Genomic DNA, 72,089 nt, shown 5'->3' on the forward strand with positions numbered 1-72,089 from the left:
TGATCAGTTCCACTCAACTGTAGAAAAACAGTCATGTAACTGGACTGGTGGTGCTTCCATTTTGATGTTCATGGTCTTTTTTTTTCGTGGCTTTTGTTGTTATTTACTAGCTAAATTACTGAATGAATAAATGGTCAGATAGAACTTGCCTATCAATCTCTCCGTGGAACCCCAGATATTTTCCATACTCATAAAAAAACTAACATGCGAAAGTCTGCAAAGTTTCAAGTGCTGCTCGTGCAGATGGAGTAAATTAACAAATTCTTCTGAAGCTGAAACGCTGTGTATACAAGGTCACTGTGTGAGCGGTCTTAATTTACAGCTGTAAGACTTGGTCTCCATGTGAGGACCTTAAGCTATTTCAGCTTTTTGACCACCGGTATCTCCATCGCGTGAGGAGTGGTAGTTGGCTTTAGCAAGTATTCAAAGAGGTAGATCTTGAGCCTGTGCCTGGTGATCCATCCAAACATTAGAGCAGCTGACTAGAATCACCGGTTTGGGGAGCTTAATGTATGTATTACGTTTGTCTAAGAAGCGTTGGTTTCTGTTCCATGCGATTGTTGAGGGAAGGGTCGACAGGGAAAGGTTATGACACGGTGACGTATAATGAAAATCAGCTAGTGTGCTCTGAGAAATTCACTCCTTTGGCCTCGAGATCCAACCTTCGTGTGTTGACAAGCTGTTGCTTCACAGCCGGGTAGCTTAGCTATGGTTCGCCTGCCTTTTTTTACCTTATTTCGGGTGAGGTTCGCGATGGACGCTAGCCGAAGCAGACTGATGACGCCTCACTTTGATGATGTGTTTGAATGTGTTTATTTTATCGCTGTATGAATGTGTAAAACCATGTCCTTAAAAGCGTATTCTAAAGAACATGAGGCTCCGTACCAGAACACTGACTTTCCAGTCTGTTTTCACTTTTTGCCGCTATTTCCTTCCGCGGCGTCTGTATGCATTGTATTGTTGTCATGTATTGCTGTGAATGATGATACGCAGATGAGTTGGATCTTCGATAAGGTGAATTCGACTTCTTCTATTACCAATCCTATCACTTAACCTGCCCGCCAACAATCGCTTACCTACATGTGGAGGGTAATGATAATACAGACTCCTCTTATTTCACTTGGAGAATTCTTACGGTATTGTGTTGTCATGTATTGCTGTGAATGATGATACGCAGATGAGTTGGATCTTCGATAAGGTGAATTCGACTTCTTCTATTACCAATCCTATCACTTAACCTGCCCGCCAACAATCGCTTACCTACATGTGGAGGGTAATGATAATACAGACTCCTCTTATTTCACTTGGAGAATTCTCGCGTTACGGTATTGTACAACCTGCAAGCACAATCAATACAAAGCAGTTTCATTTTCCCGTTTATCATGTGATTCCAAACGAAGACCCTCTTTGTCACTCGGCCAAAACTCGAACCAAAAAATAGCGTAACCAAAAACGTTAACAGAATATCAGGCCTACGTCCGATGTTGACGTCAGCAGACGATAGTTGGAAATATTTCATCTTGTCCCGTTATATCAACCCAGGAGACCAGATACTTGAAACTTAAAAGATTCACACACAAACCCAGGATTCATACGGCACATATAAAACTGTACACAACTGAATGATTGTCACATGAAGAGAACTTTGGGAAGTGACTTGTGTTCGTACATTTATTAACATTAAGGTAATCCTAAGCATCTGATAGATAATCCATATCTACATAATCCATAATCCATCACTCAAACTGGATAAAAAATTAGTTGTTTTAACTTCCTGCATAAGTCTTTCGCTAACTCATAAGACGGAGTACACGAAAGTGTAGTGGAAGGGTGAAGTGTAGTTTCGTCTTTGTGTACATTTAGTAACATGTAGAATTGTGCAATGTAGCTTTCATCGAATTTACTTTACCATTGTTCCTAGCTAGCTAACTGGCGTGTTGCATGCAGTTCCGTGAGCATTGTTTTGATTTCACTAATTTGGTGTAAAGTAGCCAAAGTCTACAACCAAACGATAGCTAAATGACGGCTGAGTGATGCAAGTACCCACAGTTTAATCGATGCAGCTCCACCTAGAACAAAGGATATCCAAGGAATTCTCTCATCGGAAGCTCGAAGAAGGTGTCGCAACAGCAAAAAGGAATGACCATATGGACAGTAATACTTTATGTCAAAAATAGAACTGAACTGACACTGACTGTTGGGTAAAAAAGAAAACCCGAAAACCGAAAATCATTTTAAGGGAACCGGTCTCAAGTCCAAATGACGACACTAATAAAACGAACTGGAACAATTTAATATATCAAACTAATTGTAACAACTGCAACCCTTGCTATATGGAGATCACTGAGAAGCTATGTGCTTAAATATAAGGACAAGACGTTTCTGTGCAAAGAGGTCGGGAAATTTACAAATCCAACCCGTAGAACGCGAAGATGTTGGCATGTGGAGACACAAGATACGAAAGTGAATTTCCAACGAAGTAGTTGATCGAAAGTCTAGTCAAACTAGATCTAAGTTATGCACCACTACGTGGGAAAGACCTAAATACTTGAAGAGAGCGGACTATCCGATATAGAAATAGGAAGCCATAAACTACTTAAAATCACATCAGAGATGTTTACGAGGAGTAACACAGAGAGGGCAGGGGTGGAGGTCATTGTAACACCAACCAGAATGCGAAAGCAGAGGACAAACTCCAAGGTCGCGTGTTCACCATCCAATCAGGTCATAGGATACTAGACAAGCCAATGGGAGCGCCTGGCTGAACAACCAGTCCTGATCGATCGTCAGCCTCTATTCGCAGTTCATACACCAACATACTCATAATTATTCAAAGCGCAACCAGTGACCCATCACCAGTTCTCACTCCGCTCCGCAACTCAGTGCACAAAGTGCTTGCGGTCACTAATTGAACCTAGGGGAACTCTACATGTAATTTGTGACTCTTTGGGCTCCACCCATTCTTTTTAGCATGTAATAGTGTGGTATTTTTCCCGTAGCACCTAGCCCAGCTGCACAGTTTGATTGGACGGAACAGTAAGACTTTACTTCAAGACAATAAGACTTCATAATAAGACAATAAAATCTCAAGAGGGAATCAACGAATTTGGCCGAAATAGAGCAAGGCAAAGACTTAGTTGTAGGAAAAGCAGAGAACAAGCAGATGGGAAGAAACGCTACAGCCATTCTTCAAGTTCGGATGAGTCGCCATGCTCAAAGATAAAATGGCCGGAAGCGTGCGATAGGGCAGGCTACTGGAAAGTTGGCTGGTAGGTTGGACTGAATTGATACAAGCAAATCAGAAGGGCGTTTTAACAGATGAAAATAGAAAAGGTAGAGAGCGAAATCAGATAGAGAAATGGTATAAGTCAGCGTGCTGCGGGAACTCGAGGCAAATACGATGCGCGGCTGCAAGGACAACTTTCATTACTCACAAGCATCTTTGAGAACACTAATAATAAATTGCGGGAAGCACGGACCACATGATACATTGGTACGACCGCTGCTCGGTACTACAGTGTTTTCGGTGTTTTCAGGGGTAATGAATCGGAGGCCTCATGAAAATTAAAGCGAACAATTTTTCAAGTGCCCGTATCTTCCAGTACTTTGTCCAAATAGGCTCCTGAAGCAGACCGCCACTAAACATTAGACCAGATTTAAGATTTTTTCCGCTGTACGGCGGCATGCAACAACAATCTATCCACCATATACGAAGTGTGAGGTACCTGTCAACCGATATCAAGTTAGTCCCATAACTCGTTGAGCTAAAAAACTTTCTGCATTGATCCATTAGGAGTCCTTTGGCTTACATGTACCATAAAACCATAGAGGAGCAAAGCCTTTAGTTCTTATAACGGCACTCACTCTTAGACTGAGGCTCCATTTGAGGGTTTCGTATGCTTATAGAGACAAATATTACATTCATCACCATCACCGGCTTTCTCGCGACCTGATAGAGACAATGGTGCAGCTACTCTCTTGGCAGGAGCACATGCCGTAACAAGACTGTAATGGCACCAACTTTAAAAAATAGTTGTGTTTTTGTTTCTAGCTGCATTTTTAATTAAGTACGTTTGATTTTAACCGGAAATCTAGCTGGTTCTATTCCATCAACGACTGGCCTTTGGTTGAAACGATTGACTGATTCTATTGCAGGATTTTGTTTTTACCGCTGTGAAAATACCCAAAAGCTAAAATTGTGCTGCTTACTGCATTTATGTTGGAGTCCTTCATATATAAAGTTTAGGGGTTTGAGAGATTGTTAGGGTCATTTAAATTTTCCTCAGGGGTTGGTTGGGTGCTGACAGGCTGGGAAGCTCGCCTTAATGTGAAATCAAATGAGCCGACTAGGAAGAGTGAGCAGATCCATTTGCAGCGCAAATTTAAAGTTATTTGCTGAGGCAGTGGAATGGCTCCAAAACTGTGAAATGCCGCTCACAAAAACAGTTTTTAAATGACCTTCTAAAGCTCAGAATAATATTTACTATGCACTTCAGCAATTTCGCTCTTGATTAGAGTAAAAAATAGAAGAAAATGGAACCTAGAGACGGTTTTGCAATGCTTTGATTTTGCGTTCTCTTAGGAAGACTTCAACGCTTGGTAAGTAGTTTTTCTGTGAAGCTAATCTATAAGACAGAAAAAAAGCTGAATTGATAAACGACTGTTGTGTTATTCATTTAGTGGCAGCGCTTCAGAAGAGACGAGAATCAATCTTTATGGAAGCATACTCCTGCTTGGGCTACGAGGTGTTGTTCGTGCTACCAAAATCGTAAAAGAACAGACAAATTTCAACGATCGCAACGCTCACTTTCATCGACAAAAGAAGTGCACCCAATGTTTCCAAGCAAATCGGCAATACCAATTGCGTGAGTAAAAATTACTCTGTAAAAACTATATTTTGTGACGGCGTGTTTTGATTCCACTACACTACTGCCTAAGGTAGTTGCGCTTCGTTTCATTAGCTTGTTGAAATGAAATCATTTTTATCTGACTAGCACTTGGCCTGGCTAATCTTCTGTAAAAAACGCTATTAAAATTTTGTTTTTTAAAATAGGGAATATCCATTAGCATCCAGCTAGATATCTGCGCACCATGGAGAGGTTGAGAAATGCTGGCTAACCAAAAAGCTGTACATCCTACCATTGGGCCTATTTGAAGATTAAATGTTTGACCGAATATTAGGTCACATTAATTAATATGCAAGGCCTGTGTTAACTGTGTACCTATTGAATCAATGAGGCACGAACAGGAACAGTCTTTGGGAGTAATATATACCGCCCTGATGGAAATACTAGCTTTCTGGGAATTCTTATTGTATGATTTTATTATTTGTTGCAATCAAATCGTCATACGATGCTTGCGAAATGTGGTGGACGTACAACAAATTGACCCAGACCAACAGCAGTTACAGGGAGCACTAAATCTAGTTACGTGTTGTTTACTTATCTGGTGAAGGCCATTTTTGGGGAAGGTTTGCATCATTATTATGCATGAGGCGTTTTAAGTCTCTCCTTCACTTTATAATAGTTCATTTTCACCGGCGCGTTATATCAAAAAGATGGTGCTGTTGCCTCAATACTATGGCAGTAAACTTTAGGAGATAGCTTTCATAAGCACCACACTTTTTTAGTTTTCATCTAGCGCCTCGTAGGAGTGACAGTACTTTCTAGACTGTCGGCCTCAGTACATCCCATAATCTACAAGTGAAACTGTTGTTAAAAAAGTCAACAGTCTATTCTCGGCTATTTAAAAAGGGCGAAAATAGGTTGCGACAAACGTCTCTGATAGTGAAGTTCCATTTGAAAGATCACTTACAATCTATATGTAAGCCATTAAATTTGAAAACCTGTGTTTTATCTCCACCTAGCGAATCCAGACACGTGACCGAAAGAGACATTCATTCTGTTGGATCTGCGGATTCGGTCATTTCCAGGAACAAAAGTGCTCAAGTAATTCCAACTTATACTCTGCCCATCATCCATCTGGTTCCAATAAGGGCGGTTTTAATCACTCCATCAAATTTGGTACCAGATACCGATCCAGAAAGAATTTACGACGAACACACATTCGAGAGTTACAAATTTCATGTGATTCAAGCCTCTTGTGGTGTATTTCAAATTTCTACGAGCTCATCAGTCAATGAAGTGGGGGAATGGATGGCAAACGATTTATTTTCTGGGAAGCAAGTGCTCAATCAACAGGTCCGCTATGTTGGTACTCTACTGCAGCCAGAGCAGGCCGATAAAATATTTGAAGACTTGGTTCATTTGACATGCATTCGAACTAGTAACAAATCAGACAGTGTTCGTTTGGTGCTTCCCATCGTGTTTGAACGGATAACCATCACGCTTGAGCGGAATGAAAAAGCTGTACTGAATTTCTACCAGAGTAGTGCGGGGAACACCAGACCATCATTATTTGAAGGAAGCAGACTATGTCGGATAAACTCCAGGCTCCTAAGTGCCAGTGTTCATCCACCAGAACGAGATAGCCACATATATTATACTGTTCTTTCCGCGCCTCAACACGGACATTTATTTCTCAAGCAGTTAGACAAAAATATTGAAAGCCAATCCAGCAGACGTACGTACCTGGGAGTTAACTCCCAATTTACTCAGCAAGATATAAACAGTGGCCGCCTATTCTATATATTTCGCCGTGTCCCGGATGACAACTCAATACGTGAAAAACTTGAAAATTTTAAAGACGGATTTGAATTTCGTCTACATGTTCCCGGAGCACAGAGGAAAGAACCAAGTTATTTCGCTGTTGTCGTGAATACTATATCAACGACAAACTTCACTGGTATTTGGCGAATGGGAGAGGTTAAACTGGTAAACAAGGACGGTGAAGTGTCTGAAGGTGGCATCCTTGTGATCACCTCAAAACATCTGTCTCTGGAACCAAAAACCTGCCCCGAATACACAGATGCGTTGCAGTTCCGGGTTAAGACGTTCCCCAAACACGGCACATTAAAACAAATAGGGAGAGATAAACAATCATCGTATCAAATTGAGCGCTTTGTTTTCTACCTTTATGATGTGGTTGAAGAAAATCGACTGATATACGTGCATGATGGAAGTGAATTTTTCCGAGACGAATTTCAATTTCAGCTTGTCTGTGCTGAATCCCCCATGGACGAACAGTTTCAAGATGGTCGCACAAATTTAGCCAAGTTTATGGGAGAAGTTGTGAGTCAACCGATAGATGGGACGTTTCGTCTGGTGATAAACGCAATCAACGACAACCCACCCACCATCTTCGCCAAAAATGTGATTTTTCGGTTTAATTCAACAACAGTTATGCCAAAAGGGTGGCTGAAGGTTAATGATTACGATCTTCAACTATCATCCAAAGTTCCGACCCACTATTCCATCAAGTGGGCTATTCTACACAATTACCACCGACTCAATATTAGATATCCAAAGTGTGGATACTTTTTAAATGTCAAATCCGGCCAGAAACTTACCAATTTTACCATGTATGAAGTTCAGCAAAGTGAAGTAGCCTTTAGAAACCAGGGTGCCCCACTCTGCTCCATCGTGCTCACTGTGAATGATGGCCTATTTTCATCTAATGTGCCTGTACTACTCAACGCGTCACGGCCAATTTTTCAGGCCTTCGGCTCTTCAATCGAGGTAACAAGACGTAAGGACTCGCGGTATCCACTCTTCTTTGAAGTGAGTCTGAAAATTTGATTATCATCTAATGAATATTGTCCTGAGTTCATTCTCCATGTTGGCTTTCATGCAAAGTTTAAAATCTTAGCTATATTGCATGCAGATGTTCTGTAAAGCTTTAGATTTACAGTAAAAAAAATCCCTACCCATAAGACCAACGCTGAACTATGGAAAAATCTAATATTTACTTGGAATTCATTATGCTCCTGGTTTATTCGGTTTTAAAATAAAATCTTTGATACCATGCTAATTCTTCATGAACGATACCAGCCGCTCAGGCTAGCGCCGTAACAGAAGTTCATAAAATCTGTAATAATCGTGCAAGTAAATAAAGAACAGGATCATATAAAACATTATAAGGAAACTGATAACCTGGCTGATATCCGCAGAAAACCAAAATGATGGCGGCAGTATCTAAATTCTAGAGGCTCAAAAACCAATAGGATATTTACTGGAATAGATTAACCTAATTTACATTTGCAAGCGGAACAAAATAATATGTGTCCATAAAGGAAACTACCCACAAGGTTGCTGAAAACTTTTCGAAAGCCCACGACCGGTTCCACCCTTCTTGAGGCTCATCAAGTGAGTGCAGTCCCTGAGTTCCGTCAACCTTATGTTTTACTTGAACCCAAATTGGATTGTTTTCGAGAAATACACTCATTTGCAAATCAATTCCGTTTTCACGGGAGACTCAAATGAATCTCTCGTTTATGATATTCTACAACTGAGTGTGCTGCACACAACAATTGCAATGAAGTGTAGCATTACCTGAAAACTCTAGACTTCTGGATAAAGTTGTCTAGCAGAACGGAAGACGCCTCGTCCCTTTGTAAGAATATCAATGAAATTACAATAACGTTTCAAATGCAGCATCGGGACTGAGGAAAGATTTCATTCTGACATACCATTACGTTTATTTACAACTCATTAGAGACAGCCCATCTTTGGAGCAAAGATTGCTACGTGCTTTTGCTCGATGAACATCATGAGTGCACCCAGCTATAGCAGAGAAGTTGTCTGGTGGAGAATGTCACTTTTATGTGTTCCATAACTTGTCGGGCCTGCACCAAACTTAGCCTTGAACAGCTGTAATCTCTTCTCTACAAAAATTAAAGCTTACCGCAAATTTTGGCCTTTTTTGCAGTGAGAATCGCTAACTGCTACCTTTTTGCTACTACGCACTACTATATTCACCCTAGTCAGTATGAAAAAGGTGACTAGTAAGTACAGTTAAAATTCGCTTGACCATTAAGTGTCCAAGTGTTTGGATATCACCATCTATTTTTGCGCTGGAACTCACATGGAACAATTTGGTTCACTTTCTTCATATGTCTTGTTCCACCTAGTGGTTGCTGCGTATAATGATAACATTAGCAACCATGGCGTGTTTGCAAGCTCGGTGTTTGCACCCTCGGTGTTTCCGGGGAATTTGAGGACACGTGCCTTTGAAGCTCGGAGATTTTTAGCAGAAGGCCAAGCTTATATGGCAGACAAAATTCGACCATTGCTTTATCACTCGATCTATGGCCTCGGTATCACCAGTCTACTGCAACACAACCAAACACCTCAAATGCAAAGGCTGCCCGAATGTATACTGGTAACGTACAGGATGACTGTGAGATCACAGAGGGTGATACATCGGTAATGTGTCAACAGCCACCTGACCAGCAACCTGCATTGTCGAAGGTTATCTCAGAAAGAACGCATTGGTCGTTTTTGTCACTTTCTTGTCCGGGCGAAGATTAGCCGCACTTGTGGTCGACCATTCGTAGGGTAAAGGATGCGTGTTCGGTTATTAGCTTCTCGGCTTTTCAGCACAGACTGGCTTCACTTCAAGTACAAGTTCCATAGTAACTTACCATTTGTTTCACATCATCAGCAGGTACACTTTTACCGTTGGATGCAGCAAAATTACCCATGGACAACTTCACAAGTTGAACATATCCTTTGTTGATTTTAACGTCTGTTTTCAGCAACCGTATAAAAAGGTGTCTGGAAGTAGAATTGAAGACAAACAGTTAGAAGCAGTACGCAGAGATTGTTGCTAGTATGTGAATGCGCAGCTTGAAGACTGAAAACAATATTTTGGGTGTGCTACAACTTAAAGCCATCTTAAAGCAATCTGTAGCACAGTGCAGCTGTTTTGCGTGGAAGAGGGAAATTTTGGCAGTGAGTTCACCGCACTATGTCCTACATTGTTAAGGTTGGAAGGATTTAGGGACGGCATTATCCTCCCATCCAGAAACACGTGATAGCGGAATTTTGTTAGACTAAGATGACATACCTCATATATAACAACTGTTTACAGACATGCCTTCAGGATATCTAATCACAATATACGTAATGAATCTTCTGAATTATTAAAAAAGCATGTATTTGATCAACAAGGAAATGGCGATTGTTATGTGATTGTGTGAAAGACCAAAAGATGAGCAAATGTTTTTCAAGGTGCAAGAATCTTTAGGCTCTTCTTACCCCTTGAATGAACTAGCAGCATAATCATTAAAATTTTCAGTGGTTCATGAGAGGGCAATTTGACGGATAATGGAGCTAGAAATGGAGTATATATAGGGTAATCAGCTTTATTATAGAAATAACAAAAAAGTACCACCGACAGGATTAATTTCTGAACCGGCGCGTCATTGTTCAAACGTCCTGGTACGTTGTACGTTTTATTGTTTTGGATGTAAAATTTGATATATCCCCATAAAGGTTGGATAATGTCATGTACGGCTAAATTAAGTAAAACTTTTATTTTAATTTTACTGATGTAAAAATAGTACACTAAATGGCACTAAATGTTTAGACCCATTTCCCTAATGATTAATTATAAGTCTGCGCTGCTATTCAGTGTGGCCAGAAACGCATCCGTACAATGGCGGATGCGTAACGTTGAATCTTGTTAAGAAACTCGCTCAATGTTTCATGTATCTGGTGGTATCTCTGTGTGTTTGCTGCCGAAGCATTCTAATCGGGGTCCAAATTGCTCTCAACTGAATCTCAGCTTCCACTCAGACAAAATTTTGCTCAAAGACTCATTATCAGGTTTGAAACCCATTTCTCGGAGCAACTAATGAATGGACGGGCGTGTGCAACCCAATATGTAATCCTGGACTCCATTTTTAACTGGTGCATCTGTATATCTACTAGGTGTCCGTCTGGAAGAACAAAAGAGCGGTAGTTAAAAAATATTGTGCAAAACCGTAGTCATCGGAAACAGTAAGTCGGCCAGTCACGGTAACAAGAATGTTTGTTTACGGTCGAAGACATGGAAAACTGTCAGTTTCCAGTCACACTTCCAGCCGGAATAAAGGTCAGTGTTGCATGCTTTGTTGTGACTGTTTTTGTGCTAGGGTTCAAGCACTACATTGTTAGATCCTAAGAAAAATTTGCGAGTTTGGCCGCCATTTACAATACAGTTATGCAATTTCATGTCGAATTGCGGTAATCATTCTTTCAGTTGTTCCTTCCTTGCTTTATGCTTTCAAAGACACGCAGAGAAGGAAATTAATAAATACGTCGAAAAAGCTTGATGGCATAAGAAATAAATATATATCTTGTAAATCTGTCATTTATTTGCAAACCCGAAGTAGAATTTCCTGACAACTGATTTAAATCATCATAGCCGCCTTCCGATATCCCTAGAGAACGAATCCATTCCACGACAGTTTTACCGCATGTGTTAGAATCAAAGTCGGAAGTGCCCGTGTCGGTCGCATTCGGAATAATGAAATCGGCTGAGGATAACTTTTACGCTTGGGATTTAAATTTTGCAAAATAGTAAATCAACGCACGCCTTAAAAGAAGAAAAAAGCAAACACAGACTGGTGTCATTTGTAAATCTATGGCCCAATACTTCTCCAGGATGAGTGGGTTGTCCGGGCTCTTTTTGACTCGGGCTTCGAACCAGCCATGAATGTCTACATCCGTATTAGGTTCTGCTAGTCGAATGTATATAGTATATATATGTATAATTTAATAAAGGGTTGAATTAGACCAGATATTCTAACGTTATACAAGATTTTCTGATGGCGAGTCCCTCCAAGGAGGTCCATTACTTACGTTCCAGTAAGCAGCCTTGTTTACACCCCTCACTAAGTGAGGGCACTCGTAAAAATGCCAAGGAAACGCTATCGTTGCTCTGTTGTACTTTTTGGATGTCACTGTGAATGAGTAGCCGACTGTCTACTAACATAAAATTGGAGATGACCAGTTTCTTCTTGTCTGAATGCATTGGCTTCTGGCTGCAATGCTAGCCAATTTCTGAAGACGGCCGGATAATGACGGCTATTTACCCAATGGTTATGAGTGTCTCAGTTTTTAAATGGTCGTCCTGGTCATCCACCGTAAAATGGACCACTTTTGGACTTATACAATCACGTTACTATAACCGTCTATTAGGAATGTGCTGCCTTCTCATGCAAATTATGGGTTCTTTTAGCTGCTTCTGGCATAATGCATATAATGTCCAGCTTAACTTTATTAAACCAATCCAGCTGTTTCCATGGGCTTCGGAAGCTATTACTGACAAACAAAGACAAAGAATTTACTTCCTTCACTAGATCTTTTTTTGTTTCGTTTAGTGGTACAATATGGTAACAATTTTTAGGCGTTCAAGTGCCCTTGCTTCTTTTGTGTCCAGGCCTTTGTAGGCGATCGGATACATACACCCCTAGGTCTCGTTGCCTATGTGAAGTTTGATAAGTTGCCTTTGGTAATTTTTTAGAGACATTCACTCGAGGAAGCTCATTTTCACCTGCGAGTTTCGCAGCAACTGGAATGTAGACTTTAGATGGTATATCAGAAGTAGACGTGTGCCATACGGGTTGGTAAAAAACTTGCAATAGTGCTTACGACGTCTAGTCGGCATTCTTTTGAAACTTTATGGAATCTCATTCAGTGGCCTGGTCAGTAACTAGGTAACATATGATACCAAATTTGTTTGCTACAAAACACTCTACTTTGAACATTACGGCAGGTAGTCCACTTCAGTCCGCTTAAATCAAGCACTCATTGGTCTTCCCAGAGGCAAATTCGCCGCTATCAGGCCGTTGTTATTTCTACTGCACTGCAGGATGAGTCATATTTGGATTTAAATGCGCAACCACGGGGGTTCGTTTAAGGAAGTTTTTTTCAAAAGCCCAGTTTATGGTACGTCCAAGAACCATGGGACCTTCTAACGTGTTAGTTCACACTTCATATTTTAAGGTTAGACGGTTGTTCAAATGCTATTGCAAGCTACTGAACTTTGTATGTATCAAGCGCACGATTTTCTCAAGCCGGCTGGGGCCGAAAGAAGGCAGTACAATGACAATGAACAAGAAAGGATTACTTGCTCTAGGCATCTATTATTCAAACCTTGCTGTATAGTTTGCGCTACTTTACAGGCCGACGTATGACGGAAAAAATTGTGTGGTTATGTAAGTCAGTTCCTATGGTGATATCTCAGTCCGTGTCACAGATAAAAATCCAAAAACACTACTTAAATCGATAGATGTCATAGTGGCTGATTCATTTTTACGAATGCTTACTAAAAATGTGTTGTCTCCAGATTACCTGAATTGATCTAATGGAAAGTGGCCCATTTTGCGCCGTATTCTCTTGGGAGAAATGCTTCACTATTGAAAAAGGGTTAATTTGATCAATCAGATATGAATAGTCTGAGGAGGAGATGTTCAGTACTTTTAAGTACTCTTGCCCTTAAGAAGGCAAAATTTAAGGTCAGAAAAAGAAGACTACATGGTGTGCAAAAATATATTTCATAATGAAAAGTGAGTAGCTCTTCCAACCACCAGTGATATCTCGGCTTTATTAGATTTTGCTATTTGCCATTTTTGTCAGTCAATATGAAAATCCTTCTAAACATAAATTGCAAAAACTTTGAAACCGAATAAAGGCTTCAGACCGGTTTCGTTCAGTATGGAATTAAATTTCAAATCAAACCGTGAACTGTACTGGATATGGTTAGAGGTATGCAGGAAATATTTCCCAAAGAATATTTTGCCATTAGTATTATAGAAAACTGTTGTCAGGTATTATCCGAGTAGCGTGAGTGTCGCAGATTGTTGTCCTTAGGCTGGTACTTCATGAAGGTGTTTTTAGAAAAAGCGCGACGAAATTCTATCTAGGGGACTCGCATATAACGTTTGCCCTCCGCGTTCAAGAAAACTAAATTTCAAAAGACGATAAAAAGTATTTCAAGTCCAAAAAGTTTGCCGTTGCTTCAGTCTACTAGTTCACGTATTCTTATCAACAAGTAACGTCAACAAGATAAATGGTTTATCGTGTATTCATCTATACTGAATACGACATCTTATGATAATACACAACTTGCGCTTTCTCTGGTTTGCAGTTTTGCTGCCACTTAATACCGACGGTAACTAGAAACAGTAGAAAACAAAACAGGCTGACCTTAGTGTTGCTCCTATTTTTGGTTTATATGGTACGACTTCGTTAGACATGCCTATAAAAACCCTATAGTTGCCGCATTTTATAGAAATATCATTAATTCATTAGGCCTTTGTGTAAAGTCCAAATTGCTTAGACAATTTTTAGTCGTGTAATACACAAGTAGGATTTCAGCTAGATCTTCTTGTGAAAGACGTGCATCAGTGAAGAATACACCAGTATGTATGCATAAATATCTGCGTCACTCCTTATCCGAAAGGACTCGTAATAAGAGAAATGTTGTAGGGTCAATATCACAGAGGGTTTCATTAGGTGCAGTTTTAGAGAGACAAATCTAGCTTGTGGATCGAATGCCGTGGCTCACATATTTGTGAAAAACAGTGATGCTTGTGGACGAGAACCAATTGTGTTTAAATCAGATCACACTGTCTAGCGTGCGGAAAAATATCACGATTCTGCTCCTTCATCCGGGGGTTAAGCCTGCGAGGAAAATGAAAAATTGTTACAGTGTTAACAAGCTAACATAAAAATGAATAAACTAACAAATTTATATTGTCCTTATTATCAAGCAAACAGATGAGCACTGTCCGCATTCTTTTCCGTCGGCACGGTCATATAAATTTACGTGTTCAACCAGGAAACCATCTCCACAAAGTGTTCATAAGCTATCTCTCATTGGCGAAACTTCACTGAGGGTTGAGATGTGACTGTCACCGATAGGAAAAAATTGTCGGAATGACTCTGCAAATATCCCAAATTTCCGACCGGCATCATGGCCTCATTTGGTTGGCAGTATCCCAACGAGCGTTTTCTATAAAAGTGGGGTGCATTAAGAAATGTCTACAAAAGTCATAATACTGACGAGTGTAATGCTGTGTTTGGAGACTGTACGACCTCTAGGTTATGCGTGGATGGAAAAAAGTTGTATTGTGTACTAGGCTATATTTTTGCTTCCTCATATGAGTGTTATCTTTCGGACTGAAGATTTTCGCTCTTACATGCCAGTTAAGTTTTTTTCCGTCAAAATGTCACAAATAAATATGATACCAAATAGCAAATTTCAAAATGACAGGAAAGTGATATAACTGGCTTTGACTTTGTCCCCTGACTCCCTCTCTCCCGCAACGTTCATTCCCCAGAAGTTTGGACAACTGATCAGGACGTATATCAACTCGAAAACCGGGATGCTATACTTCTCAACAACACAAAGAGTAAATAGTAGCTGAAACTAGGACAAGCATGCTTTTTGTTTTTTTGTTCACTCTGGTATCAACGGGACATACACATTAACAGATAGAAACGTTTATATCTTATACTAAATTCTTTAAAGCATAAGGACTGCCTTCAAAAATTGCATTATTAGTCACTGACTATTAAAGGCCAAACAGTGATGGGTTTTTGGTTCAAGTAGCATACAAACATTGTAGAGATAAGCGGGTGCTTAAAAAATTAATCCGGGACATACAACTTGACGTAGTTTATATGACTTGACACAAGGTTTATGAAAATTCTTCAACGGCCAACTAAAAACTTCTCCCTTCAAGACTAGGTTGGTATGAAGATGAGTGTAATTTGAGTTAAAGTAGAACATAAGGGTGAGGGAACCTCGGAGACTGCCTACCTAATTACTTAGAAGAGGAGCGAAACCGGTTGTGGGCTGTCAGAGTTTTCGGCAACGTTACGTTTAGTGTATTGTGTCCATACAAGGTATCGCGATATCCCAATTGATGTACCAACTGAAGGATACGGCGGTCTGATACAGCACATACAGTCCCCTCAGAACATCACCAACGAGAGATTTAGCTGGGTTCCAGGTGAATCTTTCTATGGAGCCAAATTGGTAAGCAAGTGAATGCATTTAACTTCTATCAATCTTATTTCGCTCTTAAACACTGAATCAGGTGTGATGTTTGTAAGTTAAGTTGATGCTAGTTCGAGAACCGTTATAAGCATTTAAATCATTCTTCAACTAAACTCGATGCATAAGATTCGCTTTCAGTTTCATTTGGAACAACTCTGAAAATACAAGCGTTCTCAATTTTATATGACGTTTGCTTACAATTTGAGAAAAATCTTGGTGAGTGCACCACTTTTTGTCCTGCCAGGTAAATCTGACTGTAAAATGCGAGTCAAATTCAGTCTCAGAATGCACATCACCTCCGATGAAGGACAAACATGAAAGATTCTGGTTAGCCATCTAAATATTTCCATTCAAACGGGAATACTCATATTCGAATGTTGTGTACGTTTTAGCGTCAGTGTCATAGGTTTACGTGTTGGAACTTTCTAAACTGGAAAAATGTAGTCACAAACAATGCTAAAAATTAAAAATTTACCGAAATTTCCAATGAAGATTTTTGGCCAACGGTGCTTATTCACTGTATGTTGTCCATCGTGAGACAGCCTCTTACCACTCAGGCTGGCAGTGCTGTTTCAACTCACGTTGCCTAGTTCCACATAGCCTACGCCAGGTAGCCAACGCTTTCATTTAGTGTTGCTGTCGACGATGATGACAGGTAACAGAGAGAAAAGCTCTGATTCAGATACCAGACTGGATTTTCAGCGAATACGTAGATGAGTGGTCACCAGCAGCATCTGAATTGTCATCCACCATACGATACACATTAGTACTGGAAAAAGACGCCAAGTATTAGGTGTTCTATGGGTACTTCTATGGTTTATTCATTGTGTCCATGATTGTTCATTGCATAATTTTTCAAAGTTTAGTCTGATAATCATAATATTTTCCTAAAATAACTATCTTGCTGCCTTTACTTTCGGGTATTATTGTCATAGGTTTCAACCAACATTGAGATGGCACCAAATGCAATCCATGTATATCTACACACGGGTTCATGCTACGGAAGCCTCACGACGGAAAACTCAACGACACCTTTGGACTCGTTCACATACGCAGATATTCTTGATTACAATATTTACTTCCGTGTGACCTGGCGATACGTATTGGAGAATCAAACCTTTAAAGATCCGTGCATCTTTCACCCCCAAAGAGGCTCCGAAATGAATATTGAGAATCAACAAGATTTTATTATTTTGTTGGTAACAATGTCTTTTGGGAACGAGCGCTGGCAGGAAAAGGTTCGAATATCTGTTGTTCCACATACGTCAGCTGGGGCCCGTTTGTTGTCGTCAGGTGGCGGAACACAGAGAGTTGTGGAGTTCAATACAAACTTGAACATGGAGCTCGGTGAACAGACAACCCTTTCATTCAAGGAGTCAGGCAACCAAGATATTCATTTTGGCTGCAATGAAGGGATGTTTCGGCTGAGAAAAGTATGTTTAATTTACTGGCAGCATGCATGCTTTTGTATCTGAATTGCCTCCTTTCACATTTACCTCCTAGTTTTAGTGATACACACGTCCATGTTTTTAGTGCTTGAGTACTGCAGTCAAATAACTGGCAAATGAACTATGCGTTTGTCCATCTGGGAAGAAATGATGGAAAGAATTTCGTTGTTCTGTATCTCACCAACATCTGAAAAATTCAAAAGATCTGATCAACTTACTCAAACGGTGTCCAAGGTATATGGCGTGTGTGCCTTTCCGCGCCTAGAGTTACTTTCTTCACAACATTGTAGATGGACTTAAGTTTAGCAGACGTAAATCAAACACAAAGAAATGCTGCCCATGCCATCGACTGTGGTAAAAGGCACCATTAAATTTACCATTTTCGATTACAGTAATCAACCTTACTTAAGTGAATAATGATGAGTGCTCAGTCATATATTTTAATCCATTGTCGTATCCTGAGTGGGACAGTTTTAGTGAGTTTTCTAAAGGAGGGTTCATGTCTTGTGGCCTTAAACAGCTGAGCCCTCAAATTATGCTTTGCCAAGTCCTTAGTAAGATAGATTACTTCGGGTATTCGTGATATTATGGAGCGGAATAGCATACATTGCTGTCTTACGTTGCGCAAATATTTTAGGCTCAACAACACGTAGACCACGAATGCATGAAATGTGACACGTCCTTAAGGACAAAAATCTTCTGCGTCATGTGGACAAATGACACTTGATGTTTGGACGTGTGCATTGACAGCATTCTGTAGCGTCAATTAGCTTGCGTGCCAACTTTCGCGCTATCAGCAAAATAGCTTTCTGAAGGAATGTTCCGGCTGTTTACGTACCGCATTTCAAGGCAAAACGGGCTGTCAATATCTCTTGAACCCATATCCCAAAATACTCTACACTCTAATTGCTCATGAGTGAAAACCACGAATGACTTACTACGCACAAAACATTTGTTGGAGCTACTTACTGCAAAGAATCTCTAGTGGCGGTCGAGGGAACGGCCAGTTAGAACTGTCAAGTGACATAAAGAATATGCAAGGATGATGAAATGCACAGAGGGCGTACTGCTGCCAATTAAGTAGAACAGCAGCTGTTCAGCCTCGTTCTTGACGTTGGAATTTACCACCAGCAGTGCAAAGTTGACAAGGTAAGGTTGTCAGATCGAAGCGATGGAAATGAACAATTCTGTTCGATAACTGCAACATCAGCAGCAGTTTTGTGGTGTGTTATGATCGATGTTGTAATGTCAAAGCTACATTGTTTGGAAACATGTTTACAGTTTCCCAGTGGGGTATCGGCGCTTAGAAACTTCAGTTATTAATCAATGCGAAATTCTTTTGTTCCGTTCAATCTGTGCGGAACTCATTTAGCCCGTCCAATGGTTCGGCTAATAACCTAATAATGACTAGAGTAATTGTGGTCAAGATCGAGAACACCTATCAAATTTTGTACACACATCATTCCTGGGATGTTTTAAATAGTTAATTCGAGTTTTGCATGCACATTTTGCTGATCACCCTACATATTTTGGATAATTAAATACTGTGCTCTAATTTTTGGGTAATTATAAATGATATCTTAGTATACTCTGCTCGAACAGTAAGCGTATTTAGCCCAAACTTCAAGCACACTGAATGAGGAAAATCTCCAGGATTGGTACCCACTCATCTGGTCCCCAGTGCTAAGAAACACACCGTGAGCTAAGAGTGCCGAGTGAAATATAACCAGCAGTACATATTGTATTCTAGTCGAAAATTACTGAAATTTTAGCTGCAGCGCAACGTTATACGGTGGGAAACATTGGCCTCTCACACAACCGCTCCCCATGTTGTCCATTTAGTTTATCCTCAGATTTCCGCGTTACTGTCTTTGCAGTTTTAGTAGGTGGCCTTAAAATAATGTCAATACGCAAATACGGCAAGTCGTTAGAAAATCTCGTCGTGGGCCCTTAATGATAACCCTAGTAGGCTTAATCCAATGAGATGCTTAAGGTATGTTTTTGTTTCCCCTTATAACCACTGCGTACATTTGCAAGTGGGTGTTAGCGATTTTCATCCGCTGAGGTGCATCAGATCCAAGCCTGCTGTAAACCAAATCATCACGCATCGCCTACCCCTAGTTTGAGAGAATTTGTTCTGTTTGGCTATAAAATAGACATCTGCTAGTAAGTTATTTCACTTCCATGTGCTGGGCGAGTTTGAACGGTTTACACAAAGACTCTCAATTCGCTGGCTGTTGTTCCTCTCGTGTGGACGGAATAAACAGAAATTTTGATCAGTGATCACAGCGAAGAAAAAGTATAAATATTATTAGCTGTATGCATTCAAGAAATCTGGTTCTCATAGTTTTCTTTAAAATTTCTTCAAGGGAAAGCAAACATTCGGGGAAACTCTCGTATACATAGTTGATAAAAATCGACTGGCACATGCGGCAAGACAACGTGTTAATTCACAAACGACTTATTTGATAAACTCAGTTGAACTAAATGAGCGAATGGGGCAATAGTACAAGAATTGCAAAGTTTTCTAAGGAAGAGTAATTGTAGAAGAGCTCTAGCTGAAAATCTACGGCCCAACAACTGAGCAATGTGAGGTCGCATTTTTCTATTGGCACTTCAGGCCAATTTTGACCTTGAATTTGATAACTGATTTCTTGTCGAACACTTCAGGGTGCATGCATTGACTACTTTACTAAAGGATATTTCAAAACGAAAACAAAAAAGTTTTGGAGAAGTGTGTAAACAAGATAGGAGGTGACTGCAGTACATGGAAAGAAACAAATTGTGAACCCTACGAAAAATCCATTTTTCTGATGGGAATGCACGTTGGATCTGCTACAAGATGTCCAAGTGAATATGTCATATAAGCTGAATGTAAGCTCCAGAAGTGAACCACGGAAAATGAGCATGGTAGATTACCATAAACTGAAGCAGTCGAATAAAGTACATCAAGTGCGACTTTACGACTCTGATACAAACGACCAATTAGACCACTAAATTGTGCAGGTACTGTGGTTTAGTTGTAGGTCTTACACAGGAGAATATTCAAGTATTTACCATAAATTGGGTTTGCCGCTGTCCGTCTACATCGTCATGACGGAACCAAGTTATCTGCCTTCAAAACTGGCTTAAACTCGGAATTCAGCCGGAGCAGAGCACGAAGCAAGTCACTCCATGCTGTTGTGAAATCTTCGGCAAAACAACCACACCAGGCATTTATGGCATTTATCTTTACGAATTCTATCACTGAAACACATGCTTCACACATAATGCACCCTCAGTCACAAATTTGCGACGGCTGAAATAAATAACGGATGACGTCATGATTCCCATTCATTTGAATAAGTGTACGCGTTGAGAACAAAACGTTAAAACCAAGGATTATGACACATCCTATCGTGTTCCGAGATGACCTTTAATCCGGCATGTTTTACGCCTGTCAGTGAGAGAGGGACACGTGCATTAGAATAAAATACTGTTTTCCGGCTACTCCAAGAATCTTTTCGATAATTCTTTAGTCATTCTGACAAAAGAAGGATCGGTGAGGTTGCTTGCATTTTCAGCTTATTTTCGAAGCTAACTTCTAGCTAGATCCATTTCGGAACATAATTGAAGATTAGAAGAAATGCAGTGTCATACTAATATGACAAACCCTAAAGAATCGCAACGAAACGTACCCAACCCACATGAATTTCCAATGTTTATTTGTTATGCTGACCTGGTATAACTTACAATGAAAGAATAACAGAAAAATCTTCTATGGGACGTAACAAGAATTGAAGAAAAGGTATTCGTCGAGTAAAATGGCAAGCAAGCTATGTAAACACTACGTCTTTATTCAGAGCAATGTGAGGTTATAAACGAAGTAGCTAGGTATATAGGTTATTTAGAATACAGCGTTGTGCGCAGCAGCAGCAAGCATCTTTTGAAATCCTGGTGACAAGAATGTGGCTAAACGTAGAAAAGGACATCAATATGGCACCCAAGAAGTTTGTATTTGGGTTTTATCCTAATCATCCAGTGTAGTGTAACTTGACATAACTTGTTTTGAAGAAGTATGGCCAGGCCTGAGTCATTTGTTCATTTTTATCTGCATAAAAGCACTGAATATTTGCCGAATCGCTGCGAATTCTATGGTGACGTGTGACTTTTTTTATGATTTATGACAAACCTATTTATAACTCTTCTGAGTTCCGGCATTTGAAAAATACATTCCGCTCTTTGTGTAGGCCCCAGTACTTGGAGAGTTGGTTTTAATCACACCAAGTTTTCAAAAACCGGGGATTAGACGTTTCACACTCATGGATGTTCTCGCAAAAAGAATAGTTTATCGATTGCCGCTTGAAAATCTTCAACAGCCTAAGGACAAAAGCAATGTGAATCCATTTGCCGGGGAGTGTTTTGAAATTTGGTGGATAAACGACCCAACTGGTTGTCCGCAGCATCATTTCAGCTCTGTGCAATGGAGCCCAGATTTGGAGAGATCACAAGAGATCTGCACACAGATTCATCATCCAGGTTTAAAACTTAAGGTAAGTACTTTCTTAATAAGCCGGAAATCGGGGTACAGTGTTGGATCTTTTAGAACTTCCCGCTATCCTATCTCTTATACGAACAAGTGCCATAAGGTCCTTTTGTGAAAGCCGGCTTCACGTGCGCCTCAATGCAGCGTAGAACGGTTTTATGTTGTAAACACTTCCTTGACTACCACCACGTAAATCAGTCAGCTGGGTAATTATCGAAATATCTCAAATTTAATATTGTGCTCTTCTAATACTTTCCTGTGTCATTTTACTAAGAACGACGCAGATGATACAATTTCTGCAATTTCCTTGTCAGGTGGTAGTTTTGGTTATTGCAGGCTGGTACGCGTACGACAAATGCCGACGTTCAACAATACCTTCGATTAAGGCACTACAACGGAATGAACCAAGATAAGGAATGCAACGACTTCTCGAAAAATGTAGCGTGGATTGTTTTTAGTATATCAACAGCAACTTTCATATCTGTGTTAATTGGACAGATTCCGAATATTATCTCCGCATGTCCGAAGTTCTATTTCCCTCGGATGAATTTAGCCAACCATATCCAAACCCAAGTCGATCGATTAATGAAATTTGAGTGACTGAGATCAAAGAAAACTCAGTGTTGCGGTATGTTGGGAAGTAACAGGATATCAATAACTAAGGAAACGAATCCATCAGTTCCCGACAAAACACACCAAGTGACACTTCCATTGAACTTATGGGCGGATTTTCTTCCTCCTAAACACAATCTATTTAATATGTTGACAGGAAGTGACTTGGTGGAAACCCTCTAATACGAGACAGAAATGCCGTTGGTGGGCATCAAATTTAGGAGGCACCTATTCCCACGAAGCACTTTTGATAGAGGGTTTAAAATTATTGAGCGCATTCTTTGCTTACGGTGCTGAGGAGATGAAATTAATCATACAGTAGATTTGAAAAATCGAGCATAATAAATGTGATATCGGTTCCGTTGTGGCTAATATGGTATACTAAGAGTATTTACGAGTTTAAACTCCTAGTCACCTTTACTTCTGTTTGCTACTAGGCAATTCAGTGTTTGCGTACCGAACATGTTTCATCCCAACAGGCACAATATCAACATAAGGTCCACGAAAAAACCATTTTCGCTGTTCGAAGTCATCCGACACTTAACGGCAATTGATAGAATATCACCGAATTCATAAGTTTTATTTTCGTCCCTTCTCTTACAAATTTTTCAGGTGTGAGTAGTTGCCCTTTTCTCCCTATTGCACTTGCCAACCAGAACACAGGTGTTTATGCCACATCTTGGTCAGTATATTTGGGAACACTCATCATTACTCGGAGTTTATATTGTTATTCAAGAATTCTACTAAAATCAGACCGTTTTGGTGGCTTCACTACTGCTTTCAGTTCATATGCCACACAGATCCGCATCCATTTCCAAAATAAAGGAATACTGCGTGCAACTTCACAGTGTTTACAATGTTCGCTGGGCTCAACACGAATGGATTGTCTGGAACATTGTGTTAGATGTACAAATTCGATTTTTAACATAAGCTGACAGAGTTCACAGGTATATAGCGTGCATAAATTTCTCGGAAGAACGTGGGTATGCAATTGGCAAACTTCGATATAATCTCCTGGAAAAATATGAGAGTTTTGTAGAGCTTCGAAGTTCAATTTGGCAACAAAGAGGATACGAAAAGCTATGTAAAGGTTTATTTTTTTATATCGATGCGCTCCTGATCACTAGAATGATGTCCCTAATGCGCCCGTTAACTAATGTTTACTTTTACACGCTTGACACGTTTAACAACATAGGGAAAACGATCTAGCATTGTTAGTGTTTTGTCGGTCGGCTAACTCTCCAAAATGCAAGTTCCATGCATTTCAGACAGCCAGTTGGTTTGTGGTTATACACGATTTCCACAGAAGCGAAAATCTGTGATGTTAAAAACTGCTATAATAAAGCATCTTTGCGTAGAGCGAGAGCATAATAAATTTATGAAACAAATTTGTAGATCGTTACATCTATATTTGCTGGTTGCTACTGTCTGCCCTATCAATCTCTCTGTCATCCTGTCTTTCTGTCACCCTATTTATCATTGATTAATGATTATGAGTAGATGCAAATTTGCTAAAGTTGGACAACAAGGAATAATTAGCATTTGATTTGTACCCCAGTCTATTACCTGTTCGGGTTAAGAGTGCCAAAAACGCTTTCCTAAATATCGCTAATGATATAGGGCTTATCTCGGGATTTTCAATCGGTTAGCGCTTGTTTGATGCAGTGATGCATCGTGTACATATACGTGCACGCGTTTCGCATATTGGTGGAGTGCAACAGAGAGCGTGTCCAAATAGATCCCTGCTTCAACGGGCTTCAGATGAGCCAGTATCCAACAAGTTTTATCGGCACTCTAAATTGCGGTCAACTCTGAGGTCCAAACACGATACACAACGCGCCTTAGTTCTCATGGTAGAAGTTATGTATGCTAAACACTACACACCCTTTATGTTACATTTGTGACTGCGCAACGTTCTCGGTAATCGGTAGCGGACTACTAACTGGCGTTATCCACTACTTGACAAGCTCCATTGGTTATTATGTCAGAATTTCGTAAGTAAAGAAAATACGTACAATGCACCAGGCAGTTGATTGTCAGTAGTTATCAGGCTGTCACAAAATCTGTGTTTATGGTGTCGGACACCGAAGTTTTGACTAAATCGTGGGCAGCTGATAGGCCTGTACTGTTGGTCGCAAGTTTGCAGTATGTGACCGACGGAACACTTTAGTTACAGTCACATTTTGTCAAGTATACTTCTGGTATCACCAAGAAGATCCTACTGTATATTGTATACAATGTGCTACGATTTGTCCCTGGCGTGAACAGTATAGTTTTATTGCAAGCATTGGTATCTGCATCCATGTACGTGATAGATGATTTTGGTTACACCCCCTCCCCGATTGTTTTAGGACAGCCGATTGCTAATTTGTTGATCCATACAACGACTGACATGTTTAAGGCTGTCCCCTCACTAGTTATGTCATATTCAACCAGAACACAAGACCATCGGTAACTTGGGGCTACGCATACTTGGTGAGCCCGAAGCAGGGTAAAACCGGTCTTGGATTTCCGAACAGTTTTCGGCAACCTAATGAGTAGTGGTGCTTCAAGAAGATGTCATAATCTTGATTCAACTAAAAATCCCGTGTACGGGCAGAGATACCTGAGATGAGCAAAGTTTTGCTCCCAGTAGGTTCTCTTCAGTGCATATAAATATAAGACGAATAAATCAGCAAACCGTGACTGGAGCAATATGGTCGGATCAAGGAACAACACGGCTGGTTGAAGCACTACCAGACAGCCCAAACAGAGACTGAGGTATGCAGATTCCCAATTACACTATGACATGAAAAATAAAAACGTTCATGGGCGAGCTGACCTCACCAGTGATTCCGTCTGAAATGAGAGCCACTCGGTAAACTTAGTGCGAAAGTTCTTGGAACCTAAAGTAGCTATTGTTTTCTGACGACCTTACCACATACATGAATATAAACGCTTTTTAATACATACTATGGATAAAAAGGTTGCAGACTAACCGAAAATCCTTCCGGCGTGCCTCACAGGTTCGTGAGATAACAATGGAACAGGAGGGGCATCATTCGCTGAGTGACGCAAGTTTAGCACCCCTAGGTTCTGAGGACGTACCAATTCGTCATGACCAACCAATATTCCCGGCTAATTCGGATATGTTGACAAACGAACAGTCTCTGACGCCGTATGTGTGGTCAAGAGAACAATACAGTGCTGAGGAGTATCAAGAACGTACCAATCACGGAACACCACGTCTTGTTTATCTGATCGTGACTTATCCGCGAAATGGTGTTGTCATTTCCAAAAGGTAGGTAGTGTACATATTTTGGTTATGATAATAAAAATTCACATTAAAATTTTCTATATAAAGTGTTGTAAAACAGCAAATTACTCTGTCTACGGATGCCCTTTAATTCAAGTGGTACAAAAGCGTATTAGTGATATAATATGCCCCTCATTCGGAGGAGGACTAGTTTATGGGTACACAGGATTGCATGCTAGAGAAGTACGACATAATTCTGTTTTGCTTGTCAGACGGACAACTTTACACAAAACGAACGATATATGGACACAGCTTATGTATGAAGTTCATTCATCGCTGAGCACTGTTTGCCTCTTAAAACAAAAGCTATACCATGCAATGCAGCTGTTTGTAATTCTAATGAGGTTCACGCCCGACTAAGGACCGAAGGGTGCGGTGAGCGTCAACTACGATACCGTGGAGGACAGCATGGGTTAATGTTCATCGGGATCACTGAGTTACGCGTTTAGACAGAATTCTTCACTAGCTGGGAAGACAGCCATTGCGCATTTGGACCTTTTCAGTGCACCACCAAAAGGCACTTACCAAGATAAGATAGAAATACCAGAGATAAGTAATAATTTTTAAGTACATTGTTCATATGGAGCAGGAAAAACAACCACACGAAAATATATCATGAGGTAATAGAACCATGGCAATAACTGCACATATTTTACGAAGGAGGAATTAACTGCGATATTTTAGAGGATCTCGAAAAACAACTTAGCTACTGTCTCAAGCAAGTATGATAACAATAATACTAGGTGCCCTAGAAATGATGTGAACACAACACAGTTCAACTGACGATTACGCGTCAGTAGCAGGTGATGCACGACTTGGTAATTGAAAGCTGGAAGCATCTCGTATGTAAACAAAAAGGAACTCCGAATATCAAGTTTCCATTTTATGAACATATATGTCCGTAAAACAAAACAGCAGATATTCAAACCGAATGCATATTTTGTATGAAATAATACACTCATTGCGTTTGATGTAAATAGCTATCAAAATAGGATAGACAAGCGGTGTTATCCTGATATCCTGTTTTTTTTTTGGAAGAACAACATGTCAGCGCTTGCGAATATCAAGTTTCCATTTTATGAACATATATGTCCGTAAAACAAAACAGCAGATATTCAAACCGAATGCATATTTTGTATGAAATAATACACTCATTGCGTTTGATGTAAGTAGCTATCAAAATAGGATAGACAAGCCGGGTTATCCTGATATCCTGTTTTTTTTTTGGAAGAACAACATGTTCAGCGCTTGAGCACCTACAAGTTCTGGGTTCATTTCTACTGTTTGCTTTAACTACTTTGATGTTGATATATTACCGTTTAGAGGCTGATTTATGGCATGAAGTTTCTCCGCGACTTTTAAATCAGGTGATAATTCTGTCTAGCTCTTAGGACGCATATGATAATGATTGTCAGATGAATTCCTATATTGTGCGGCATACGACGAATACGTCTGTTACACACCTCTGTCCGCGCATGCAACTGTTTATTAGACCAATCATCACTAAACTCTTGAGCCAAGTATACGGTTTAGAGGGTAAGGTATTTTGATAGCTGTTTGAGACAGTAGGGTTATGAAACAGGATGGTTTCAGGTGACCGTTAACGGGAACTACTTGGTGCAGGCCTGAGGAGACACAAAAAGCGGCCAATGAGTATACTACTCCGGTGTGTGGGTGGGTGTACCTAATCAAGTCGCTACCATATACGATTACTTTAGCCGCTTCGACTTTACCATCCTGAATTATTTAGATCAAAACCATGTTATGCTTTCTTCATAGGCTAAACCAGACCGTACAAGTACTTTCGAGCGCTGATCTAATGGACAACGACATTTTCTATGTGCATCACGAATGGAGTGACAGTTTGGAAGATATCATTGAGGTGAGTTGTCTGATGGTAAATTTGAGAATAATGCCTATACAAAAACCTTTCCTGGATTTCTCACTGTCATTGTGATCGAACTATTATTCATCCAGCTTAACTGCAGTTTGAAGGTCCAAACGGACCAAAGAGAAATATTACTAGCCTCACACATTTGGTTTTGTTTATTTCTCAAGCTGCTTGCTGTGGACACAACGGAACGCAAAGTTACCAGTCATCCGATAACTGTAAAGGTGAACATAAAACCAAAAAGTGTTCTACATCTTGCTCAGAATGGGCCAACACCAATGCTACTGGGAAGTGCAGTATGGATTTCAAGCAAGTACTTGCAGGCTCAATATTTAGGCGTTGCTGCTGGGGGTAAGTGCGGTTGTTGTTGGGGTTAGTGGAAGCTGTACTTACCATTCTGTAGTAAAACGAAATCTACTGTACCAAATTTGTGAAGCCTGCAGTCATACCCCTATGAGAGGAATAATCAAGGGCTGAAGTTGGGTACAATCGTGATAACCATTGCTTATTCTCATTTAAGCACTAAGGATGCAATCAGCTCGACTTTGTTCGGCGGTTGCATTGAAAAGTTTTTCAGGTGTATAATACAAATAGGAACGCGCTGTCTATTGTTCACTTCTGTTTTACGGATCGATCGTTCATTGTAAGACTAGAGGACATTCCCAACAACAAGCAAGGAAACTATCGATCATACTTCGCCTTCCTCGGAAGGTACATAATCCATTAGGAGTATAGCAACCATGGCATCTTGTTTCTCTCTTGCCACTGGTATTTTTCATAAAATAACAATCTGAAGCGTAGAATAGTCAAATGAAACCGGCACCAGGTGTGCATAATATGCATGCAGTATGAGCATTACGCAGCAGAAAAGGCTAGCTATTAGCCATTTTTTGAAGTTTTGTTGCACTGAACATCTTCTTTAGATTTCATTCACAAAATTATAAAAAGCCCCGCCTCCAAAATTTTGCCAGGTATACAAAGTGGCAACAAATTTGCAATTTCAGTACGTACAGACTTTTTTTAAAAATTAATCCACGATCAAAAGCTAAAAGGTAATTTGAGCGTGTGAAACTGGGAGAAATCGATTTTAAACACTGGGCAAATGTGGTTAGTGAAAGGCAGCAGAATTGGAGTTCACGACCAATTTCCGAACTGTGGCTGTTCTGACGAACCCAAAGTAATTCGTTAGCTAGAACCTAACCTACGGATTTATGGCACAAAAATTAAATGTCCTTATGCACAGTACCATCTAAAGTCAACCAGCTAATTGACTAATGTGTCTAGCGGCTGACAAAAGAAGTCACCTCTTCAGAATAATAAAGCAGACTTTGTCAGTACATAAGAAAGTGACAATGAGAACCTTAGAGGGGCCTGTCGGTGAAGCATATTTTGTTTGTCATCAAAGCCGGTCACCGTATCTCATGGAACACAATATCGTAAGCCTTTTACGTAAGACGACTTGTGTATCGTGCCTGCCAATTCTGGCTCGTATTTTTGGCTCATGTAGTTAGTCGTTCTGTAGTACGCATCATGTCGATTGCATACCTGTTCACGCTCTAGCAACCTTACGAAAGTAGACACTTTTGCGCTAATATCTACCGGTTGATCCTTAACAAATGGCCGTTTTCCATCCCGTTCTTCGTGCCCTGTTAACTTATATAAATCGACACCAATGTGCCCCGTAAAGTATTTGTGACACCAAAGTTAGTAAATACCTACATTGTAGCTGTCCATTTAGTACATATATTTTCGAGCGGAGAGGCCTAACAAAAACCACCTACTCCCAACTATCAATGGGTGTTTAATTTACAATTATCTATAGTGAAAATCAAACTGTAAGCCACACATTTTTGCACTGGACTTCTTTCCTGTTTTGTGAAATTAATTGAAGTTTGGCGTCAAACTAACGGGCAGCGGGACATATCGGGTTTCATAGTGATAGCAACAAAATACCCACTGTGTGGAATTCATTGTTTTCGTTTTTTGAAAGGGCCGAAAATTTTCTGAATGAGAATTGCACGTCTTCTTGACTCCATGCTAGCAAGAATCAGAAGGGGGTCAGCAAATCACCGAATCCTGCGCATATCCGTCATGGAACATGCGGTTCACTCAGAGCCGAGATTCATGCTGTGTGCTATGTGTTGATCATCAGGGAGCAAGACTGGCGGAACCATGTACAAAGTAAGACGTGGAGTAAGACGCGGTTATTCCAATCAAGATGGCGTGACGGCAAGCAATGGATGCACTGATTTTAAGCCTTAATTGTCTTGTCCTCAGTTCGTCTTACGGCGGTATTCATGTTTCTACCCGAATGGACCACCACAAACGTTATCTCTAGATCGTGACTACCAACGTATTGTCTAGGTAGGGTGTGTGTGGCGCCATGTTAGCAGCGGATTGACCACTTCTGCGGTCAACTCGCTGTATCACAGTAGACATAGGAAAATAAGCTAAAACTACCTGATACACATAAAAACTTCTGGAAAACCATTCAGGAAGGCAATAACTCTCCTCGAAACCATGTAGTAGAATTACTGATGACTTCGTCCACCATCGAAGAGGAAGGTCCTCCTCAGAAGGTGTAACTGTTTCTGCCGTGTTGATGTCTCCTATAGTGAATTGTGGAATACGGTGGCGGATATTCGGCAAGGATTCACCTGTTAAAGTTGATTAGGCCACTAGAAGTCAGCGATACGGTATTACAAATAATTTGCACGCAGTTGGCTCAGGTGGCCTGTGCTGGCCTAGGGCGAAAGAGCTAAGACCGTGCACAAAGTGGCCTGTTGGTCAATAACAGATTTAATCATAGTAACAGTATAATAAGCAGCGTAAATATACTGAGCAATTAATCAATAATATTTTCCCTCAACTACTTTACCATTCACTATAACATGAAAATTTCCATGTTAATTGCTCGAGACAAGCCATTTTGAATAGTTTTATGAGCAGCCAGCGCAAACTTAGAAGGAAGGTGTGTTCTCATAAAAAATAGAGCAACGTGCATCGAAATTTTCGTCGGTAGTTAGCAATCTGCAAAGCACTGGTGCCGCCATGTACTCCAATTTAGATTGTCCGGCTCCTGACACAACAATTGGAAAAATATTCTCAGACTTTTAACAGCAGTTGGCTTGTCTATCAAACTTCATGACGAGTGAATTTTTCACGTTCATAGTCTAAAAACCTCGAAGTGTTTTTTTCATCATTTGAATACAAGGGCTTTAATATGTGTTTTATATTTTTCAGCCACCAGGCATAAAAAGTGTGGAACAAGAGGGATAAAAAATAAGACCGGACTACAACAATGTGGTAGAAACATTTGTTACCCTGTGGCGATGACACATTCAGTGCACCGCAAACGTCGATTACAAGGTATTTGATGGATAAACCAGAACAAATTTACTCGGGCAGGAAACGGTAGCACAGGAGTTAGCACGCATCGTACAGAGTTACCGTAGCTGACGTTCCGAAAAAATCTAGGAAAAATATTACGGGACCTACAGAAATAGCTTCTTAACTGTCCACATGCTCGACAGATATCTTCAAACAAGAGGCGTTTGCAACATTTCTAACTGCATACAAACGAAGGCTGGGTTTTGTGGTACAGACTTCGGTACTCAGAAGCATTAAGCAATGTGTGAAACTTTCCTACTCTGAAGGTCTCTCAATATTTGTTTTTCAAATATCCTTATCGCCAAATGAATGATTAGCTACCTCAGGAACTCTGCAACATTTATCCGGTCGGCTTCCCTCTGTCGCTGTGGTTGATTATGAACATTTCCGGAGCGGAAGCGTTACCAAGTGTCTCTTCTCGTAATTCATTAAAAGCTTGGTGACTGGTCTTGAAACATCCAAATTTTGTGGGTGCTGTGAAGAATCAAGAAGGACTATCTATTAGTTCGGTCCAAAACCTACTGAACTCATCATCAGATATTGTAACGGTCTTGCTGGTGATAATACGTTTGCTTGAGGGAAGCTGAAAGTTGACCTCCAGTGAATAACCAACTCAGGATGGATAAATTGAATACCAATAAATAGTGGATTTAACTGGTAGAACCATTTGAAAACCTAAACAATTCTTCCTGCCGCGCACAATGGTCTTGATGATTCGCAACCTTAGATGCGTATCCTGTAACTATTTTATATTTTGGTGGTTTCACCTTCCAATTCTGCTTGGACAAGGCATTTTTTACAGTATCCTTGCTGTTCATGTATCCGATCATATACCATTCTGTATTGCTGTCTGTCTTCATTGCTTTTTGCCATTTCTTGAAGTGTAATTTATATCTTAGTTGACGCAGAATGCTGCAGACGAAAATCTGATCGCCAGACGCTACGTCCCTACTTTCGAATGCGTAATCCCAAGCGGACTGCAGCATAGGGCATTCCGGTCACGTAGCACCCGCGTGTGTTTATTATCGAACAGTCAACTTTGATGACATTTTGGTCGGAAGGCTTCACATGATGGCAGGATAGTTTCTAAAATTGTGACTGATGCATGCCATCAAAATATACACAGTAGTTTGGGATAAAGATTAAACAACACACTAGGCTATAATGGATATTGTGAGTTGAAGAGTGTATTTATTTAATGAAGGCCTAGAAACCAGATTTATTGAATGATTGAGATGGAATACAAAAGCTCACTATACGAAATGCGCAAAGGATATTTCCCCCGAGAGAGGGCAAAACCTTCCAATAAGACGTTGAATGAATGGCTCCACTCGCCTTGGGCCTTAGAGAAAAAATACAACTCTAGCACGTCGAATGGTCAACACCAAGAGAAAACAATTCTCACTCAAGGAAAGTTCTTCAGGCCACAACAAATATATATCCACTACGCCCATTGGCTTGGGTACATGGCCCTGTGAAACTCACAAATGATACGTTACGTCACAATTTAAATTCCACGCTGAAATCCACATGTTTGGTAAGAGTCATCATAAGGTAGACACACTATGTACGTATAGTTTTGCTTCTAGAATTTTACTTTTAGATATTTAAGTTTGTCACCCTGCCCTTAGTTCATTTCCTTAAGTTTAATTTTTTCTTCACATTACGTTGAATGTCATCCACGGTATTTCATCCCTGATATCTCTCCGTTTCAAGCGACAATAATCAACCACAATTTAAACCGTCACTGGCAAATGTGCGGCTCTCGACTACAAATGTTTGCAAGAAAAACGAACGAACGATCCATTTACCTTGGGTTATCAATGATTAGCCATCCCATCTAAACACGCTATCTTTGTTGACACATCATCATTGTATCAGCTTATGTTTTCCTCCACAACTCAAGACCAGAAAACTGGAATAGTTGGTATTTTAGAGGATTTTATGGAGACCTTTGGGTATATTTGCAATAAACGCTTGCTGATATCGCCGATTTTGCTTGAACTTGATGTCTGGTAATCATTATTCAAAACATAGAAGGTGCAAATTTATTGACCAAAAAGGTGAAAACTAGTGAGTCAAAAACCACAATGCGTGCATTTCTTTCACATTTACACAAAAAGTGTTGCCACAAATCCGATTCTTTGAACACACACCAATAGATTCGCTCTTCTATAGAATTTGCGGAAATGAATAAAATGTGTCCGCCAAATAGCGGATAGCAGCTGGACGCAGCAAAGCACAGACAAAAGTGGAATTTTTAAGTGTGGTTGTGTCGCTGCGGATGGCAGTCAAGTGCGGAATCGAATAGCGTGACAGTTTGACTGCGTGTGCTTTGATTTATGTAGTTAGCAATTAGTGAGCGCACGAACTTGCCAGCGGCAAGGAAGCAAACATGGTTGAATCAGAATTTTTTCGGATCGCTAACAGTTATTCGCGTGCCGGTGATAGCAAATAATTGTAGAAGAATCTACAAGAATCTACATTGATTATTTCGACGCAATAGACACAGGGTTCCGCAGCCTTGTCATTTATTCCGGTTTCAATTGCACCTTATTTGTGCAGGACTGAGCTCCCTAAAAATGCGTTTCTTACACTTGGTGTGTTTTCGTTTCTTGTTCCTTAGAGGGGGTGCACTTTCAGCTGGTTAGAGTGTTTGGTGGCTACCTCGTCAGTATACAAAGGCAGGACGTTCCGCTAAGGTCGTTCACACAGACCGAGGTTGATCAGAACGAAATATTATTCGTAAACACAGGTGAGTTTCCATTAGTGTTTTAAAAATGAAATCCGTATGGCTCAAGACAGTTGTGCTGAAACCTGCTAGCTTCTGTAAAACAGTTGTAGAGTTGCGCCAGTTGGAAATTGACCTTTGTTAGGGACGCTACGGCTACCAGACTGCGCGCTTTGCTAAAAGAGTACTTCGTCAAAAATAGAGAGCAACCTGTGATATTAATTATGTAATATCTGAAGAGTACGAGTAGATGATATGATGTGAAAATATTTCGTATAGATTATTCGTTGGAGCTGGCGAGTATAAGGAGACAGCCTTTTCTTGGTGGTCCTATCCCATAGCATTCTGAACGAACATGATCCAGGACACCAGTGTACTTGGAAAAACATTTAAGAATATAAATATGTTTTAGTAAAAAGGCTTTGTTCCACCGAGGCACCATATACATAGCAGACGATAAGGATTTATTATCCTACGATGTAAATTTGAAAACTTTAACCCAAACAATAAAAGGTAGATCATGGATGGTCGCCTAAAGTGGGCCTAATGAAACACTTTACTACTATATAACATCTTGCCTTTTATTTTTAGTCTGCTTAGCCACACAGAGTATCACGGTTAAATGAAGGTTCAGGGTAATAAACTTTACGCACAAGCCGGAAACTTTGTGGCCCAATCAAGTTTCGGACGTTTTGCAATATAACGAACAAACCTGGGGACCCATATTGTTTTCTGTGCACCATCAAGTAGACTTCGGTTGCGTTTGTTCACACACCTGTAGTCCTCCATGGATTCTCAAATGAGAGTTCTGTGAATGTCTTAAGAGTCACACAAGAATATGGAGTCTGGCAAACTATAGTAAACTGTAGTGTGAAACCTGTGCCCCAACCTGAAATTCAGGAAGTGCGGTTTGGCGTTGATTGTATTTTGTGTTACACTTGGGCGAAAAAGCCAAGCAACTGGCAAGAGCTTAATATTTGACTTGAAACTGTTTTACACCAATCGGCATGACCTAACAAACCCAAAAAGTTCATGTTTTTTGTCAGTCGTGTAGTCTGTGAAAAAGTGCCTGGTCTACTTCTGACCTACTCCAACATCCGTTGGCCGTGCGAAAACTACAACCAGAGACAAATACGTTTGGATTTAGAGAAATGCAATCATTCTCTATTAATGCCACCAGCGTCTGATTTTTTGACAAGTATAGGGATATTCCACCATGGGTTTCCCAGTGGATGGCTGTCATGATCAAAATAAATTGATTACATTGCCACTCATTTATCATGCATGTCAGTGTATTGTTCCCAGAGAAAAAAAACACAGATGTGCTAAATAATTTGGGGGAATTTCACTCTCTTTTTGCTTTAATCGGCAGACGATAATCGCAGTGGCACATTTGGCTTTGACTTTCGGCTCTCTCTTCATTCCGAGATCACAGGGATTTACAGGCATCGATTCGTGGTGTACAGCGCCTCACTGCAGCTGGTGAATAATCGGCCGCTTCTGGCGTTCGCACTGGGGTAGGTTTTTGACGGCCTTGCGAAACACAAACTGTAATTGTCTTAAATTGCTGCCACCGTAAACTGATAAGCCACTGCATAGCGTGGCCAGTCCTATAGCCGAGATGGTGTAATTTTATGGAGGCATTGGTCGCCAGAAATTTGCCACAGTTTTACACAATTAAGGAATTTCGTTAGGAACTTGAATACCATTTTGATACAGCAAGATATGTGAAAGCAGCACTGTTGACTTATCACGAGTAAATTGTCTTGAAGGTTCTAGGTCACGCGCTGTGTAATGTATTAGTTCACAAGGTCCTGTGAATTGTGATTCACTAGGTGATGTGTTCCAAACTAGTTGAGCTGTCGCCCGCTTTTGAAAGCTCTTTCTCCGTGAGAGTGACAACATCTGACAAACTCCCGAGAAATATCCGAGAATTACTGGTCTTTGAAGAAACTGAGTAACTGTATTTACCAGTCTGAGTCTCACAATAAAGCCATGAGTTAGCTCATAGTTAATCCTGGAGTGCCGGAAGAAACGTATTGGGTTGACAGGGTTTTTATCGGACTAAAAAACTATAGCTATTCTGTAAAAAATTTATCCTGGACAAAGAAACCTGATATGTGTAAGCATGTGTATATGTTTCTGGGAAAGTCAAAGAAAAACATATCATGTAAGAAAGTGTAGTAAAATGTTTTCATCAAGAGAGACAGAGGACTTAGCATAATATGACCACTCATCGGTAGATAAAACAATATAGTCTTTTACAGTGATGTGCTTTTCAACCTATAGCCGTCAAGCTGAATGTTAATTACTGAGTCCCAATGATGCTGAATATCGTTTTCCGGAACTGAACTAAACTGCCGATAAAAGAACATTTTACTCCCAGTTGTGGATGTGAAATATAACGCACGGCTATTGCACTACCAACTATGCAACTAGCAAGGTTGTTACCGCTTCCATTGCTTATTTAGCGTTCATTCAGTCCTAATCTCCTCCCTGTCTACTGTGTTTTGTGTAATGTGGTTCCAAGATGTGGATATTATGATCCATGGTCCTTTCCATTTCCAAATATCTTTGCTTCGCATAACCTTCCAAAAACGGTCTGTGTTTTACAGCTTGCGTATCTACGCTTCTCGCTCGGACGCTGTTTTCGACAGTCCACTCTGAATGTAGTATAATTGTAACAGTGAGGACTAAATGGACTTGCGGGAATCGGGTGTTGCTAAACTCTACTTAGGATACATCGACAACCTTTGCATTTGCCTGCTTTGGAGGATCAAGTCCTAGGATGTATTTAGCCTGGAAACGGGATATTTTTAGAACATTGAGCTTCCAGCCACACATCTTGCCTTTTGAAGGTTCCACAACGAGGATACTTGTTACTGAGTCGCCATATCCTGCGGATGTTATGCGAAATGGCACAATCTTTATGTAGGATGTGGCTTTGACATTGTTGCACCGATGTATATTCACAACTTTTCTTATATCTATTGAACAAGCCCAAAATTTCAGCGAAATTTTTATTGTATTCTTCAGGTATGAGATTATTACTTCCTGGCATTTGTTACACACAGTGGACGGTCTGGTGAGAAAGACCGCACATTTAGAATGTGATGTTCAAAATGATATTGACAGAAACACCGCGACGATGAAAGAGACATGTGAACAGTTGCCCATTGTCATCACCTACACTGTCGTGTCATTCCCAATACACGGTAGACTGGTAAAATTACAAGAATCCCAAGCAAGTGCTCGTTTAGACACATACGATTCACCAAATGCTCAGACGTTCACACAGGTATGCATTTTGCTTTAATTTCTTTTCTTCATTGTTATTAATTCGGCACCATTTATTTTGTTGAATTTAAGGTAATCTTGCAACTGGTGATCAACAGCTTTCACGAATAGCAGGAAATCGGAAATTTATAGAAAAATTGTGGGAATGCTACGGGGTGGCAATGCATTATTATGAGACTCATTGGAGTTATGTGGGAAGAAGTCCAAAAGCCATTTTTGCTACCAAGTTCTCGATATTTTAGTTGAAACGTGTCACGATGAGATCACTTGACATAGCCATAGGCTGTCATGCAGGTCGATACTAGACAACGTGTACATAGCACATATTATTCAATTTTGCTTATTCGCCTTCAAAAAACAAGACGCCATTTTCCCTCTCTTTAGGTGTACGTGGATCCATTGCGTTTGCTGCCATCGCAAGTAAATAAGGGGTTGCAGTCACGACGTGCGTCGTAGTGCCAAACTAAACTATTGTTAATCGTTTAGTGCTTCAGTTCTTATAGGGAATTTATGCCATACAAGTATATATAGAACGGGCAAAACACCAGCCCATTTAGTGTTGAAGATGATACAGGATGGCGAGAAGCAGCTGTTCAGTAGTGACTGCGTGCGCTATCAGCGTTCAACAGATCAACTCTGTCTCCAAAATAAGCTTCATTCTTGCAGCTAGCATACTGTTCTATCCACAATAAAATTTTTCTCAGAAACTAGTTATTCGCAGAGCGTTCATCCTAGTTATATATGCATGACTATACGAAATTCGAATTCATACATTTATGCAATTGTTTTTAAAGGTAAAAGGGCCATGAACTTGATGGCTTTCATTCATTCGGTGAGATGCCTTCTTCACACAGCAACCAACTGTCCGATGCTAACCTCATCTCCCTATTTTGTGTTATGATGCATTCATTAACGTATCAAAGAACCCATTTGTGTAGTATACGGAGGCCAGATAGTAGATGTAAAATGTATGTACTCTTCATTCAAAAATATAGGCATTGTTAAGCACTCAATAACTTATTTTCTATGAACAAATAGCTATAGAGAACCTTGAGCCTTTTTGAGATTGAGCTGCAAGTTTGATATTACGCGAATCTACTGCTGGATTCGCAATGCTTTCATGATGTGTACCTGCTAACTATGACTAAAAATGGCGGAATTCCGTTTTTTAATTTCTAAAAATACTGTTTTTTTGGTACTAAGATTTGTGCAAAACCATTCCATTAATTATGCTGAACTTAGACTGTCAAGGAAAGTGGAACAGTAGCGAGGAAACTTTAGTAGTCTAACACTTATTTTTGAGTGCACATTTAAGAAAGGCGAAAATATTCTCTTTTAGGTTGTCACACGAACCTATTTACGGTGAGCCTAATGTTTAACAGCAACATGGTGGAATATCGGTCTATTTTATGCAGTCCCACTGAACTATCGCAACCGTTTACCTCAGACATGGTTACTGGCATTGTAAACTGGACTGGTACGAAAATCTTTTAGATCTGTGTCTACTTCTAGTCAACAGACCAATAAGTAGCTTTTCCGTTTTGCGTGTGACCAGGTGAATCTGAAATAAGTTGAATTTATCAGATATTCGGCCTACAAGTGCGTGCTCAAAGTACCCCACAGAAACCTCAGGGATTCGAATGTGGCGTTGGTCTTTACACAACAAAATTTATAAAGTATTTTGCTAGCTAAAGTCCCAGTAATTTGAGTTTTCTCCGATTCAAATAAATGATCTCATGCCCATTATCGGTTGAGCAATAATGGGGACACTATTGATGGTTGAAGTCGACGCCTAAGCAATATTGAAGCACTTGTTGGAGACATCCATTCTTTGTCCGGAGAAAACTTTCACCCTATAAACAAACACTAAGCCAGTCGACAAGCAAGTGATGCAGGGTAGTAAAATCTTAACGTCAGATATTCTGCGTCTGAGAAGAACAATTATAATTTACTTGTGAAGCCATTTTGGTGCGTGACTAGCATGAAACCTGAAAGGTTGAAACACCTTCAGGTTGTCCAAGGCTGTACAAGCACAACCGAAAATCCACGATTGAATTCTAACAGACCTCTCAGTCTCTATTTGTGGGCCTTTATCCCTCAGCTGTTTCAGGATACCGAAATTGAGTGTTAGAATCCTTCTGATAGCGATGCACAGGCCCCCAAAAGAACTTGATTTGAGTTATGTCGCCAACAATTGCCACACTTGCACCAAACTTTGCGTACTTTTCTTTACCAATAGGTAAGATTACACCGAATGCAATATTGGACAGACCATTATTGTCTTATGACAAAATTTATCACACAAACCTGGACGAACTCTAAACAGACTATGTGAAATGAACAAAATTTGACTTCTGCAAAACTTCTGTAGCAATATTTTTCACTCATATAACGTATTTTTGTCTTTCAGGATGAAATTAATCGGAATCTAATTGCCTACACTTTGCGAACAACAATCCCAATCAACTTCAGCCAGAACGTAGAAGATCGAGTGGTACTCCGAGTTACGCTTTCCACCCCTAATAGTCCGCCACAAATCGCCAAGAAGCCCTTATCTGGTTCACAGGAAACCCGTCTCATTAGTTTCATCATTAATGCCTCCTTGTTACACATAACACCGCAAAACCAAATCCGATTAGTTGATATCACGCCCTTGGTCCTGGAAGAAGGACAAGCCAAGGAAATCAAGCCTGCCACACTTGATCTCTCACCGATAAAGCTCCTTCGACAACAAGCCAATGCGAGGGGATTACAAGTAAGCCTCTGTTACTAATAATTACTCTCGTGATATTTCCGGGGAGATGGGTTGAAATACCAAAAACGATTAATTTATCTATCATTAGAAAACTGAACAAACTTCAGTGTTGCGAATCGTATGACATTAAAAGTGTTTTGAACCTATGCCCAATCGCGAACACGCTGAATTTACGTTCGTCAATCAGAGAACTGAATCCAGCTTTTTAAGGTCTGTTGAACAAAGAAAAAAGCCAGGCTACTTTTACTTCACAGCGACTCCGGGAAACCTGTCAGACGTAGTTGTATGGCTTACAAGCACGCAACTTTTACACCGCATTGTGGTTCGGTTTTAGTTATATCTTTCCACAAAGAACCTCACCAGGTCAAAACATGCAACATCAAGTTATATCGGTTAGATAGGATCCGACCAACGTTATCTCTATCCGCTTTTAGTTCATTGTTTCCACTTTTCTTCTTTAAGCCCTTTACTTTCTTTGAGCGATTTCACGTATAATGACCGCTTTTAACTAAACATTTTAAGTGAAACCAGGCATGATTGGAATAAATGTCAGTAATGGATAATAAAATCCTGAACATCAGCTTAAAGAAACCAAGCCATAATGAGAATATACAGTATTTGTCAGGAAAAACTGGCGTGCAATTTTTTTGAGGTCACCTCTAAATTGATTGTCTAATCTGGCCGATCACTTTTAAAAGTTTACCTTGGCTTTCTGCCCATCTTGAATGGGCTTTGCAGATAGGTTTTTTGGTGCGGCGGTGGCTTTTTCTGTACATATTTCCCCATATTCCCATCCATCCTGGGCAGTGGAATCCAGTTGATCAGTTGACTACTATAGAATCGGCTAACAAGAGCAACCTGACACTGATAGTGGTTTTCTGTAGTCATGGACGAACTGGTGTTGAGAAGACCAACTCTAACTTGTTGGCCTCCGTATATGACACCAAAAGACACCTAGATTGTCCTTGAAAAACTGACGGGCGTTTTCGAAAAATAAATCATAACCGACCAACTGACTCCTGAATTGGACTCATAATCCGGATGAGACAAGCTTCGATTGATTGGCGTTTGATAGATTAAAATTCTGAGCCACTTAGACACACTCAACTGTATATGCAGTAAATAAAGCTGAAAAATCTTTCGATAACAGCTGGTTTACATTTTCATTCAGACTGCGAAACTGCCACTGAACTTGTTTGGATGTTTCTGGTTGAAAACTGATTATGTTGTTTTATCATCTTGTGCATGCAAATACCAAATGTGTTTTAAATATCATCAGGAATCGCCAGCTTTGCACACCTGCATCTGGTCATCAAAGAAGTTTTCCGTTGTATTTATTCCGCTCACCCTCATAAATTGATTTCTAATTCCTCATTTTTGCGCGATAGTGTGCTGGAAACCCCAGAGCAGCACACAAACCTAAATTCACAGCCTTACAGTTGGCTGCATTTCGATATGCTTTAGCCGCACTGTAATATGGTAAAGTCGAATTTGTCAAGGCTTGTTTTGAGTACCTTATTGAACATGCAATTATCCTGCACGAATTGAATTTTCTCAAGCTGCGACTTCATTTGCGCGTGAAAATACGAAGTTTCCTTTTTCCAACAGGATACACGACCCAACATTTCTGACAATACTTATGATTTTTTTCTTCAAATATAAAAGTTCAGTCAAAGGTTCCTCCAAATATCTCGGAGTCTACTTTTTGAGGCAGATGGTTGGATATTTTGCTTATTTTGCCTAAACATCTCATGTCTTTCTATCAGAACTTTCGGTCACGGACAATCACCCTATTTGAAGCAAAATTATTCTGATGCAATCAAGTAATTCAAAGTGTACGCCACGTATGTTGCAATATTTCAAGAAGCGAGCTTCCGTACACCAATGGTTGATCAAGAAGCTTGTAGTTTCCGGTAATGACCGACGTAAGGGGAACAAACTTGACACTGTCTGGTGTTCATTCCTGATCGGCACCTTCCTAACTCTTTATGTCTGTTTATATCTCTGCAAACTCCAGGAATCTTCCCTCTTAAGGACCTGATATTTCAGTGGCAAACTTCTAAACAACAGGAGGGCAGACGCACATAGAATCCACTACATCCAGTGTAATAAGGTGACAGAAATGAAATGCTTTTGAACAGACATTTGCTTCACTCTTAGGTAGATCAATTAAGATGGAGCTTGAAGGAGAGCGTGAGAGCAAATGACTTTTAGAACAGTTTTTCTCTATCGAAGAACCCTGCCCAAACAAGCGTATTGTTTTATTTATTTTTTAGGTCACCACGGCTCTGTTCGTACCCCTCAAGTTTGCCCATGCTGCCTTATTCATATTGTCGGAGCTATGATACAGTTTCAAAATTAATTTTAAAAAAATAATGGGTTTGGAATGTAACTGTGGTATAGCAAAAGTAGGTTAGAATATCATTCCTGAACGATACTCAAGATCAGCGCTAGAACGAGCTGCAAATTCACTTTCAGTTAGAATGTAGCTCGATATTATCCCCAAGACTACTGAAATTATTCACCGCTGACTCCGTGAAGTCCTTTCAAATCATATTCGATATGCTTAAAAGAATTGTGCACAGTTGATCCTCGTTTTATTTCTTGCATCACATCGCGACAGCCTTTCCCTAGTTCGGCTGGCTGCAGAAACATTTCACGACAATCGCCCCTGGCTATCACTACGCAACCAACTTTCCTGTGTCCCTAAGATTATAAATGATATTTAATTAAAAATGAGATTTCGATGGATCAAACTATTGACAGACGGTGTCACTGTAAGCTAGACGTAACATCTCAGCAATACACTTGTAGCCGAATTTTGGTACATGCGCCACAGATTTGTGATGGATTTGCTTAAGCAGCATGCGAGCAATCGGGTAATATTTTGTGGTGGCTTATTGTTCTGTGGTAGCTCTGGTTTAGGTGTTCGATTGAAACCTGGGACGAAGGCCATACAAAGTTCATGTCCGGGTCGCGTCAATATTATAGAACCCTTCTGAACGGTAGAGTCCCAATCCCTCTCCTGTGAACTGCTTTGTTGACTGTCACGACAACAATTTACATCGGACCGGGAATAAGAACGCCATTCGAAGGGCAACCGACTAGGAATTTACATTATTTATTCCACACCATGTACTATGCCGCATGCCGATGCTTTCTAGATACGAGAAAAAATACCGTTTACCTGTTTTATAGAGGAGATGCATGTGGCGTAAATTCTGCATTTGCACCAAAGGAGACGACAAGCGGAGACTACGGATATTTGGAATAAATGGAAAACCAAACCCTTATTACGGGTTAAGCTGCTATTAAAGGAGGAGGAATTATGATATGGTATTTCGTTTGGAAACTTGAAGGTCATCAACAAAGAACCATCATTTGTGGTGAACAACATGGATAACCGTTCTGCGATAAGTATGGGCAATACAATTGTTAATTTTTCAACGTGTTTTAAAGTTTTTCTTCAACATATTTTAGCATTGTTCCTCTTTATCACAAAAAAGGTGGTGTCTGCAGTCGAAAACATGCCTCAAATTTCGAGTCGATTTTATATAGCTTTAACTTTCGCGTCTGTGTGCAAAACGCCTCCTACTGCCTACAGGCGAGCAGAATGTTTGGTATTCCTTCTCAAGCAAAGACCTTTTGCTTTCTTTTTTGATCAGCTATGGTTCCTAGTTCGTGTGTTCCTAGTTGCTTCGCCGCTAATGCACCAATCACCAACTGTCAATGGCGAACCTAAGCCAAGTCGAACAATGTATTTTTGGAATGTAGCCATGCCATTTTGATAATCGATTTTTCCACTAACAAGATGAATTCTCTTAGTTTAGGACCTACTTTGAAATGAGATTAATAAATCTGCCGTTTTCAAAGCTTTAAAATTTGCTCACCGAATGTCGTGACCGAAAAATTCAACGTCTAGAAGATTTCCCAAGTTTTGAATTAAGTAGGAGTTTGAACTTGGTACCCAGCTACTCTTGCTGGTTCGTATAGTTAACTTTTGCGCTGCCATTTTTAGGGGGCTAGTACAAGTCGTAATGGATCGAAATCCTTCCGGTATGTGAAATTGTTCGTGAGTAATCAAATTCTCCAGGTAGACTTAGATTACTGGGTCATGATGGCATGGACAATTGTTCCCGCAGCAGTCCTCACTATACAGGTAAATCTTACAAAACTACTGAAAGGAGTTTAGAGGCATCCTGTCTCACCTGTACCAACTAACATATAACGTGTACCATTTAGTAAAATAAACCCATCTGTTATGAATAGAAGCCAGTTTTTGGGCAGCTATTATCCCAAACTCTCAGAGCGCTGCAAGAACGTCGTAAATGTTTTTGAAATAACTATTTCAGTCATCTACTTATTTGTCAGCGATAACTTCATAGTTTCATTGTTGCTGGTCCTGAGTTCACCTCAGGAAATAATCACAGCAAATTTAACCGACAAGTGCTACTGGTACCGACGGTGTACTTCACTGAATACACCCATTTGATTAGCTAATGCTCATTGCGAACGCTACACCGACAGTGGTATCATTATTCTCCACTTATTCTCCTTTTCACAAATCAAAATAAAGGTAATAGTTACATATTCCCGCCACTCCTAAGCAACTTGTCAACAACCAGCATGGGGCAAAATGCATCTCGTGCATTACGAACAGCCTAGAGTGTGGAAGGAAGGCGTTTCCATCAAAGAGTCAGAGATTTTTCCACAGAACCGAAGCTCGCCAAATTCATGTCTTCCAATGTTTAATAAGCTTGCTGTTTACGAGAACATCTACAGCCACGAGGTAAATTAGGTTTTTTACGAAAGCCCGACAGAATGCCAAACAAGATGAATCATTCCAACATTCCTGTAGCTGTCATCAAGACGCTGGGTCAAAATAAAAATCCGCATCTCTTGTTAACTAGTCCCCTTTTACAATCTAGTCACCCGTTTGTTCCAAAAGCTCCCAAACGAGTGCAATGCACGTTTGTCCTCTGACAACATCCCGCTTATGTAGGCTAGCTGCACTGTATCTCTGAACTTTTGACGCGATAGATGAGATGTTGTCTCCGCTGATCTATCAGAAAAATAATTCGTTCAGAGTTTACTGGGCACCCTGGCGGTAGATTTGTACAGAATTAACGTAATTTAAAGTAACGCTCATCGATTTCAAATCCAGTCGTGAGATGTGCTGATTCACGCAAACTTCTTGTTGCGTTTGTTTTGAACTGGACAACAAAAGAACCCGATTTACTCATGTCTCCAACAATGCGAAATGCAGTGCGTTTCCATCAACAGCTCAGTCTTATATGAAACTCGGAAAAAGGTAGTAAACTTGTCACTGTTGGGTGGTTGTGTACTAGTGGTCTATCAATAGGGACAACCAAATGGAAGGCACATACTACAGTGTATTGAGCAAAAATAAACTGAAAATTCATATTACTTCAATAAAATATTTTGCGTGGTATTTTGACAGTTGGACTGTTCTGTTTTTTTGTCATTCAGCTTCCACGTTTAACCCACGCAAATTACTGGATCTGCCATCCTCCAGCCCATGGAGTTTTACAGTCGAATTCGAGGATTGTGGATAGTCGAGATCTGTTCTCGAATAGTTTGCTGAATGGATCATCAGCTGCACTCCTATACAAGCATGATGGCTCCGACACCACAAGTGATTTTGTCCTATTTCAAGTAGGTGAACACCCGGGCAAATTTCATTGCTCTGTTTCTGCCATCGCTCCTCGTTCACAAAAGTGTCTGAGTTAATTGTGTCGAAAACATACTAAAGTGATTGGGTAATCCAATTTTATGGACTTTTTAATATCTCTATCGTTTGCAGCCAACCGTCCTTGATGCTCTTGATTTTTCCACATGAAACTATTTCACACTTAGCGGCACAACAGCGGCAAAATTAAGAAGACAGTTTTAGTGTAGGTGATAAGTCGATAGCAGAAGCCATTTTTCGGTAATTACTCATTGGTTGTGTTTAATTTGTTAGTCGTATTGACTGCCGGTGCAGTTTGTCACCAAGATATCACTCAAATGCACTAAACGCTTTAAAAATTCAAGCTTTTGTCACCGAAGTAAACGGAATCAATGGCGCACTATTGGTTAAAGTTTACCTTGTCAAACCCAGGCGTGTATTCTGAGCCTAATGGCACGTAAGTAAGCCGTAAACGCGTTTTCTGCGTAAACTTACGACAAGAAATTGAGTAAATTTAGATTCTTTTCACATTCAACTGCTCGGCAAGTGTTCTGACTCCGTAATTTCACTGCGATTCCTGCACTTCTTTTGGCTCATCAGGTTGTTGCAGTCCTAGAGTTTTCATCGTCCACGCTACACCTGTATACCAATTTTAAGCAATTGAAAACGCTAACCGAATGTGATTCTGATTTTTTTGAATTATCGTAACATTCTTTAACCCAAGATTCAAAATATGGTGCACGATGAAGTGTTGCATTCACGATGATGCCGTAGTGAAGTACGAAGAGTTATTGTTGTTATGATACGCTTACGAAGGATGTACTTACAAGACACCTCAGAGAAAAATATATTGAAGTAGTTCCGAACCCATTTATAATTTCAGAGGTCTGTATATGAAATTGAAGCCTGCCTTTAAAATGGTCGCATGTAAGCTTCAAAATAACAAGTGTGAATCAGCGGATTACTCAAGAATGGCAATATGAGTTGCATATTGCACCGAAACTCAGCAGTGTGTTGCCACCATTATGAGACAATACAGTTAGTAAAATTCTTGATATTATCATTGGGGTGATCCGTTTTAATGACTTGGCTAGTCACTGATTAAAACTGATGCTAATCGAACCAGATCTACCGGTTTAGAACAACTAAAACATTACGATAAGAACTAATAGTCAACTCAGTCAACTCAGCCAAGATCTTCAGACCGCAATCTCAACCGCCGAATTCCAAATGCTCAACACCAAAGCCACAGAAGTGAAGCTTACACAGGGCTGGCGATGCAAGAAGAGGCAGATCCGTAAGTTCGAACAACTGCTTTCCATGACTCAGGGCTCCAGCAAGGTCACAGAAACGAAGAAACTATCCACCAATTACCGTAGTGTAGCCAAGTTGTCAGATAAACCACTGAGTGAAAACAAACTCTGTCTGTTATAAAAGGGACTAAACTTTGCTGTGAGCAAAAAAGTAATAAGAGCAGACGAAATAATTCCTAGTGTAAAGTCAGTGTTTCAAGAGCCCCCTTCAGGGGAAGCGGAGAAAATACGGATACAACTGGTCACAGTCCTGAAATCCCAACAGCCGAGTGAGCTCCTATGTTGCACCATCAGAGCGGAGAGCGTTGAACACACTGAGACAAGTAGATAGTATTGTCATTACCAACGTCGATAAAGGTAAAGCCACAGTAGTACTGAACAAGAGCGACTATCTTCTAAATGTCAGGCAACACCTCGCCGATTGACCCTATCGACAAATTACCGGTAGCAGTATTACTTCGATAATGAATGAGAGTAAAGTTTGAAGTTGGGAGATATTTAAGATTCGTAATAAACCATTTAGGGCAAGGTAAGTGGTATCGGTTGTATCCAAAATGTGCGATTCAACCGCGACTCTACGGACTGCCAAAAATCCACAAGATAGATGTACCGATAGGGCCAATAGTCGATGGTATAGGATCGACACCACATGAACTGGCCAGATTCTTAGCTGGTACACTAAAACCACTCACGGGGAAATCAGACACCTTCATCAGGAATTCGTACGACTTTGCAAGCAAGGTCGCAGGGATTTATTTGGAGATGGACGAAGTCCTTGTGAGTTTTGACGTAACCTCAATGTGCACAAACATCCCTAGGGCAGATACTCTGGAGGTAACTAAGAGGTTGGTACTGACAGACACGACACTCGGGGAACGGACACAGCTCTCGGTGGATGCAATATTTGAGGGCATAAGAGTGTGCTTGAATTTTGATCAGTTTGTTTTTGACACAACTGTTTACTCACAAGAACAAGGTCTTGCAACGGGACCTCCAATATCCCCAGATTTAGCTAATATTTACATGGAGGACGTCGAACAAATAGCCTTCGCCGGATATCATTGTCCACCCAAAGTCTTTTGGCGTTACATTGACGGCACGTTTGTTGTAATCAAATGAAATAACGTGAACAGCTTCCACGACTATCTCAATAGTTTAAACCCACACATTGAGTTTAGCATGGAAATAGAGCCGACTTCGGGCACACTAACCTCTCTGGACTGTATAACTTATAAGATTGGTGGAAAATTGAAAAGTACTATCTACCAGGAACCAACAGACACAGGAACCGTCTTGAGTTACTCATCAGCACACACAAAGTCCGTGTACGCCAGTATTGTCTCGTCGATGTTTCGTCGAGTCAGAGCGCTGTGCACAGAATAGATCGATCGAACGGCAGCTCAACTCGAGATTGCCAACAAACTTCAAGAAATAGGACACCCAGTGAGTTTGATTAAGCGTCAACTAAGAAGGATATTGGCTCCAGTATCTAGACGCAGTTAGGAATGGACTGGCACAGCAGTCACTCCATATAAAGCAGGAGCATCGGAGGTTATTCGAAGACTGTTGAACTTAGCAAACATTCGAGTAGCTTTTCACAAGGGAAGGACGCTACGTTCAGTTTCGGTGCAATTGAAAGATCCCTTGTCGATCGAACGGACTAGGGACTGTGTGCATAAAATTAACTGCGACGATTGCGCTAAGGTTTATATAGTACAGACTGCTAGCGAATTGCACACCAGAATTGGTGAACATAAAAGAAGGATTAACATGTATGTACATGTATGTACATGTGTGTACGAAGTATGTATGTACGAAGTGTCTATACGGATTTCGTTAGTAGGTTTAGTGTCAGATTGTGTCGCCTGTGAATACACTGAATATCCCTTGATTAGAAGAATATGGTGGTCAACAACTAACACACTTCATGTGATAAACGCTGATAAACGCACATGAACTTTTGCGTCTATTCTGGTGAGCGAATACTCCGTTTTGTTTCACCAGGTAGATAAATATGTTTGTGCTGGTAATAGCAAAGACGAAGTTTACTGACATTTCAAATCCTCTGTTACAGGTACGCTTCGATCGTATGTCGTACACAGAAAGCGATCCGTGCATCGAATACCCAATCTATATCTTGCCCGTGAATAACAAACATCCACGTATCATTCGTCCGCTTTTAACATCCCTACCACCGTTCACTGATATGATGGTTAGAAGCTATCGGGATATCGCCATTCCGGTCCTAGCTGGTGCGCGATTCCAACTTTCAAAGTCCAACATTGAGATCGTTGACGAAGATACCAAATCGCAAGAACTAATTTTGCATGCCATTATGCAGCCACATAGGGGGTTTCTTTGTATCAGGCATGCGTCTGATTCAATAGAAATGTTTTCTGATCCAACGAAAACTGACAGCTCAATAGAAAATTGCAGGCGCTGTGAAAATCCATGTACATTTCGTCAATCGCAAGTTGAATCAGGTCTTGTTTACTATCAAGCCGACGATAAGCGTCTCAGTCACATTCTGCTAGATTCGTTTTCATTCATGGTACAGGAAGCAAAACCTAACGTGAAAAAATCGGATCCCCCAATCGGAACTCTTCTGTTTCGAGTGGTCCCAGCGGAACTTGTAGTCAACATAACTGATGTACTTTTGTTACAAGGTCAGTCACGCGTCAGCATCACAAATCAACATATTGAGGCTAGTTTGGTTGCTGCCGGTGGGATCACACACATATCAAACAAAAATGCGTCCAATACATTCCTATACTCTATCCATCATGCACCACTTTATGGCCGAATCTGTTTTGATACAGTTCCCGTAACTCGTTTCACTGATCAGCAGCTGGCCAGTGGGCATTTGGTTTATGAGCAAATTAATCAATCCGGGACAAGTGATTCTGTGACACTTATCGTATCCCTTGGTAATTTTATCGAATCTGACAAGGATACACTTCTTTTGTTTGCAAAAGAACTTCCAGACGTAAGCCTGCAGAATCCAAACGATGCAATCGCAAATGCAGATTTGAAGGTGTATGCAGTCGCAGAATTACGTGTTCGAGTTAAGCCACTGATTGATACGAATGTTGTCCAGCTAACTCCAGGTCAGACTACATTAATCAATTCGTCGATTATCCAAGCCGGGGAGCTATGGGAATTTATCAGCCAACAGAATAAAATAGAAACAGGCTCTCACACGACCTACATACCAACACTTACCCTGCCGACGGCTCCGTATTCAAAGTTAGGTAGATTTAGAATCCGCGATCAACTGTTTGTAAATTCCGGCCATCCGGAGGAAGCGTTGATGCCATCGGTCAACATTACATTAGAAACGATTGAAATGAATGCTGTTCAGTTTGAAGCCTACGCTAACGAATTTACTCAACAAGGACTTGAAGAGATCTTACCATATACACTGACAATTGGACCAGGTGTTCAACCTGCATCTGGCAGCTTAAGGTTACGGATTGTGAGGGGAACACAGGTGGATGCACAAGGTTCTCAAAGTGTGAAAACGTCATTCGGTAGTCTGGATGCAGCCAAGACAAACTCCATCTCCTCTTCATGGGAAATAACGATATCTACTGCCGTTATTGGATCTGCCGTTGGTTTTAGCTTACTGTCACTGGGTCTGTTTGCGGCATTTGTTTTGTGTATTTATCGAAGACGAAAGCATGATCGTACGAGTGTCAAGACCCACAGGACACACCAACCTGCGCCTAAAATCATTTTCCAACGTTGTCCACCTTTTAACAGGTGGCCTAGCATAGAACTCACTGACACTGCTCACACGCGCGTCTCACCCGAAACGTTCGACCAAAACAACAACTGTCCTCAAGGAAATGACGACATTGCAGAGGAGCTAAAGTCAAGGTTGTCCATCATTCAAGATTCCTCTGATGCAGTTTCACCATGTCATTGTGATTTTAGTGGTGCTGTGATTTATCTGACTCCGGCAACACCAAATAGTATGCAGCAAGTTACGAAGTCCATCCAAAGTTGTCAAGTTTTCGATCCCAACAACCCAAATTATTTTGTGCTTCCCGGAACGTATGAACAAAGCAGTCAAGACATCCACCACTCTTCCATTTCAAAATTAAAGTCTATCCCTTCCGTCACACATACATCTTCACACAATACTTCACCTATAAGTTTGCAAGTAGGCGACTACCAATGTCCGTGTGAACGCTTAGAAGACGAGTACAACGTTACCTTCAACGCGAATTCCTCCGCTTGTGAACAAAAGTTGGCACCAGATAAAGATATCCCATACCTCATACAAATACCCGCAGGAGCTGTGACTATGGCTTCGGTAAAAGCATTTCCTGTATGGATTACCTCAGCAGAGAAAAGAACTTTATGAACTCCCTTATACTTTTCTATTTTGTTATAAGTACAATCGTTTTCAAGCGTGATCATTTTCTGTTGATTCCCAAAACAGTAGACGATTATTGGGCTTCTGCTGTGTCATACTTTTATCAAACAAATTGAGCATTCTCTATAACCGTAGTCTACATAACTTCTATTAAGCCAAACCTTTAGGTCCTAACATGATTCTCGAAAGCGGAAGTTAAGGTTCTGCAGGTAGTCATTTTATACTCTTTGATGATCGAGAGCTTCGAAATGTTGTCAAATGAATAAATCAACAATCCTAATGCAAAATATCATGCGCAGATGAACTGAGCTGATGCCACCTTGTTATGATAAGTTTATGCAACACACAGTGGCGTTGGGAAGAAGAGTTTCAGTAATTAATAAAGATTTTCAAAAAATATCAAAGCAATTACCTACCTGTAAGAGTACGACCGTCTCTGACCTATTACAGCATGTAAATAATTTGAATGCTGTGCGGCTTTTTGACTGACATAATTTCCCTGTGCCTCAAGTACTTGTTCAAAATGTTGATATCAGAATAATGTCTGATTAATGCAGAGGTGGTAGAATGAACACGGCATGACATCCAGCGCACAATGTATCGGCCTGCTGTTAATAGCTGTTTACTACACAGTTAGTTAGCGAGAGCCGACACTAAAGTTTCATGCAGCCTGATGAAATTGTGGCAATTTTTTGGATAATGGGCCTTTCTGGATTTCCCAAGGCACAGAAAACAATTTTTTATGGCTGGCAGACACGGGCAAACGCAACTGACAGTTTTCATTTGTTTCTGTCAACACTATCAACCTCGCAGTCTACGATTCATAATTCATCGCTTTTCTGCTCCTACCACATGAAGGACCGCAGCAATAGAGGCTTTGAAAGGGTGTCTGATACTTGTTTGCTGGGATCGGTTGCGCAGCCAGCAGGTAGCTAATCGCCCTGGCATTTTCAAAGTTAACTGAGAGCGCAAATTCACATCCGACCCGACTAGCCCTTCAGCATAGAAGCTTGTAGTGTATCAGCTGCAATTTTCTGAAAATCACTCGGTGCAGCTTCTAACTATAAAGGCACTAAGTTTGCCACGCAAAAAATTTCAAGCCGTTACATACTGTCACAGAACCCATGTGACGAAGTGTTTCTATGGGTTAAACCAAAACGAACAGTGATGTAATGCATAAAACATCTCCGCAGTGAGGATGTTGTGTGGCGGGTATTTTGCGGACATTCAGTATCCGTTAGGCCTCTTCACACTTAAAAAGTCACTTATATTACAAATGATGAACGTGTTTATTCTTCAAAAATGCGTAGGGCCAGATAAATATTTCAAACCTCCATGCACTGCATCATACATACCAAGCCGTTTTTTCTCCTCGGGACTTATTTTGTGTGTGAATTCGCCAAATCGCTGAGGCATCTCGGTCGAATTCTTCCGGTGTCTACAGTACTTGTTAAATGTCCACAAGCCTTTACACAAAATCGGACATATCGCTCAAAACCAAGATGACTCGTTACGTGTTATTAGTGAAATTAACTACGAATTTCGTCCGGAATCGACACCGAAATAGTCTCATTTCATGTGACAGAATCGTGTGTTCCTTGAGCCCTGACCTCATCAATATACGAAGGTAACTGGGGGAACACCGTTAATTTCACGGATATTCATAAGATTTCTGGGCATGAATGACAGCGTGCCAGGTAAAAGTATTTGAGCGCAAACTTGAAAATTCACGAAAGAACGTAAACTATAATTGTCATATTTTGTGCACTGAGCAAGGGAGGACGTAACAATGTGGTGCTGCTTATCAGCTTCTGGCGTAAGGAACCGACCAGCATAGTGTTGTTCTCATGCATTCGACGAATAATCATCAGGCTACCGTGTCCTTAGTCGTCAAGATAGAATTTAACAGTGCGAAAGGGTTATGAGCAGAATATCATGGCACAATATACTACCTTCTTACCTGACATGACGAGTGTGACAAAACAAGTACCTATCTAGGCACTTTTAACATTTCCATAATGACATTTGCAAGTCAGCGGCTTGTTCGCTCTCAGTTTCAGCTGGTAATCTAGAAGTTTCTGTTGTCCTAATGTTGTTGAACTTATAGTTACTTGCAGGAAATATTGGCCGGCTTAGAATGGTTAATTTTATCCATGGGTCAACTCTCCTGGTATCACCCGAAAGTGAACCTGAGGTCCCCTCTTGCGGACGGTAGTAAACCCCGCTGAAAATTCAACCCTATCCAGTGGTACCTACCAGCAGCGTGGAAGCGAGCAACAACAATGAATTTAAAAACTACGGCAAAAGATTTTTTACCACCATTCATGATACCTACTGCAGACAGACCTTGCGTTCTGACTGCAGAGGTAACTGTAGTCAAAACGTATCAGTGGTCACCTTTGTGGATTCTAGAATCCACCCCCTAAAGCTGTTCTGTTGTCTTTTGGAGTGAGCGCCCACTTTTGAAAAAATACCCGCGGTTGCGAAATGATTCGAAATACTCAACTGAATCCTAGCTGAATATCTAGGTGGTGGTTTTCTTCACCTTAACTAAAAAAGCTGCCTCATGTTGTGATTGTCATACCATGCGAGACTTCGCCATGTATTTTACCGAAAGAACATACTAGCCACGAGTTCACCGAAGACCCTTCTACAACAAGCAACCGATTGAATTTTCCTCATCAGGTTAAGGCGATCCCCGAATCTTCTTCAAATTTGTGTTCTACTTGAAATGTGAAAAAAGATCATGGGTTAGTAGGAGTATTGTATGAGTATGAGTATTGTTTTGTCAAGACATTCCGGTATGCCAAGTTTTGAATTTGTCACTATGGTTGTTGGTTTTTTCCGTAACCAAGCAACGAAACGTCCGCATGCCACGATTTACTTTGTGATGCTCGGGCGGGACCTAGATCACCAGTTGTTTGTTTTATTGTTCGAAATATTCCACGTTCACCAGTAACACTAAGTGGCAGTTAAGCCAGGCAGGATCCACCGGATCGAGAACCTTACTGGAAAAGTGGGTTTGACCGCATTCTCAGGCTACTAGGACAACAACCACAACGTTCTGCTCCGGCAGATGCATCTTTATAAGCCAGATAAACCATTAGGTTGATGAGTTATGGTTTTGGGCAGAACCACTGGAATGTGATCTAGTAGGATCTCATATTTCAAGGCTCAACTTCAACGAAAACCTTTTTTTCCCACCACGATCACTAATCACGATGTCATTGTACAGCCTGTCATCTGAGTACAATGAACCAAACAAGAGTTATCCTGTCCCAAGTATGCTAGCTGATTTGCAACGAAACACCAAGATATTCCATCTTGATAACGAGAGTTGTCAAGGTTGTCTTGGTGGGTTTCGTGGCGGGTTACCAATTGTCGTTCATGTGAATTATTGGAGTAAATATTGCAACAGATCCGTAAATCGGGAGCCCGCAAGTCGCTGAGCTACACGTATGCAGCGCAAAATTATTAGGTTCCTTACCCGACCAAAAGTATCGGTCGGAGTTAGAGTGATTCATTTTTTAATCAAGCGAGTTAATTATTTAGCAATGCCAATATGTTGCGATAGTGAATTCGACGTTTTGCGCCACGATTATTGCGGCCTCCTGTCAACGTGCGCCATCTCAGTCGCTGTCTGGACCTGACTGCAACGTACATTTTGACCAAACCAAGATCAGATCCTAGTGTAACGTACATATACATATAGCCTGGCTAACGGAGAGTATCTCTTTATTGGCAAACGGTGAACCAAATCTGGAATATTTCCAACACTAGCAAATAAGGCCAATAAATACAATTTCTTGAAGTATTTTCTGATCCAGTCGTTTGATGTGTGTATTTGATCTGTATAAACACGAACATATCTGATCTTATCAGTAGCAGCTGTAAACGCGGGTAATATAGAGTAAGTAAGTAAGTATCATCCGTTATGTTGACATTTGAAATTCTCCACGTTTATTCTGTTCCCATTTGTAACCCCGTCCCACTTTTGTGTTTAGTGTGTATATATGAGCTGACGTTCGTTTGTCCTTACCACTTCACCCACTTGGCCTTGAGGTCATCGGCCATTTGTATCTGACTTTGCACGTGTGACTGTCGCACGTTGGAGCCTGTTTTCTCCCTTGCTTTGCACTTTTGAAGTCCAAGCGGACTGTTCGTTTTGGACGCGTATCTACTGTCGAGGTTTGTGCAAATTGTGAATTTCTCTTACCCTAATAGTACCGTATAGAAACCCAGCTCCGACTTTGTTTTGCCTACCCGGAGGTTCTGGTATTACGCGTCACTCGAAGATACCGTTCGACCGTTACAGTACTCGACATCTTACGTCGTCTTGTTTGAAGGAAAGATGTCAACCTTTGGAACAACTGTGAAGGAAACCGGATCCAAGGACACGGAAACGATTGAAGCTGCGGAGGAAACAGTTGCAATGCAGTTTGCTTCGCGCCCTGGTTCTTGTAAGTCACTTTGTGCTTCTAGTCGTAAAGGTAGTGTAGCTATGAAAGCTTTAAGGATTGCTCAGCTCCAGGAGTACCGGGTTAAGCGGGAGGTCGAACTCCAGCGGGCTCTCTTAGAGGCGCATAGCAAAACTGAGTTAGCCAAAATTGAGCTAGAGGCCGAAGAGGACTCACCAGATGAAGTCTGGGAACCAGTGGCCCTAAATGAACGATTAGCGGGGTACGTGAAGCAATGTCAGACAGGTGAAAGACCATTAAGATATGCTGATGATATCAGAGGGCCAGAACCAGCCATCTCCGTCACTCCAGCATCAGCCACTATGGACCTACCAAAGGTGGAACTATCATACTTTGATGGTAATCCGTGTCATTACTGGAGGTTCACCCGCCAATTTGAGTTATATATTGAGAGCAAGGTGCAGGACGCCGGTCAGAGGCTCCTTTATCTGATCCACTACTGTCAAGGCGACGCGAAAGCGGCCATTGAAGAATGTGTGATGCTTCCGCCGGAAGTAGCATACTCCAGGGCACGGGAGATTTTACGCAATCTCTTTGGCCAGCCTCATATTATCGCTCGCTGTCTACTAGAAAGCCTGTTTCGTTTTGCACGACAGACCACTGGAGCAGCCAAGTCCTTGTCGGACTTGTGTATAAAAATGCGCAGTTGCGAAATTGCGCTGACGCAAATGTGTTACGTCTCAGACTTGCACTCACTAGCGGTTGTAGAGAGAATTGTGCGTTCTCTTCCTTCGCCATTGCAGCACAAATGGGCTGAGGTGGCAGATAAGATATCTGTGAGTGGCCGGGATCCAACGTTCACAGACTTGACGGAGTTTGTGAACACGCGCTCTCGTGTTGCAAGGAGTCGGTTCGGGCAACTGGCTCGAGATGGGGACGTAAGACGCCCCCCTGTAACACCGACTTCTACCAACCAAGCCCCTAAACGGGACGGTTATGCCAATTTCCTAGCCAACATCAGACAAGACGCAGACGGTCGTCCAAGTGCTTGCGCATTATGTTTACAGCCCCACTCAATTTCTAGTTGCCAGCAGTTTTTGTCTATGAAAGTTCCTGACAGGTGGAAATGCATACGAGAACATAATGCCTGCTTTGCCTGTTTAGGGGACTCCCACATGGCCAAGGATTGCAAGCTAGTAGTTCGATGTGGCCAACCGGGTTGCAGGGGACGACATCATAGTTTGTTACATACATCACAACCCAGAAACAAAGGTTCGACGTCCTCAGAGCCGGAGGTTTTGTGTGCCTTAACTCAAGGTAGTCGACTTCCGGCACGCTTAGGAGTTATTCCTATCAAGCTGGACAGTCCTGCAGGAAAGGTGACAACGTATGCATTTTTAGATGCTGGGTCCGACATAACGCTGGTAAGGCGGGACCTTTTGGTGAAAAATGGGGTCAGGCTGCTACCCACGTCTATGGTTATTGATACCCTGGGTGGTTCCATGGGATGCACATCGGAAGCTAATGATATCAGGCTTTTATCAATGGATGAAAGCCAGTCGATAGATGTTGACAAGGCATTCGTCGTTGACAGCTTACCTATGCGAGCTGTCCCATCCATCAAAGAAGCGGCTCGCAAGTGGCCTCACCTTAAGGAAGTTACCTTCGACGAACTGACTGAAGACGATGTGGGAATCCTTATTGGTTGTGACGTATCCGAAGCGCACTGGGTCTTCGACCAGCGCCTGGGGGGTAAAAAACAGCCGTTTGCTGTGAAAACTTTACTAGGTTGGATGCTCCTTGGTCCGATGAAAAACGGAACGAAGCAGAAGGTCGTCAGTCATTGTATAACCGGGTGTAGTCAGGGCATCCAGGAGCATTTGCAGCGACTGTACAACTCGGAATTCGCAGACACTTCAGCATCGAACACTAGTCTCTCTTTAGAGGATCAAAGAGCACTGTTGATAGCGGAGACTAGTGCAGTGCGAGTAAGTGGGCATTATCAGCTACCGCTCCCATGGAAAGATAACGCACTTACCCTACCCGATAACTTCCAGGTGGCTAGAAAACGTCTAGGTAATCTGAAAACTAGACTGTGCAAGGATCGTGTTTTACACGGAAAGTACGATAAGGTGCTTCGCGCATACATGGAGAAAGGATACATTGAACGGGTGGCGGATGCCTCCACATTGTCATTAAATTCAAAGCAGTGGTATCTCCCACATCATCAGGTTATTAACCCAAAAAAGCCAGAAAAGATTCGGATCGTATCTGACTGCGCTGCCAAATGTCATGGTGTGTCCCTAAACGACCACCTGTATCAGGGCCCCGATTTAACCACAAAACTTGTAAATGTTATGGTGGGCTTTCGTTTAGAGCAAGTTGCTGTGGCAGCCGACATTAAAGGGATGTTGCTACAGGTCAAGGTTGACCCCTGTGATAGAGACGCTCTGAAGAGCCTTGTAGCACAGGCTAACCGACGGGAGGGAAATGATGTCATGTGCCCATTAATGTCTTGGTCCTCCTGTTGGATGAAGCTACCGAAGGTCGTGGCTTGGTTACTGCATTACGGGCAACGTCTATTGATTAAGAAGGGCAGAGCGAGAAAGGAGGCTTTACCTTCTGGTGTTATCAGAGTATCCGAACTCCGCCAAGCACGTAATTGTTTGATAAAGATGGTGCAATCTGCTCACTTTGCACGAGAGCTGCATCAGATTAACGCTCCTGTACTGGATGCAAAGCGTTCCCGCAATCGGACTCAAAACGGCAGCTTACAAAAATTGTCACCTGTTTTGGTTGATGGCATTTTGTGCGTGGGGGGCAGACTTAGTTACTCGAACTACAGTCAGTCAGTAAAGCATCCAGCTCTTCTTCCAAACCGACATCCTATTACCGCCTTAATCATACGTCATTTTCATGAAGTGGAAGGGCACTGTGGAGTAGCGCATGTCTTGGCCTCTATTCGACAGAGATATTGGATTATCAGAGGGACCGGTGCCGTTAAACGTGTGATTGGTGCATGCTCTTTATGCAGACGCCGGTCCGCACAGCTCAGTAAACAAATGATGGCTCCATTACCACCAGACAGAGTAGAAGGGGGTTGGTGCCCCTTCGAGTGTGTGGGAGTGGACTACTTCGGACCTTTTAAAACCAAACGCGGCCGTTCACAGGAAAAACGCTACGGCTGTATCTTTAGCTGTCTGAAAACTAGAGCAGTCCATTTGGAGATGGCTGGCAACCTGTCGACAGATTCATTCCTACAATGTTTGATGCGCTTCGTTGGTAGACGTGGTAAGCCCACCGATATATACAGTGATAATGGTACGAACTTTGTTGGCGCACTGAGGGAATTTCGGGATGATATAAAGCTCTGGAGCCTGAGCAAAATATCAGACCGACTTTTGACTATGGATATACAGTGGCACTTCAATCCACCAGCAGCTAGCCATCGTGGCGGTGTGTGGGAGCGTATAATCAGGTCGGTACGACGTATACTTTTATGTATATGTAGGGAACAGTGTTTGACCGATGAACAACTGAACACGCTTCTCATACAGGCCGAACGGATTCTCAATAACAGGCCTATAGTCCCGCTATCATCAGACAGCAACGATTTGGAGCCGCTTACTCCAAACAGTTTGTTGCTGATGCAGTGCTGTCCTGCGGTACCCGGTCGCGACGGCTTGGCTTCGCGATACCATGCCGGTTGGAAACAGGTCAATTATCTTGCTGGCGTATTCTGGCGTCGTTGGATAAGGGAATATCTGCCAACGTTGCAGATGCGTACCAAGTGGCTCAGAGCAACTCAAGAATTGAAACGAGGACACTTGGTTCTGGTCTCTGGTGAGGACCTGCCTCGTGAGAAATGGCCTCTAGGGGTAGTGGATAGTTGTGAGGCGAGCCCAGATGGCTTAGTAAGAACCCTGTATGTTAGAACGACGGGCGGCGTTCTTAAGGGAGATATTAGAAGGGTGTGCTTACTGGAGGGACGCGAATAGGCTTGTACCCCATCGAAGTCGGCACTTGTGGCAGGAGTGGACTCGGACCATTCGTGTCGGTGGCTGATGGGGTAACTTAGAATGGAGCTGACCGTAGGTAGTAGGCAAGAACCGGGGCGTCCACTGAATGAACGTGAAGAACTTGGAGGGCGGTGTATCATCCGTTATGTTGACAATGAAATTCTCCACGTTTATTCTGTTCCCATTTGTAACCCCCGTCCCACTTTTGTGTTTAGTGTGTATATATGAACTGACGTTCGTTTGTCCTTACCACTTCACCCATTTGGCCCTGAGGTCATCGGCCATTTGTATCCGACTTTGCACGTGTGACTGTCGCACGTTGGAGCCTGTTTTCTCCCTTGCTTTGCACTTTTGAAGTCTAAGCGGACTGTTTGTTTTGGACGCGTATCTACTGTCGAGGTTTGTACAAGTCGTGAATTTCTCTTACCCTAATTGTACCGTATAGAAACCCAGCTCCGACTTTGTTTTTGCCTACCCGGAGGTTCTGGTATTACGCGTCACTCGAAGATACCGTTCGACCTTTACACTGCTTGCTTCTCTTGACTCTGTTTGCTGATACGCATACTAACCAGGAAAGGTTACCATCATTAACCACTGTTTCACCAGCAGTTGATCACTAGGTAAACCATTAAATAGATAGTTTTTTTTGGATTAATTAGGGATAAATATTGAATTTAGCGGGTAAATATAAGTTGCATTCACGCCGCTGCCATTATTCCGAATAGCAGTCCGAATAGCGGCTGCTTTGCTGCAGAAGTTGTGCTGTTGACATGCGCACCTTGAATGACCCGTTCGGAACCAGAGCTATTACTGATTGCTTTCTAAGTCACGTTTGCCACAGGTGACATTTCATAATGCAATCACCAGTCTCTGTGTGTACAAATAGCCGAAGCAATTATTGTCCTCTAAGACGGCGCAGAGACTGAAGCAGTGGAAACAAATGAATGGTTTTGCTCCTAAAGTAGTGCTGCCACCACCACATTTTCAAGTAATAACACGTTCATTCAGCAGCAATTTATTCGTTTTGTGTTTTGTATTTAATTTTCAAATGTAAAAGTTCGCTTCAAATTTCTGTACCAATCAATAGGTTAACCAAAATATTTTGACCTGTTTGCGAAATTCGATGAGCAAGGAGGAAGGGTGGGTGAACCGGTCAATAATATCGACCAGGTGGCCAAGCCATTTTTTGGTCACGTTAATTGTGATGCGCTGCAACCACGAGTCCTCCGAAATTCACACATTTAATATTATTACCAGTAACAATAAAGACAGCACACGTGTGTCTAGTGTGAAATAATACGGATTGAATTATATGGAATTCTCCTACTGCCACTTTAAGGGACGGAGGTCTATTTATGCATTTGTGTCACAATGTTTTCTTCATTGTGGTCACAGTCAGGGATAATGTTTCGTGCGTCTGTTGTCTCCATCAATAGAAAGATTTAGCGACAACCACTGACAATCAGCTTCGACCCTAGAGTGGGTCAATCAGCATTAGTACGAAGTATGTACTAACTTCGGGGTGGTCTTCAAGAGGAAACTTTTAAATATTCTACGCCCCTTTTACCACAAGAAACCTTCACCAAGATTCCATCTGTACATTTATGCTTTCTCGCTCACATCTACCAGAATAAGCAAACCATACGGAAGAGAAAAAATAAACTTTTGTTGACACCAAGACTTAGCAGATTCGTCCATTTTTGCAGCCAATCAGTGAATCAAAGCGTAATATGAAGTCATACTACATTTGGCTATGCCTCTCATTTTTTTCGACTAAGCGTTCTGATCTTCAAAGTGTGTTTACATTTATACAGTAGCAGTAGTGACGCTTACGGTTGAAGGTTTAATGTGCCCAACTGATAACTTAGCTCGCATTTCTGGAAACCTGAGAGTAGCAAGTTCATCATACTGGTACCCGTAAGCTCATGAATAAAGTACTGACAATTAGAGATCGAGACTTGTGGGCAAGTTCAGTATATTAACACTCCCAGTACTGATTTTAAAATCTGATTGAATGTTGCAAGTATAGGCATAAATGATAGGCGAGTTTTGGGTGTAAGACATTACCCATAGTCAAAATTTGCAGAAATGGCATCGCGCATTCTGACCATGAAGGCGAAAGAACACTCATCGATGTTCCAGTGCAACTAGATGTTCGTGTACGGAACAGAAGGTGGTTATTGTTCTCATGAAATAGAAAAAACCTGCAAGCTCTAACTGTACCATTAGTATAAAAAACGCGGTAAATACGAGACACAGGAGGTCTGTAGAATCTGGGTGAACAAAAGGTCCTTGGCTCAAGTGAGATCATCATGAGGTGATCACTCAGGATAATTGTGATCGTTATAGGCCATGTGAATGCTGCCCTGCTGATAATTAGGAATGGAACGCTTCTGCTGTCACTGTGGAATAACCCTTGATGAATGTGAATCTAAACTTGAGTCTTGCAAATTCTCGCAAACACCAAGGTCTAACAACAAATTGTCAAGAAGGTTCCGTTGGGAAGTCTGACAAGCTGCTTAATCGATCGACACAAACGGAACTGTTACTGCGTCGTCCTCTAAGGCGTCGCGCAAACAAATCACATCGTTCAAGCGTGAACATTATCAAATATTCAGACATGAAACCTCACGTGTGCAGCGTGCTCGGGTGAAGTAGTGCTGACAAGCTCACCCCGTATATCCGATGTCCGGAGTTAAATTAAGGATATGCACTGCCGATGTGCTCTATCCCGAGCGAAACTGAAGCTCACTACTTCCTCATTTTGATGTGAGCCTGCCAGGGTATTTGAGCCTAACCTGGCTGATGACTGTTCAAACGAAACTGGTAGACTGGAATGAGAAAAGAATCCCCATCCCGAGATTTTAGGACGTGCGTAGAAGTGTTTGTCACTGGCATCACCATGCGAAAACATTTAACCTCGTCCGAAGGCACATTGTAATTTCAATTCAATTTCATTCATTTCACTTTCAGATCTCAAGTTGCATTTTCAGTTGTTAGCACATGTTGAACTATTGATATATTCAAGTTTGTAGACAATAGTGACGTACAAGTGAAATATGAACTTGGGGGGAACGACCATTTTGAGAACAACGGAGGCAGAGAACACATCTGTTTTTCTGGAATTGTTTCTCTTGGCTAATACATCACAAATTATAGGGTGTCAAAAACCAAGCGAAAAAAGTTAGGTTGGAGGTACATACACTTTAGTGAAATGGAAAATAAGGGAAGGGGGCTTGAATGAGTGGTATGTCAATGTATCACTTAATCAAATAAGTGACGTCAATGTCAGACAAACTTGTGGGACCGGAATTTTCGTCGACCACTTCAAGCTCGGACGTCACAAAGTTTCTTTGGACTAATAGTTGTGGGTCCAGCAGTTGGATTCCAATGCCCTCTGCGATAGATAACGGTCGACCGTGCCAGTCGTTTTCGGTTCAAAGGTAACCGATTGTCGAATCTAACGTGAGCTTATGATAATTACCCCTTTCGTTTGCTAACTCCACCTACGTAATTTTTGATCTCCAGTTGATTTGCTTATCCGTACCCGACACTCACCTTGCCGCAGAGGTCGTCCTGTTCGACACTTGTGTATTGACATGTGTCTATGTGAATGTGCGCAACTGACCCACTTACCATGCACGCTCATGTCCCGTTCGCTGAGCCTGCCCTGGCTTGTGATCACACGTCCAATTAGAATCACGAGATTGTCGTCGGAAGGGCAGTCGCAACCTACGCCATGATTCCGCTCGTTGTGTTTGGTGTGCGGACGTTGACATTGCAATATGCTGGTCAGTGAACTTGTTGACGCAACGAACGTGAACAACTGAGGTTTGTTGTACATATTTACTTACTCTTGTGTAAATAGTACCGTAAAATTACGAACCCAATTCTTCCTTTTGATATTTGGGAATATCGAACCTATGCGTCACTCGAAGTTCCGTATCGGGAACCTCAACACCGGTATATGATAGCAAAGCATTGGTCTTTTTTGATGATGACTGGTTTCGGCCAAGTATGGCGTAATTGCACTTGATCCTTGTTTCCTCCAACTAACACTCGGAGACACGGGGACGAGTTCCTTGTCGCACGACCAACGTATAGTGCTCGGTACAAGAATACAAACGAGTACACAGAAAAGCTGGTGGTAGATTGTGGCAATCCGTCCTTCAAACGGAGCCTGATAGTAGGGCTGGAGTTGAAGCTCATACACATATTGGTATCAATATAGTCCCCAACGAAACGAATCTATCATAGTGTATATACTGACATGTCTAAATTTGCTTTCTGTGGACTTTGCGCTGTATGGCCGTATCAAGCTTATTTTCAATACTGACACTGAGGAAACTTAACTCTCTCTCTGTTCTGGCTCGACAGTAACCTTGACATTAATATGGACTAAGGAAAAACTTATTAGCACGCTTGTTATGATGATGGTTTCTTCGACACGTACGACGTTATCGTCTACGTAGCGAAAATACAATGCGAACCTTGCGGTGAGTGTTTTGAATTTTTGCGTCTCGAGTTTGATCACGGAAAAAATTACCAACATTAGACCAAAATGAGACCCCATCGCCACGCCGTCTTTCTACTGATAAATTGGGTTGCTGAAAGTAAACTAAGCCTTATTGGTAAAGATTAGCATTGGTTACTCAATATCCGAGATGGGAATCCGAAAGAGGATATTTGTACCTTAGCAATTATTCAAGTCCCAAATATAGGCTATTGTCTCAATCAGTGGTATATTAGTAAACGATGGCTCGATGTCCAAAGAAAGGATAGAGTCCCTATCAAGCTTCAGATCCTTAATCTAAGTGACGAAGTCTAAACTGTCTCTCAGGCCTTGTCGGCACTCTATTCTGATTGGTTCTAACAGACTGACGGGCCATTTAGCCAAGGCATGATCATGATAGTTAGATGTATCGAGGATGGGCCTGACGGTTGGGCCGGGTTTATGCACTTTCCGGGGACCATAAAGGCGAGCAGTTGCACCAATAGGGGAAATGCGTTCAAAAGTACTGGTAGCAACACTGCTGTTTCAGTTACACGCATCTTGCCTTTCCCTATTTCCGTCTTGAATTGCGATCTTTTTGAGAGGATGTTTTTCCTCTTATGCGCAGTCAGCTTTACGCATCACGTGAATTGCTGCTCCTTAATACGGTTCGAACAGTAAAACATGGCAGTTCTGCTGCAAACGTTCTGTAGCTTCGAAGCCTTCTTTCGTTAAATGTCGCTTAGGTTTGAGTTTTTGGCCGATGTGTTGGTGTGACTGTTGACACCACTGACGAAGCATGTGAGTAGACTATGTTTTGGTGTCCAAGTTCCACCTCTGCATCTGATGGAGGGTGAAATGTGTTACGAAAGCTGTGATAATAGTCAGAAAACATCCAGGAAACTTCAACAGGGCGCATGAGAATGCTCAGTTTTTAGACTGTGCACCTGGGATTTTTACTTGTCTGACTAATGACACCTGACTGCAGGCACTTAGGTGATTTGGGAATTCGACACAAAGTCCAAGGACTCTTTAAGTGGTATGCTGTTTGTCTGAAGCAAATATTCCAAGCATGTTGAATCCCCGCGCTATTCATGCGTTGGTCACTAACCGGTCAAGATGATTCCCGGCAGACATGAGAGAACAGGAAGTGTGTGATGCCTAAGCAATACTTTATTGTCTGCTCACGATGCCATAATGCATCGCAGGATGTCTTGGATATAAACCCCTTACAACCGTTGGTATCCGTTTGCACTCTCCTCAGTTCTGAGTTAGCACTCTAATAACTGGAATGTTGAGAGGGTTGCAATCGCCAAGCAAACAACCAAACTCTGACCACGAACAGAAGTGTTGTCGAAATTCTGAATGCGATGGTACACTTTAATATCACCCGACATGCCGAAATAAATACTATGCTCCCTTAATAATCTCCTTTCTCGCCCTATATTTATGCGGCTAAACAAATGTTTCTGAACTATCTAAATCTTTGAATCGATTCTCGGTTGCGCCATTTGCTGTATCTAATCGGGAAGAGTAGTGAAACTCTGAAGCATTTATTCCACAACTGTAAAAATCACACTACGTAGAATTCATCAGGAACGGACTGCTTCGTCTCCTTGGTGCTAATAGGGACAATGTTTTATAGTCCGTTTTTATGAATTTTTAAACGGACAATCGGGAAAATATATTTATCTGTGCACTTTATTACAAGCTAGTAATTAAGAGTAAGTCGTAGCATTTTAACCCGAAATGCACTACATTTCCCCTCCTGCCGTGGTCGCAGTCTAGTCGAATGTGACGGTTTAATCGGTCTAAGACCGTAACTGGTTGAGTGGTGGGGATGGAAGATAGTTTCCGATGCTGTTACTGAACGACGCCAGAGGTCAGTATTTAGGCAAACAAGTCTTCACTGTTAGCGATGCGTTGGGTACAGAATGCCACCAACTTTATAGTTGGCTGCACATTAATCTGAGACATTTCTATACGTCGTTTGTAACAGGTCTGGTATCGGCTCCTAAGCTGCTCACAAAACCACAAATCCGACCTTATTGTGATTATTCAACTCGGTCTAATCTTCGTCATTCTACGTTGAATGAGTGGTATGTCAATGTATCACTTAATCAAATAAGTGACGTCAATGTCAGACAAACTTGTGGGACCGGAATTTTCGTCGACCACTTCAAGCTCGGACGTCACAAAGTTTCTTTGGACTAATAGTTGTGGGTCCAGCAGTTGGATTCCAATGCCCTCTGCGATAGATAACGGTCGACCGTGCCAGTCGTTTTCGGTTCAAAGGTAACCGATTGTCGAATCTAACGTGAGCTTATGATAATTACCCCTTTCGTTTGCTAACTCCACCTACGTAATTTTTGATCTCCAGTTGATTTGCTTATCCGTACCCGACACTCACCTTGCCGCAGAGGTCGTCCTGTTCGACACTTGTGTATTGACATGTGTCTATGTGAATGTGCGCAACTGACCCACTTACCATGCACGCTCATGTCCCGTTCGCTGAGCCTGCCCTGGCTTGTGATCACACGTCCAATTAGAATCACGAGATTGTCGTCGGAAGGGCAGTCGCAACCTACGCCATGATTCCGCTCGTTGTGTTTGGTGTGCGGACGTTGACATTGCAATATGCTGGTCAGTGAACTTGTTGACGCAACGAACGTGAACAACTGAGGTTTGTTGTACACATTTACTTACTCTTGTGTAAATAGTACCGTAAAATTACGAACCCAATTCTTCCTTTTGATATTTGGGAATATCGAACCTATGCGTCACTCGAAGTTCCGTATCGGGAACCTCAACACCGGTATATGATAGCAAAGCATTGGTCTTTTTTGATGATGACTGGTTTCGGCCAAGTATGGCGTAATTGCACTTGATCCTTGTTTCCTCCAACTAACACTCGGAGACACGGGGACGAGTTCCTTGTCGCACGACCAACGTATAGTGCTCGGTACAAGAATACAAACGAGTACACAGAAAAGCTGGTGGTAGATTGTGGCAATCCGTCCTTCAAACGGAGCCTGATAGTAGGGCTGGAGTTGAAGCTCATACACATATTGGTATCAATATAGTCCCCAACGAAACGAATCTATCATAGTGTATATACTGACATGTCTAAATTTGCTTTCTGTGGACTTTGCGCTGTATGGCCGTATCAAGCTTATTTTCAATACTGACATTGAGGAAACTTAACTCTCTCTCTGTTCTGGCTCGACAGTAACCTTGACATTAATATGGACTAAGGAAAAACTTATTAGCACGCTTGTTATGATGATGGTTTCTTCGACACGTACGACGTTATCGTCTACGTAGCGAAAATACAATGCGAACCTTGCGGTGAGTGTTTTCAATTTTTGCGTCTCGAGTTTGATCACGGAAAAAATTACCAACATTAGACCAAAATGAGACCCCATCGCCACGCCGTCTTTCTACTGATAAATTGGGTTGCTGAAAGTAAACTAAGCCTTATTGGTAAAGATTAGCATTGGTTACTCAATATCCGAGATGGGAATCCGAAAGAGGATATTTGTACCTTAGCAATTATTCAAGTCCCAAATATAGGCTATTGTCTCAATCAGTGGTATATTAGTAAACGATGGCTCGATGTCCAAAGAAAGGATAGAGTCCCTATCAAGCTTCAGATCCTTAATCTAAGTGACGAAGTCTAAACTGTCTCTCAGGCCTTGTCGGCACTCTATTCTGATTGGTTCTAACAGACTGACGGGCCATTTAGCCAAGGCATGATCATGATAGTTAGATGTATCGAGGATGGGCCTGACGGTTGGGCCGGGTTTATGCACTTTCGGGGGACCATAAAGGCGAGCAGTTGTTGCACCAATAGGGGAAATGCGTTCAAAAGTACTGGTAGCAACACTGCTGTTTCAGTTACACGCATCTTGCCTTTCCCTATTTCCGTCTTGAATTGCGATCTTTTTGAGAGGATGTTTTTCCTCTTATGCGCAGTCAGCTTTACGCATCACGTGAATTGCTGCTCCTTAATACGGTTCGAACAGTAAAACATGGCAGTTCTGCTGCAAACGTTCTGTAGCTTCGAAGCCTTCTTTCGTTAAATGTCGCTTAGGTTTGAGTTTTTGGCCGATGTGTTGGTGTGACTGTTGACACCACTGACGAAGCATGTGAGTAGACTATGTTTTGGTGTCCAAGTTCCACCTCTGCATCTGATGGAGGGTGAAATGTGTTACGAAAGCTGTGATAATAGTCAGAAAACATCCAGGAAACTTCAACAGGGCGCATGAGAATGCTCAGTTTTTAGACTGTGCACCTGGGATTTTTACTTGTCTGACTAATGACACCTGACTGCAGGCACTTAGGTGATTTGGGAATTCGACACAAAGTCCAAGGACTCTTTAAGTGGTATGCTGTTTGTCTGAAGCAAATATTCCAAGCATGTTGAATCCCCGCGCTATTCATGCGTTGGTCACTAACCGGTCAAGATGATTCCCGGCAGACATGAGAGAACAGGAAGTGTGTGATGCCTAAGCAATACTTTATTGTCTGCTCACGATGCCATAATGCATCGCAGGATGTCTTGGATATAAACCCCTTACAACCGTTGGTATCCGTTTGCACTCTCCTCAGTTCTGAGTTAGCACTCTAATAACTGGAATGTTGAGAGGGTTGCAATCGCCAAGCAAACAACCAAACTCTGACCACGAACAGAAGTGTTGTCGAAATTCTGAATGCGATGGTACACTTTAATATCACCCGACATGCCGAAATAAATACTATGCTCCCTTAATAATCTCCTTTCTCGCCCTATATTTATGCGGCTAAACAAATGTTTCTGAACTATCTAAATCTTTGAATCGATTCTCGGTTGCGCCATTTGCTGTATCTAATCGGGAAGAGTAGTGAAACTCTGAAGCATTTATTCCACAACTGTAAAAATCACACTACGTAGAATTCATCAGGAACGGACTGCTTCGTCTCCTTGGTGCTAATAGGGACAATGTTTTATAGTCCGTTTTTATGAATTTTTAAACGGACAATCGGGAAAATATATTTATCTGTGCACTTTATTACAAGCTAGTAATTAAGAGTAAGTCGTAGCATTTTAACCCGAAATGCACTACATTTCCCCTCCTGCCGTGGTCGCAGTCTAGTCGAATGTGACGGTTTAATCGGTCTAAGACCGTAACTGGTTGAGTGGTGGGGATGGAAGATAGTTTCCGATGCTGTTACTGAACGACGCCAGAGGTCAGTATTTAGGCAAACAAGTCTTCACTGTTAGCGATGCGTTGGGTACAGAATGCCACCAACTTTATAGTTGGCTGCACATTAATCTGAGACATTTCTATACGTCGTTTGTAACAGGTCTGGTATCGGCTCCTAAGCTGCTCACAAAACCACAAATCCGACCTTATTGTGATTATTCAACTCGGTCTAATCTTCGTCATTCTACGAAACATATTTGGCGCAGTAGTAAAAGCAATCCTTTAAAGCACAAGAAGTCGTCATTCAGCAGTACAACAGTACAACAATATCCAACACAAACCGTCGGCTACGTTCACCCCAGTATACTGTAGTCCTAACAATCTATGTATTAGCTAGCCTCCCTATGCACAGGAAATATGGGTGCTTTCCAACCTGTATCTTGTCAAAAGAGGGTAACGACAATGAATAAGTGGTTCCGGCTAGAATTATCCCCATGTCAGCAACAGAGCCCCCATACTCGTTCCAAGTATCACCCAACCGACATTCCTGGGTACGCTTGGGACTTGTGAGACGGTCAAGAATTTATCCATTGTAAAAATAAATCTTTCATTTGAAAGATAGATTGACGAGCATTTTAGTTGCTAAAATCTGATATCTTAGCCTACTCGAAAGCCAAAAACGATGTTTTGTTCCACAGGCCGCGGAATCAGCTGAACTAGAATCGTGATCAGAATTCGATTGATCACTTGGGCCATACGAATCACATCATGTTGATCGCCCTATGATAGAGTGTAAGACAGAAAAAATGTGAACAAACTTGTCGACAGAATTTCATGTATACTGACGGAGCCCAATGCTTGGGCTATGCTTAACAGCAATCAAACTGCATAGTAGCACGAATTCTTCTCGAGTAACACTGGGAATCTACCGTATATCTGTGATGGTTATGCAAATCCTCGAGGTAACGAAGCTACACATTCGGTCCAGAAGATATTTGGATCGTCCAGACGCCTTAAGGGTTTTTTATCCTTTATATTTCTTTACCTACTCATCGGTCAAAGCGGTCAGAGGTCTTTAACCGGTTCCAAAGCGTTGCTGGTAGAAATCTCCTAAAAAATTGGCTTATCTATGGAATATCCTACGCTGTTTAGATAAGGCATTCTATCGTCGCGTGTGCACCGCATAACCACACCAAAACGTAATCTACCCACTCGCAAAACGCACTCCGATGCTCTGACTTGCCATGTAGCCTGTGAATTGCAACTAGCGAAGACGTTTAATCAAAATATTTGAAATCACATAAGGCGGTCGCACCTACGTCTGGAAAACCATTAGTTTACCACCAATGACGTTCAGATGCAATGAACCCGAATAGCAAAATATAAGCTCACTCTAGCAGGGAAAATCTCGAAGCCGGCTATTTTCCAGTTGTCATAGAACGCTTCGGTTTACTAGCTACCGCAATAGGAAAGGGGTATTAGGGAACTCGATGGTGATGACACAAAGCTGTGCAATGAATACAGGCATAATTTTACTATATGACTGAGAAGATCCCTTGTGCGTGGCCACTGTATGCTAAGACACGAAGACACGGGAGAGGAAACGGAAAAAACGAAAAACGACTTGTGGAAAGGCAAGCAATCGATATCGCTTGGAACTTTCTCAAGCCAGTCATATCCGAATTGGTGGGAAAGAGGCAAATTATATCCCACCGACTAAAGTAAAACACATAAGGTGAAAATAGAAGGTGACATTATATGAAGGTTAGAGATATGCAGAGAGGCTTTGAATTTCGGTAGGAAATTTATGAATCAGGGTTTTACAGTATATCAGATGAAACCCTCTTTCAGCCAGTAGATTTCTCCTGATGACTTACAAGATGTCTGTATGTTACTGCAATTAAATCTAAGATTCTGGAACAGATGGTTTTAATAAGATATCACTGATATGAAATAAGCACACTAACCGAAAGCTAACAAAATCCAGGAAAACACTGCTAAGAAAAGGCATCAATGCATGATTCTAGTCCATTAGCCCATCTGCATTCTGTGACATCCTGGAATTTCTGGGGACAGTGGTTGATATTTTTCTCAGAAACTTAATTCTCTAACGCAGGCTGGGGATTATCACTGGTGAGTTGCTCCAACCTGACTCGTCGCATACACCAGGGAAATCTCGCCGCCTGGGTAAGCGATCGGCTGAAATTGCCTGTTGAGTTTGCATACTTTTGGCCCACTAGCAGTCAGGTTGTTGCGAAGCGAAAACGGTTTCGTTATCAGTACTACACACTAAGACCGATATATTTTTCTCGTGAGTTGCTTGAATCTTTAGGTGTCCGCTTGTTTGACAGCCAATTGACACCAAACGCATATGCCTCCGGCATGTGCCGGGAAGAAGTATAAATTCGAAGCAACGAAAACCTCTTTTTTATAGTTAAACTCAGACGTTTTAACATCTCAAGACTAACCTGCGAAAATGACAAAAACCCGTTTTCTTGTAATCAAATCCCCTTGTTGTTTGGCTGCTGTGCATGCTACCATCCCACATTTATTCATTTCAGAAAAGGCTGAATCAACTTACAAAACTTCCCGTTACAAAACGAACAATGAGGCATGGGAGATAACATGTTCATTAGTCCGAAACATGGGTTAAGGCAATATTGATGCAGTATCTGTCTGTGTGCAGTGACGTGCCT

At 41.4% G+C, this 72,089-nt stretch overlaps 1 protein-coding gene across 1 annotated transcript; it reads left to right on the plus strand.

Moving 5' to 3' along the window:
• Positions 1 to 6,155: 6,155 nt before the first annotated feature.
• On the plus strand, positions 6,156 to 59,694 carry T265_09435 (hypothetical protein; the record flags this gene model as incomplete). The annotated part of the gene is made up of 10 exons (XM_009175498.1): positions 6,156 to 7,679; positions 16,887 to 17,384; positions 25,509 to 25,816; positions 27,611 to 27,713; positions 39,551 to 39,895; positions 45,449 to 45,571; positions 46,766 to 46,881; positions 47,614 to 47,731; positions 48,972 to 51,215; positions 55,594 to 59,694. 10 exons carry the CDS (start codon positions 6,156 to 6,158, stop codon positions 59,692 to 59,694), a joined length of 9,480 nt encoding a protein of 3,159 aa, XP_009173762.1.
• Between the last annotated feature and the right edge of the window lie 12,395 nt (positions 59,695 to 72,089).

The sequence above is a fragment of the Opisthorchis viverrini genome, assembly GCF_000715545.1.
Source record: "Opisthorchis viverrini unplaced genomic scaffold opera_v5_274, whole genome shotgun sequence".
Classification (NCBI taxonomy): Eukaryota; Metazoa; Platyhelminthes; class Trematoda; order Opisthorchiida; family Opisthorchiidae; genus Opisthorchis; species Opisthorchis viverrini.